Source organism: Anser cygnoides, chromosome 5 (assembly GCF_040182565.1).
Source record: "Anser cygnoides isolate HZ-2024a breed goose chromosome 5, Taihu_goose_T2T_genome, whole genome shotgun sequence".
NCBI classification, from domain to species: Eukaryota; Metazoa; Chordata; class Aves; order Anseriformes; family Anatidae; genus Anser; species Anser cygnoides.
Genome location: NC_089877.1, coordinates 46,945,591 through 47,006,538, shown reverse-complemented (window position 1 = coordinate 47,006,538; position 60,948 = coordinate 46,945,591). Strand labels below are relative to the sequence as shown.

General features: G+C 36.8%; 2 long non-coding RNA genes across 4 annotated transcripts in view; both read left to right on the top strand.

Annotated features, from left to right (window-relative positions):
• Window positions 1–1,566: 1,566 nt before the first annotated feature.
• On the top strand, window positions 1,567–29,249 carry LOC106036986 (uncharacterized). Of its 3 annotated transcripts, none has more exons than XR_001207769.3 (5): window positions 1,567–1,688; window positions 16,550–16,627; window positions 22,483–22,651; window positions 23,259–23,403; window positions 28,123–29,249. It is a non-coding gene; the product is annotated as an uncharacterized lncRNA (long non-coding RNA). The 3 variants fall into 3 exon arrangements; XR_010831939.1 differs by lacking the exon at window positions 23,259–23,403 and adding an exon at window positions 1,858–1,951 and having other exon boundaries at window positions 1,639–1,688; XR_007165751.2 differs by lacking the exon at window positions 23,259–23,403.
• Window positions 29,250–56,523: 27,274 nt separating this feature from the next.
• The window catches only part of LOC106033806 (uncharacterized), a 9,593-nt gene continuing 5,168 nt past the window's right edge, over window positions 56,524–60,948 (top strand). Inside the window, exon 1 of the long non-coding RNA XR_001205572.3 lies at window positions 56,524–56,829. This is a non-coding gene — a long non-coding RNA (uncharacterized lncRNA). The remainder of the gene's footprint in view (window positions 56,830–60,948) is intronic.

The following is a 60,948-nucleotide window of genomic DNA, read 5'->3' as shown; positions in this document are numbered from 1 at the left end:
TTTTTTCTTGTTGTCTCTTTCATCTTGTAACTTTTCTAAATGCTCTGACAAAAAGCAGGCTTAAATATGATTTTTGTCTATTCAGAATGAAACTTGAAAGTGTTAAGAGATAGTACTGGACAAAGAAATTTTGAGGAAACCATATTCTGTTGAAATGTAAAAACTAAGTTTCTTATAATGTGTATAATTTGCAAAGACTCATTTTGTGAAAAAAAATAAAAATCACAACAATGATAAAACATCTCATGTTACCATTTTCAGGACAAAGATTTTCTGCTTTTAATGTTAACACTTTCATTTTACTTTCTATTTCTCATGTGTTTTATCTCACTTCATAAAATTACAACACTTTAAAAATTTAATCAGCTACAGTAATTTTCCCTTCCTTAAGGCACCTCTGCAAAAAGTTTCCTTCCTGCCTGGTTTGGCATTTGAGCTGTTTGTTGTAAGTTGGAAATTCTTCACAAAACATGACTTCTAGCTCCTGCACTTCTAGCTCCTTCCTTTTAAGCATATTTGTCTACCAGCTCACTAGGGAATACGACACTACATTAAAATCCCTCACTCCTGTAAAATAAATGATCATTGTATTTGCTTCTTTGATTGTGAACATGGTCAGTTCTTTCTCATCTGATTTGGGATGTAAATGGAGCATTGGGAGTGGAGACCACATCAAAATCAAACAGCTGGCAAGTTTTTTTAGATCTTAGCACCTATGATAATATTTGTGACCTCTGCAATGTAATCATGGGTAGCTGTCCATGTTTTATGCTGTACTTCTTCCAGGCAGACCCATGAAGTCACACCTGTGACAATGATGGTGTTAGGAAAAATTATCACTGGCCTCATCTATGACAGGATCTATCTAAGAAAGCGCAGCTCTATAGGCCATAACTACAGTTAAGCTGTAACCTGAGAACACTCATATGCACACAGACATGAAATGAGACTGTAAGCTCCTGAAACGTTGGCAACAATGCCATTTCTACTGATGTTATCACTAGTTAAACTGTAACCACTGGGAATTAATTGTCCAAAAAATCCAAGTATAGAAAAAGCCACTGTGAGTGCAATTGTTCATTGTAAATTGAGAGAGATTAAAAACATTACAAAAGAGATATTTTCCCCATACATCCCGTTGAGTCTGCGTTTACATAGATTAAGCATGAAATGTTATGACATTTTCAGACTTTTCTTTAAAATGGCTCACAGCTAACAAAAGGAGACACTTAATTCTGCTAGCTTTGATACACAGCTGTTCAAATAAATTAGGCATTAGGGAGATGACCTTCTGGACTATTTGCACTTGAGCCTTTCTTTCTTTCTTAAAAGAATAAGTCTGTGTTTTTCTTTTAATTTCTCTAAGAAGAGTTGTAGACCTAGTGTCCTCAGCACAGAGGAGATGGACAGTACAAAAACATAAGAAGAAACAGGCAGAACTGAACTTTTTTTTTCAAAGCCTTGCCAGCTTACTGCAATAAGAGGGCTGCAATAATATCTGACAATGCTAGGGCCCTGAGAGCACTAATAGGCTTTAATGACCCTGACCTGTCTCACCTGAGAGATCCACCTCCTGCAAATGGCCCAAGAGCTCCATTTAAGCACCAGTTTGGGAATGTAGTCCTTTCTGAAACTGATCTATTTCTAGCTCTGTCAATCCTGCATCCTGGATGGACTGTATCATGTAGGTATGTAGCTTTATTCTTCAGTCTTCTTTCTTCAGCTGGTTTTGCCCCAGGCTGGGCTTTCTGTTTGTACATGGGAATACATCTCTCCCTACATGTTAAGGGCCTGGTCTAAGCCTTAGTATAAATTTTAATGTCTACTTTTTTGTTTTGTTTTGGTTGTCCTGCAAAGTGTTCTGTGCCTTTTGGAGGTAACTACAGAACAGTGTAATCAAACCATTCTTAACTTCTTCCTGTAATGGAGCCTAGAAACAGATGGTGAAGAGGTATGTATATATCCATGGTATCGACGCGTATCCTATCCATGGAAAGAAAATTTTTCCTGGAGGACCAGGATAGACTGTCTTCGATATGATTTGTGCCTTCATAGCCATAAAGAAGTTGTAGAGTGAATATGTATACCTCAAACCAGGTTAGTCTCCCCTCTGTAAGTTCTGTTGTACCTAAACATCCAATAATGAGACTGAATTTGAAGCAGTCATTAGTATGTTATTATGTATATTGCATACATAGAACTCATGAATGGTTTTAAGTCCTTTCTGTTTTTTTTTTCTGGTAGCAGAAGAAGGAGGTTTAACTTATCTACTTGACGTGTTTGATGTAAAAAATACTATCTAAGACTGATGTAACTAAGGACAATGTTTGATGATTATGTATTAGGCCCAGATTAAAAGGTCACTAGCTGATGGTCATTTTACAGTCAAAAGGAAAGTAAGGAATGTGGATTTTGAAACATCTGTGTGAAGAGTATGATTTAAAAGCACTACTGTGCTTTTTTAATTAGTGTTATCCAGAACCTATTGTACGTGTGGAAGAAGTAATTTCTTTATTTCACACTGAAGCATTTGTTCAGCTAAGAATTAGACCTGAGGAAATGGTGTTTTTCTCTGGGTTGCCAGCTGATGCTCAATCCTGTTTAAAAGGCACAGTCTTTCATGTGTGGTCTTCATCCTCAGTCCAGGTTTTGACTAGGACCCTAAGATAAATAGGAGTGGTAGGTGTGGGGAGGTTGACCCAAACAGAACTTATCTCGGAGCTTAATCTTAATTGCATTTCCCTTACTAAGCACTGTAAAAATTATATGTATGAAGGAGCCTCTATGAAATTGTAGATTTGCATGTGTCCAATGCTTTTCTCTGAAGCATAAACAAAAATAAAATCCTTATGCCTTACTTTTTTCTTTCTTTTTTTTCTTTCCTGTTTTCTCCTGTAAAATGTGCTTGTATGCAATTCTGGAAACGATTCCGGTGACTCTGCAGCCAGTCCGGGCCACAAAGGGAAACCCCTATGGAATGTACTTGTTAAAGCAGAATAGCTTATACCACCATCCTTCCTAGTTGAGTTTAGATGCTATTTTCCTGTTGGCTACGGGTAGGGAAAAGGGGGCTTTAAACTACTATATTGACAGCCTCTTTCACGTCTCCATGAGGTTTTATGGACCTATAACATAAACAGCAGCAGCTCAATGCTCCTTGATTTTTAATAAGTTGCGGTTGGCACACATGACTGGAGACTAGACTAATGTGAACTTTAATTGCTTTTCACCTTTCACCTCTTCATTTATGTTGTGCATCACTCTCTTCCTTACTAAGCTGTGTATAGCTCTGTCCTGGTTTTGGCTGGAATTTCTTTTTAAAGTGTTCTTTTGATTCAGGAGCAGATTATATTGTAAATGTTTATATCAGGTTAATCAATGCTATTACACAAAGTATGATAAAGTTAGGGAAGCTTTTGGGTAAATACATAACTAGAAGAAAAAGCAGTGTGAACAGTGATGTAAAGAGGACATATAAGAGTTAAGGAATTTCCAGAAAACTTACTGTTCTGGCATGTTCTTGTCTGAGTTTCAGGAAGTATTTAAGAGAACAAAGACTTGATTTGATGAGTTAACAATGTGCATATAATGGAATAGTCTGGAGATATGTCACATATTGTTGTTCCTAAAGTCACGTTCATTAACAGAGGCTTTTCAAGTGTTAGTATGTATTGATTAATGACAGGATTAGATGGATTACCAGCCACTGTGTGACATGCTTACTGACAGAGACTTTTCTGCCCTCTGCAAAGGTAGAAATTAAACTAAAATGGTGGAAGTGAGGGTTCATAAAAATGGATGTCTGTGTTGCTGTGCCTCTCTTTGCATGGCAGTTGCCTTAGCTTTATGCCCTTTTACACCCAGGATTCTTGCACAGTTTGTAGGGAAGATAGGCACTAGGACTGACCTTCACAACAGCCAAAACTATAAATTAAAGAGGAATCATGAGAGAAGATAGGTTAGGCACCTAAGATAGTCAACAAGAAAAACAGTAAGAGGCTGTAGTCTGAGGCTGCCACCTTCCCAGACTTTACATTTTTATTCAGTCTTTTCCTTTAAAATGGTGCTAGAGACATGGGACAGTGATACTGTTCCGTATATGTTTTGACTATTATAGTAAGCTAGTGTGGCTGAAATAGTAGATTCCAAGTTCTTGATGGTCTATGCACATTCAGATCAGCATTGTCCTATCTCCAAAGAGAATAGTATTTAGGAGAACAGTAGACTGTTGTCTTGGTTTCAGATCAAGTGGATGTTTTTCTGACATCATACTTTAGGTGACATAAAGTATTTGGCTCTCTGTCAATGGGAGTTGACTAAAATTCCTTATGGCATATGGACAATCTATTGCTCACCTCTGGCCTTAAAGTCTGTTACCAAGAGCGTGTAACTTGTAAGTCAACTGCTAATCCTTGCTAGTGTGCTTGGTAGCAATTCACTTTTAATATTCATTCCTCTTACTGTATATGTTGTATTGCTACATGCCTTAAATTATTTTCTTAGTTCTGGAATTCATCATTTCAGAGAACTGAAACTCTTTGAGATTTACTAGGGTGTGGAGTCCTTTTTATGTATTGATAATTTGTCTTGCATACAAAGATTTTTTCAGACAATTTTTCACTTTTATTTCTTTTCAATGCGTATTATTTAGAAGATATTTTTCTTACAATAACATCTACAACCTAGAAAACAGTAAGGATAGTTCCTTAAGCTTACTGGCTGTTAATTATTGGCCTACCAGCCTACTTAGTTTTTATATTTGTACACTATTGTTGTGCTTTTTCTTTCCCATTTCATTATAAAGCAAACTTATATAAATGCTGGTTTCCTGCTTTGTTTTAACGTTCTGTATGTGCTGAAATGCCAGAGGGATGTGCATAGGGTCTGATCATCTGAAATCAGCTGTAAGGACAATATCAGAAAGCTGAGATACTTTTTTAAGCAATGATCTTAGCATGCTGAGTAGAATTGAGCTCCAACTTCACTGTAGTAAATAGTATTTGATCACTGTTGCAAAGGACCACAAACTGTAGAGGCGCATCCAAAACCATCAGCACTATATCAGGTACAGGCTTGAGGTCTGGTAATAGGGGTGATAGGCTGGAAATAGGGCTATAACAGGCAGCGTGGGGATTCTGGGAATGGTATATACTACAGCACACCTTGCATACTGTTTGTTCAGATGTCCAGTTTTCTGTTGTGGACAGTCGTGAACATACCAGACAAAAAAGCAGGCTAGAATAAAGATGGCACTTAAAACTCCTTTGACTTCTTTCCGTTCTCTCACCCACTATGTTCTACAGCCAGAATGTAGTATACGATTTCTGTAGCAATAACGGATGTCTTTATATAAAAAAAAAACACTAAGAATTTCTATGAACCTGTCTATGTATTTATATCTTAAAGATTTCACTTTCATATGAAATCTCAAACTAGCTGTCCTCCCACTCTGCTGGGGAGTGATGTGTGTCAAGTGAAGCATCTCTAAGCCCCAGGAGAAAAAGCTATCTTTGTAAGTTTCTCTGCAAGACATCCTCCTTGTAAGATAGTTCCCTTTCACCCCCTCGCTTACTCTGCACTTGTTTTCCCACCCAGTCTGCTCCTTTTCATGTTTTATTTTCTCAACGTTTTCCCATTTTCCATCCTTAACCTATGCACACTCTTTCCAGATGTGTGGCAAACATTGCCTTTCACAACACAGTTCCAAAAACAAAAACATTCCAGAGGCTAATTTATCTCAGAACATTGAAGGCTTTGTGTGAGCAGATACCAGATGAGTTCAGAAACTTGTGGAGGCCTCTACTTCTAGCCTTCCTGGTAATGAGTCAAAAATCTGTGGCCACAGTGTCACTAGGAAACCTGCTCCTTCTGACACTGGATGGGGCACAAAAATTTCTGCAGCTGAGCTGATATTCATCCTTATGATGTTATAGCTGTTGATTTTGAGATTTTGTAATTTTATCATTTGGTAGGGTAATCTTGTAATCATTACAAGATTTGCAACCCTTTGAGGCACTCTTTCCAGAATACTTGAAGCTGGTTTCTGTGACAGATTGCAAATTTGAAGTAAAAACTGGCCTTGTTGTGATTTGGCCTTGCTTCTCTAATGGACCTGACCATATAACAAAAAGAACTATTAGCTGTTGTGACTGGAGTAGATGATTGCCCAGGTTTATAGATATACAAGGGTTTTTGATAAGTTGCTATCTTATTTACTAGCAGAGAAGACTATGAGAAAATTAAGGCACTGGGATGAAAACATGTGCTATGTCTAGGCAGTAGCATGAAATTTCTCTGAAAACTTGTGCACCTAAGCATGTAGAGGATAAGAGACCAGAAGGCCGAGGATGCCTGGAGATAAAACTCCTAATAAAAGCTCCTGTGTGTTTGCTGTTAAATTCCAAGCATTCTGGAGAACATATAATCTTCAAGCTAACAAATATTTAAATTATTTACTGTTTTACTCTATGTAGAGATGTTTCTTAAAGGCATTTTAGTTGGTTTTTGTTTTGAGGTTATGACTTTCCTTGAAAGCTAATTCAAACCCCTTTTTGTTCAAATCTCTTGTGTTTTTCATTTTATTACTTAGTGCTTTATAGAAAGAACCTGAAGTGGTTCTTGGTGTTGTTAACTAGTAATATGTATTCCAGGAAATATCTAGTGGCTTAAATCAAGCTCAGAACAGCTGCAGTAGAAGAGATGTTCATAATCTTAAACGTGTTGAAAAAAAAGCATGTTGTAGTAATGGATCATGACAGTTAAAAATGAAGTCCTTCCCAGTCTTTGTAGTTATTTGGTAAGACTGAGACTTAGAACTATTTGTATAATGTCAGGAATCATTTCTGAATAACTTAGTTCACAACTGACACAAACATTTATTGGATATACTCTTTCTATGTGTACTCCATCTTAGTAGCTGCATAGTTTAAAAGAAAATGTACAAAAGATATCCTTTGCTTTCAAGCAGGCTTTTCTGAATGTAGATTAAAAGCCTCTACAAGAAATACCTTGTTGATAACAGAACAAACATGTTAGGTAGCAAAACTATCTACAAGTTTTTGATCATAAGCTTTGTTTTTTTGACAAAATAGAATTTATTTTCCCTGCCCATTAATTTCTTGATCACAGCTCTGAGATGGACAGCAAGGCAGTGGAGTCTTGTGTAGACAGAGGGTAAAATCTAGGCAAAATTCAGTGTTTCTTCCACTGAGTTTTCTGGTAAGCTGCCAACCATTCACAGGATGATAATCTTCTGTCACTATCAGCTTGGATCAGAAAAGAAGCATTAATGGTATTCATCATATATTTCTCTACTATGCAAGATATTTTTACTTGTTTATTTTTATTTTTTATGTGAAAATACTTTCTTATAGTTTCATCCTGTTTTATATGCGCACTTCTTTGATTATATAGTTGCATTTATTTTATTGAATCTCCTTTGTAACTTCACAGTTTCAACATTAGACCTATCTCTTCTTTGGGTGCTTTTGAGCACCCAAAGCTTTTTGGAGATTTTTGGGTGAGTACTGTTTATGCATGAAATGCAGGAAAAGCTTCAGCTTTTGAGAAAGTGTGACTGACATTTGATTAGACAGATTAAGTTGAACTGCTCAGGTTTGTATTTTTACTTGTAAACTTTGCTTCACTTCCTCTTTGCAAATGAAGGACAGATTTATATGTTTTATACCAGCAGATCAATATGCATTAAAAGCAGTCAAAGAAAAAATGAGAGATTTTGATATTGTTTCACTAAGGGCTACAAATGAAATAATGTCAGTTTGTGAATTCAGTGGTGTAAATTACCCATGTCTTATTATTAGGCATAAATTAAAGGATAATCTAATATCATTAGGGGATCACTTGCAGGATTAAAACTTCCTTTTCCAGAGACCGATTTTTCTGGTTTCTGTTTACTTGAGAAACTTTCAGTAGTTTTTTCCTTTTCTTAAACAAAACAAACAGAGTTTCTTCAGAAAGAATTCCTCACTTAAGTATGGTTTGATTCATAGTTGTTTGCCATGTCATATCTGCAGAATTCAAACTTTTTCCATTTAATTGGGCTATTCACTACCTTTCATATGTCTAAAGTTTAATTTTTGTTTTCAGTATTCTCAACTACATTTCTTAGGCTAGAGTTGTGTTTTTACCATAGTTTTCAAAGCCCCAAAGAAATTAATTTTAAATTCCCGCGATTCTCAAGGTCAACATAAAATAAGAGTGAATACTTGGTTTCAGCAACCTTTATAGACCTGTGGTTAATCAGGGATAAGAATGATCAGATTTTGAAGGAAAATGCTAGAATGTCATGCAGATTAGTCTGTTGGATGACAAAAAATACGGGTACTAGACTTTGTCTACAAAGGAATTTGCATCTGAAAATTGGTTGGGATGCTGAATCCCCAAAATTATGTCTGAGAGCTTTATCACCTCTTATTAGTTTCTGCTATTAAAAATCCTCTTTTCTGGTTGCATTCCTCTGAGATGAGAAAGAGGAAGAGATGTGATCATGATTGAGAAAGAACAGGTGGGACACCAGGGCATTGTTTCAAACAGTTTTTTCTGAATAGTTTCTGTCCTTACACAGCACCACTATTTCTACAATTTGGCTTTATTGCTCTTCTTGCTGTAATTAATTCATTTATAAGCAAGGATGAACTTGTTTGACAATAGAATAAAATATCTCCAGAGCCATCAGCAGGCAGTAGATTTTCTTCTGGGAAAGAAGTCAACAGAACTACATTCTGATTGGTTTTCAACCTGCCTGACAGGTTTATTGCAGAGCATCCTTAGCTTTAGAGATAGAGGATCTTGTGTTCTCAGCCAGTCTGGTGTACAGATGTCTGGAAGCTGGTGTCACCGTGCTGATTCAGAAAGCTGGGGATGACAGTGTCTGTGTGGTTGTACAAACCTGGAATCTGGCTCCCACGGCTGTTGAGATTAGATCAGCCTGTAGGACAGGATTAGGAAAGCGGAATCTGTGCATGTGCAACAAGCACCCTGTCAAAACTGATTGGATTATTTTTTACCTTTCTGATGCTTCAAACCTAAAAGTGCTAGGGAGCATTATATTGCTGTGAAAACACATTCTTTTCTACTACACCTACCATTAAACACAGCTTCCTCTAGGGTTTGTAATATATTACCTAACTAATATGCCTATTGAACTTTGACTGCTTGGATAAGAAATTAACAATGATGTCTTTTACTTTAGCTGTACTAACAAATGTATCTTCACACTAAGGAAAATATATAAGGATGACTGATTTAAAACCTTGTCAGCTCCATTAATCTGTGAAAATACATAGCATTAATCCCAAATTTAGAAAATCAAACTTCTTGATTTGTACTTGATTTTACAATCAAAAAATAAAAATGTTTGTCTTGCAAGAGAATATTGTTGGTGAGTTAACAAATATTTCATATTCTGAGCCAAAACTCCATCTGGAAGCATCAGAGAACTAACGTCTGTGATTTTTAAAGATTTTGTGGCATTTTTTTGGCAAGAATAGAGGTGATAATAGAATTGAGAGAACCATAGCCAGATTGCTTCTGCGGGAGGGGAGGGGTGGTTTGGTTTTTATTTTGTTGCTGTTGTGAATCTGCTGACACCCCTGAAATCTCATGGGATTGTTTTGAATTTGAGGGCTACAATTAAGATTAAAATCTAGCTCATCATCACAGCATAGTCCTAAATGTGTTCTCTAGGACAGAACAGGCCCATGGGATATTTCAAGCAAATTGTGATTTTGTTAGGGAGGTAGAGAACAACTAACACTATTCCTTACTCCTGAAAGTGGCTTGGTATAAAGATATGTAGACATTGACATCACCATGGTACTTCCACTGACCAAAGAAGAAAGGGTACTTTAGGTGTTTAATATGGTATCCATCTCCCATGGTGGCCAAGACTAGGTTCTAATTAAGAAATTCTTACCCAGATTGGTGTTGTTGGTTCAGTCCTGTTGGATAAGCTATATTACCTTGCTCTTATTTCCCCTTAATGCTTTCTTATTCTTTCCTCAGTAAATTAAGTAATTATTGCTTGTCAGACTCAGAAATGATGGACTAAGCTTTAAAACTTATCAGAAAATAGTAATTTCCAGTTTTTCAAAGGAAAATATGGATTTTTACTGAAAGTAGCATTTTCTCTGATAATGTCTGAAACATGTAAAACACTTCAACAGGCAAGAGTCTAGGCAGAAACAATCAGCTAACAAATATAGGATCTGAAAACCTTTTGGCATTTGCAGGATCTGCAGGAAGAGATATAGAAAGTACAGATCATGAACTGAGTCAACATGTTTACTGTTAGTAAAAAAGCAAACATCAAATTGGGCATATGAACAAAGCTATGGTTTGGAAGGCACAAGGATAAACTGTAAGGATTGGGCTTTCAAACATGAGTCCTTTTGATCTCATTTGAGCGATTGCTACTAACCCAATTGAGGAGAGCTAATAAAGTGATTCAGGGGCTCATCTATGAAACTTGAATGAAACAGCAGCGTTTTACACTACAGAAGGTCAAGAAAAATATACTAAGTTTAAGTCAAAAAGCTGCTGAAAAGGAGGGTGTAATCTGCTGTTTCACTGACCATGTAAACAAATAATAATGTGCTTAACCTTCACAAAGAAATTCCTTTTGAGGACTTTTCAGTCCCCTACTAAAATCAGCAACATGAGAATCACCTGGGAAATGGAAACTGATATGGGAGTTTTGAAAGGTGGTGTTCTGTGAGGTGAATGCATTTGTCTGAGGAAAATAAAGTACTCAGATTCAGAGAATTAAAAAGTCAAGTCTGTCCAGAGCTGAAATCATAGGAAGAGGGCAAAGGCTTTTGAGTTAAGTTCTGGTCTGAAGAGGTTTGGAGCTGTGATGAAGCTTCTGTTATACTGCTTTGCTCTGTTCTCATCAGAAAAACTCCAAATTAAAAAAAAAAAATCAATACTAGAAGTCTAGTTCTTCAGATACAATCCTTTTTTTACTTTATCTTGCACATTTTTTATTTTTATATATTGCATGTTGACCAGAATAATTATAAATGGTATATTAAAAGTATCATACAACTATGACTTTTGACTTAATTTTTCCATGACAGATGCTTCATTATGTAGAATAATGCATTAGGAATTTTGTAAACAAATTTTATTCAACATAAATGAACTAGAAAAGTATGTATTTTGGTCACAGTCTGATGTAACTTCAGCAGATAAATGCCTGGTCACTGGCAGTCTTAAACATAGACAGATGAGGCTATCAAAGTTGCCAGATATTCTTGGAGATGAAAGGAATCAATGAAACTAAAGTTAGGGAGAAGTCTGGTATTTCCTGTTAAAGCCAGTGTTAATACGCAGTTCTTTTCACAGGTCAAATAAGCATGCTAACAAAAACTGGAGTATTTCCAACCAAAAAAAAAAATCCAAGAAATCCTTAGGAAATATATGAAATTAATAACAATGTTTTTTCTACTAGAAATTCCTAATTAAGTGTGAAGTAATGATATAAAGGATATAGACTGAGGAGCTGTGTGTGAGAAAATCACAAATGGCTAAGATACCACTGCAGAATATCTCATTTGTCAGAATGTCATTCATGTTCATAATTATAGTATCCCTTTTATGATGACTATAAAATGATTTTGGTTATGAAGCTAACTTAATATTTCATGTCATATTAATTTCATTTTGCATAAAATTAGAGCTAAACTAGCAAGTCTGCAAAAGAACCTACGATACTGAATTATTAAGACTTTCTAACCGTGAATTCACCTTGTTTTATTCTAGCACGTTAGGAATGATCATGACCTGTATCTTGGCCAGAGTTTCCAGAATGAGTTCTATAAATATTTTTTTAGGTATATAAGAATTGCCTTAGTAAAGCTACCAATCCTAGGTCTTTCTTCTGCTGTGGGTAATGGTAGAAGTCAAAAGTTTAACATGCTCCCTTCCACTCAGCCTAGCTCCAATACTTTGTCATGGTCATATATTTTCTTCTGCCCCCTTTTCATGCTTTAGAGGACACCTACTGGTAACCTTTGTATCTGTAGAAGTTGATTTTCATCAGTAAACGTATGCATTTCAAGAATGCATTGAAAGTACACCGCAGTTATGCTATATGACAGTGAATTCCACAGGTTACTTCTGTATTACACTCATGTTTGTGGTTGAGGCTTATTTGTAGTTTTACTGCTTTAAGTTTGGTCACAAATGGTTTTGTGAAGCAAATATATTTTGTGGTACAGCACCAATGATTTGCAATTACTAACAAATACAGCACCAACCACAACTCCTTGTGTAGGACTTCAGTTTATTCTACTTCTCAAAGATACCAAGACTGAGACAAGTTTTCTCTTAAGGCTGGACAAATAATGTTATTAGACAGTACTCGAGAGATTTTGGAGCTTAGAGGAAAATAGGTATATCATAAATATTGGATGCAGAAATTTCATAAACATGGGAAAATTTCATAAACATGGGAAATCTTATTATTTAGATGGTTTGTACAGTTGCTGTTAGTTGTATCTCATTTAAAAAGTCTTATATGGGTTCTTGTCCAGAGCATCTCTGCTGGTCTCATGACACTCACTTAGTCCCATGCTGTTGCCCTGACACATGCACCTGGATAAGAGTCATTTGCTACTCCTTGTGCTACAAGGGCACAAATCAGATAACCAATATTTGTGTTGTTGTGGGTGCTTTTTGTGCATAGTAGGAGAATTTGGGAGTGCCTGACTACTTTTTCTGATTGCTAGCAAAGCATCTTCCCTCTATTCAAGATAAGGTGATTACAGTGAACTGAGTTTCTGGTGTCTTCCCCATGACACCAAACTAGATTTTCTTATTTTTCTATCCTTTTTGGCCTTTTTATATGACTCCCCATACTAGCAAAGAACTATGTGATCCTCCATCCACTGCATAATAATACTAGATGATTCTGGCCCTATGTTTAGAAGCTGTGATTTATCCTAATAACTCAGTTCAGTGGAAACTCCGTTCTTTGCTTTACAGTATCATCTTTTCCGGGTTTAGTTCACTCAAATCTACTAAATAGAAGAATGCTTTTTCTTTCAGTCTATTTCAGTGTCTAAAAGACTGATTCATCTGTTACTCTTGCTGAGATTTTTGGTTCAGTTGCTGTAAGAAAATCACTCTATGGCTAATATTTTGAAGAATTAGAAGAGGTTCATAGATTTTTTTAATCCAACAGCTACCGCCAAGTCCTGGAAATGTGATAAACAGTGATTCCATAACTTAAATTTGACCTGAATTTATCTTTTAAAATAGCTACCTGCCAAACAAGTAAATAAAACTCTTATTTGTCTGTTTTCGGTGGGACTGTGCAACTTTCAACCAGTAACTTGTGTTTTTCTGCTTTCTGTTTAGTCATTTAGTATTTTTTTTCCTTGAGGTTCTTGTACACATGATATGACAGCTTCATTTCAATTATGTTGCTAGCTGGTCTAGGGAAGTGATTGTCCAACTCTACCCCACAGTGTTGTGGCCTCACCTCGGGTACTGTGTGCAGTTTGGGGCACCACAATAAAAGGAGGACATAGAACTGTTAGCATTCAAAGGAAGTCTGTGAAGATGGTTAAGGTCTAAAGGGCATAATGTATGAGGAGCAGCTGAAGTCATTTGGTTTTGAAGTTCAAGTTGGTTCTGAGGGGTAACCAAACAATTTGGTTGACTGAGGCACAACCTCATGGTGGTCAACAGCTTCCTTATGAGGTAGAGGGGGAGATGCTGATTTCTTCTCTCTGACATTGATAGGACCTAAGGCAACAGCGTGAAGCCGTGACAAGGAAGGTGCAGGTTGAATATCAGGGAAAGGGTTCTTTACCCAGAGGGTGGTCGGGCATGGGAACAGGCTCCTCAGGGAAGTGATCACAGCAGTAAGCCTATTGGAGTTCAAGAAATGTTTGAACATTTCTCAGACATGTAGTTTAACTTTTGGGTGGTCCTTTGTGGAGCCAGGAGTTGGACTTCATGATCCTTGCAGGTCCCTTCCAACTCAGTATATTCTATGATTGTATAAGCTTTTTTGATAAACAAAACAGACTTCTCTGCTTTTATCCTCACTATAGGCACTGCTTGAATCATATTTCAGTCTCTTCCGTATTTTCCTCAAAATCCTGTATAAGTAGTAAATCTTGTAGTTTGGTATCAATCTTAGTAATTCCTTAATGGGGTGTGGGGAGGTAAAGAATAATCTTAAGTCTTCCTTGCTGTTGCTCTGCTTGCATTTTCCAGAACTTCATTATCTTTTTTTTCTATGGCATAATGATGATTTGAGAATCTTGTCCACATCTTGTCTAGACAGCTGGGTGGAAAGCAGAAGAATCATGCCATAAGGAACTTGATGTACAGTGCTCAGTTGAGTTGGGACACAGAATTTAACTGTGCTTATGAATGCTGCTGTATTGTAAATAATGCTTAGTAAGTCTTAGCTGGTTTCCAAATCTGCAATCTTGGAGAGGAAAAAAAAGTTACAAGTTAGGGAACTTTCTATTTGAGCCCTTTCTGTATTTTAAAATATTTTTAATAGGTGAAAAATCATAATTTCTATGGCTTTCTCTAAACAGCCATTTTGCCTTTGTTTCCAGTCCAATCTAGTATTATGTATTGAAGTTGACTCATTCTCTTTTAGTATTTTTATACAAGGGAGAAAACTAGGCATTGCAGTTCTGTTCATTAGTGTTAAACAACTGATATGCACACAGTATATTACAGAAATCTCCCTGGAGCTAAAAGTATTTTGGGAGGCATGTACAAGTGTTTAAGATTCAGGTGTCTGTATCTTTCAGAGACATTAAAAGAAACAGACTAACTAGTAGGTGTAGCTTAGTCACAGAATCCTACATGTAGTAGTCATAAATCTAGTCTATTATTCCACTGTCTATTTTCATTAGTGCTATCAACTCCCCTGCACAGCTGGACTTAGAAGAAAGCTATATATTGTAGAGAACTTTCAAAATAAATACTATGGTCTTTTCACTGAAGAGTCAAAGCTGAAGAGTTCATACTACCATGATGATCCTCAAAAATATAAATGTTAAATAATCTAAATGTGTTTTTTAAAACATCTAGAGCTTCCACCTCAATCTTATTTGTGTTTTTTCCTTCCTCTGAGCAAATTCTGAGATTTTACACCAGTTGTCTAGGTGAAACTTCTATTTTCTGGTGCAATTGTCATGAGAAAATATTCTGTCTCTTGTATGGTAACATTTCCAAAAGTAATATGTTGTTCTAAAATATTTGAGTTGTTTTATTTTGTACAATTCAAAACCCTTTGGTATGATCATCTGGATTGTATACGAAGATGTTCAAAAAAGGCTTGTGTCCCAGAACAAGTTTAAAGGATAAATCACACAAGGATTCATTTTTGTGGACTCCCCAGCATAGATAGCTCCATAGGGGTATACGACACAATGTATTACTGAAAAGCAATATAGGGTTTTACATGTAATGTTTTTATATGTAATTCAAGAATAATTTAATTTTAAATCAATATTTAAGCTCTAGCTACCAAATTCAAAATGGGTGGAACAATAGGTTCTTACAAGTTTGAATCATGAGAATGCTTCATCTGCAAAATGAATTGTACAGAAGTTTCAGGTTGTGATTCTGGATAATGTTGTATACAAAACTCTACTTGAATCAGGTTCCAGTTAAGCTTTGTCATGATCTTAGTGGGTGTGTTTAACACTTATGAATTGTTCAAGCTTATGGGGGGGGGGAAAGGGTCTGTGTCACAGTTAGTGATAGAATTTTTCTTGAAGGGGAAGCAAAATCAGTATTGGTTTATCTGTGGAGAAAACTTCCTGAACTTCATTTATTTTGTTGCTTAGATGAGATAAAAACAATCAAATAGGCCTTGGCTCTCAAAATATGAAATGAGATCTACTCTTATAAGAGATTTCAGTCAGAATTTAAGTACAGAAGAGACCGGAAAGTGCAAGATATATCCCCATAATTGTGCCACTTATGAAAGTTTTATATATACCCTAGTTCAATAAATATAAGAACAGATATAATTGATGTTGAACCACAAATATCTTGAAGATATTTAAAGCTGTGACATTAAAAAGGAGTCAAACAATTTAGCCAGGAAAAATGCGATGTTGAGTTGCTAATCACTCTGCTTACATGATGTGCAGCTCTTGGGAACCTTTAGGAGTTCCCAATGGGCATTAAGAGACTGATAATGGGCTACAAAATAGCCCATGTGATTTTTCATAGTATGTGGGATACACTGCTGGCAAGAAGCTTGATGTCTAGCCTATGTCCTTTGACTGTCATGCAGTGATAAAGTGCCTACTTTGTAGGAAATTAATTGCTAACTTTCAATTAACTACATTTCCAGTGAGTGGACAAGTATTACTGTCACAACTGGTGAGTTTCTTGGCCCCTTCAATTTAGGAAAGTAAGAATCAATGAGTCCTCCTGGTTCATTAAACCTGATCCCATACTTTTGTATACCATCTGTATCTTAATATTAAATTTGATTGGTTTGTAGAAAAAAATTAACTCATTTTTTTGTTCTCCACTAAAGTGATGTTATGGAAGAAGCAGTTGGATAAAGAACATAAGATGCAGAAGTTCTTTTGCCCATTAGAAGTCTTCTAGTCAGGTAGTATATTTTTGTCTAAATGACTGGTTTCTCCAGCAGCTTAATCTTTTACTCAAAAAAAAAAAAAACTCTTAATGCTTTATGGTGCTTAACTCATTTGGTATATGTGGCACAAATAGGCTTTTCCTCCAAACACTTTCTTTGGTGATCTAGGGAAGTCAAAATCTTTCAACTTTCTATCCAACTTTTTTTTTCTCACAATCAGCTGAATTTGAATAAATCTTTCTGAATACTGGTGATTAGAACACATCAAGTATTTTAGAGATCTCCGCACCTTCTGCTTTGTTACTGGGAATATTGCTTGATACCCACGAAAATATTTTTTATCAACACATTTAGGGCTTACAGTCAGTCCTTAATTCATTTTTTTAAGTCCATTTTTTTAGGCTTGTATCAGGAATAGTGGAGTCAGCAGGACCAGGGAGGTGATCATCCCCCTGTACTCAGGTCTGGTGAGGTTGCACTTTGAGTACTGTGTTCAGCTTTGGGCCCTTCACTGCAAGGCTATCGAGGCCCTGGTGCATGTCGAGAGAAGCTGACTACGAACCTGGTGAAGGGCCTGGAACATAAGTACTATGAGGAGCAGCTGAGGGACCTGGGGTCGTTTAGTCTGGAGGAGGCTCAGGGGAGACCTTATCACTCTCTACAACTACCTGAAAGGGAGTTGCAGGGAGCTGGGGGTTGGCCCCTTCTCACAGATAACTAGTGATAGGACTAGAGGAAATGGCCTATAGTTGCACCAGGGGAGGTTTAGGTTGGAAATTAGGAGACATTTCTTCTCAGAAAGAGTAGTCAGGCATTGGAACGGGTTGCCCAGGGAGGTGGTGGAGTCACAGTCCCTGGAGGTATTTAAGGAAAGGTCGGATCTGGTGCTTAGGGACATGGTTTGGTGGGTGACGTTGTTAGTAGGGTGATGGTTAGACCAGATGATCTTTTCCAACCTTAATGTTTCTATGATTCTATGAAATGGACACAAAATAAAACACAGGAGGTTGTTTGAACATTAGGAACTTTTTTTTTACTCTGAAGTTGACCTAGCAGGTTGCCAGGATAGGCTGTGGTGTCTCCTTCCTTGGAGATGCTCAAAAGACATCTGAACATGGTCCAGGGCAATGGGCTCTAGGTGTCCCTTCTTGATCAGGGTGGTTGGACCAGATGACCTCCAGAGATCCCTTCCAACCTCAACCATTTTGAGATTATGTGAAAATTGATTTTTTTTGAGGCCTATTTGAGCTAAATAGGTAGTGGTGTAGAGCAGATGTTTTAGTCATTCTGTTTTTTTTTCCTCCCATCGTGTAGAGTATTGCTTGAGGATTTTGAAATTCTTCTATACAACTACGTTTGCTCCAAACTATAAAGAATGAAGGCAGGAAGAAAGAATAAAAACAAAACCAATTACCTGTCTAAGCAGTGAGATAAAGTGCTTGAGCTCAAGTCTTAAGATTTTTTTCATAAAATCATAGAATTGTCTGGGTTGGAAGGGACCTCATAGATCATCCAGTTCCAACCTCCCTGCCATGGGCTGGGATGCCAACCACTAGATCAGGTTGCCCAAGGCCTCATCCAACCTGGTCTTGACCACCTCTGTGGATGGGGCATCCCTAGCTCCTTTGAGCAACCTGTTCCAGTGCCTCACCACCCTCTGGAGAATTTCCTCCTAACATCTAATCTAAACCTCTACTCTTTTACTTTGAAACCATTCCACCTTGTCCTGTCATTATCTGACTGAGTAAAGAGTCGCTCTCCATCTTTTTGTAAGTCCCCTTTAAGAACTGAAAAGCTGCAATAAGGTCACTCAAGAGCCTTTTCTTCAGGCTGAACAGCCCCAACTCTGTCTTTCTTCATAGGAGAGGTGCTCCAGCCTCCTGATCATCTTTGTGGCCCTCCTCTGGACCCATTCTAACAGATCAAAATCCTTCTTGTGCTAGGGGTCCCAGACTGGATGCAGCACTCCAAGTGGGGCCTCACAAGGGCAGAGTAGAGGAGGACGATCACCTCCCTCGACCTGCTGGCCACTCCTCTTTTGATGCAGCCCAGGATGCAGCTCACCTGCTGGACTGTAAGCACGCACTGCTGGCTCATGTTGAGCTTTTCATCCACCAGAACCCCCAAGTCTTTTTCTGCAGGGTTGCTCTCAAATGTGTTCTTCTCCCAGTCTGTGCTCATGTCTGGGATTGTCTTGACCCAGGTGCTACACCTAGCACTTTGACTTGTTGAACATCATTAGGTTTTCAAGCTTTGAGTGAAAACTTTTTAATGGCCTAAGCTGGTGCTGGTGATCATTCCTTCATATGTGTTGTCCTATGGGTGTCTTGATCATAAACTCATCCATAAGGCTATTTCAGTATCATAACCAATGTATTTATCTAGAATCAATGCAGGCAACATTATATATATTGATGCATGTATTTGACTATATAATTAGCTTTATATGCACACATACATTGTGTGTATATATAGCTGTCTTTCACTTCTCGTATTCCCAGCTATCATCTCCCTCTGTCATTTTATAGATTTAGATTATGTCTTAGGTACACTTCACATGTAGCTGTGCCTTTCAGCATACAGTCCGTTTTTGAGTTGTTTTAAGTTTGACTTTTTTCACAGTACTTCTTGATAAACTGGAAAAACAGTCAGCCATGGCACATAATAAAATATTTAATTGATTTTAGACAAATATAAATGGGGATAATAATTCTATGTTGATTGTTACGACCTTCTGAATATGATTGAGAGGGTGTTAGCCCTGAGCTATTTAATGTTTTTTTCTCACTGAATTAGAAAACAAACTTTAATCCTAGCTGGTGAAGAGAACACAAAAACATATGGCGTGATAAATAGTAAACTGGTTATAATAAAAGAAATACATCAGTGTTACAGACTTGATCTACTGGTAGCTGGGATATAAGAAAAAAATAGTTGTTAAACGTAGCTTCTTTTTTATAGGAACAAAGTAAATAGTTTATATTTTCAGAACAGAGGGAGCTCATGGGAAATAATGTTTCAAGTCTGTGTAGAATGCAAAAGACTTGTTATGGCAATTTCTTATAACCCTGTAGGATATCTGTGATATCATCCCCCAAACACCCAGATATGGATCGAAAGATGTTATTAGAAAAACATGACAAATTTTAAGGCAGTGGTCTTTGAAGCTTCATCACCTCAAAAAGGGCCTTGGATTATAAATACAAGAGGATATTTCTTGCTATATACCTTCCTCATGGAGAGTTTTGTGCCAGAGCGGATGATACAGATCAAAATGAAGTGACATGTTAAGATCAGACTTGAAAGCTTAGAGTGTGAGACACCTGCAGGCTGGCCATGACCGAGACTGGCTCTAAAGCGAGCTTATTGTTACTTGGCTATAAAGAGCAGTGAATACTCTAGTTAAGTCAACCCTACTTAATCATGAAAGTAATGCTAACATATGAAGAGACAAACTTATTGGAGTGACTTTAAATCTGACTTTAAATATTTCTGCATATTGCATAGTGTAGCAGAAACAAAATAAGCTACCTGCCGAAAAGCGTTACTTTTTAGTTTGTGAACATAATCATAAATCATGTTTAAGAAAGCTAATAAGCTGACAAAAATGAGTATGTGCAACAGTCTGTTTTGACAGGTAAAAGGAAGCTCCCTATGCTTCTGAAAACTGGAATGTGATAGAACCATGAGGTCTCATCCCCCAAAAAACAGTACTGCTCCCTTCAAAAATGTGGAAGAGCAATCTGGAAAGGGAAACCTAGATAGAGATTGTAAAGGACTGAAATTCCTGTAGTGAATAAGCTTAAAAAAAGGCAGAGAAAATCTGTGGATGTTCAAAATTTTATGGGTGGTGGTGGGAACAGTAGACAAAGAAAATCTGTAGATTGTTAATAGCTGTGATAAATGAGGAGTTAAAGTTCAGGTTTTCCTTTTTCTCTTTTTCAGATATGTATGGCTAATATTTCCAAAATTAAGGCATCAGTTTAGATTTCATAAATTACCTTTCACTGACTAATATGGTGCTTGATATTTCTGAAAATAATTCACTTATCTGAATTATGAGTTTTGAACTTGAATCTTGGATTGTTCTTTATAGACAATTTTATAGTGTGCTCACTGGTCTAACTGAGGTGTAAGAAGGAAATGCACAGGCAGTGGAATCAAGGACATGTGTCCTGGGAAGAGTACAGGGATGCAGTCTGAATGTGTAGGTGTGGGATCAGGAAAGTCATGATATAGTTGGAACAGTTTGGCAAGGGATGCAAAGAATAACAAAGGTTTCTATAGGTACTTTGGCCAGAAAGGAAAGGCCAAGGAGAGTGCACCCTCTGATAAATGAAAAGAGAACTGGTAACAACAGACATGGATAAGGCTGAGGTATTCAAGTTCTCTGCTGTTCTTCACTGTCTGTCAGGCTATGTCTCTTGAGTCCCTGAACCTCTAGAGAGGGGCTGGGCAGAGAAAAGTCCCTCCCACTGCAAGTGAAGGGCTGGTTGGAGACCACCTGATAAAACTTAACAGGTACAAATCTAAAGGGCCTGATAACTTGCATCCCAGGGTCCTGAGGGAACTGGTTGATGTAGTTGCCAAGCCACTCTCTATCGTATTTTAGAAGTCTTGGCAGTCAGGTGAAGTCCCTGGTGACTACAAAAAGGGAAACATCACTCCCATTTTTAAAAAGGGTAGGAAGGAGGACCCAGGAATCTAATCTACAAACTAATGAGCCCCACCTCTGTGCCTGGGAAGGTCCTGGAACAAATCCTCCTGGAAGCAATGCCAAGGCAAATGCCAGACAAGGAGCCACCAATCTGGTGGCCTTCTATGATGCATCTTTTGAAAAGGAAAGACTAACCAATGCTATCTATGTGGACTTCTGTAAGGCCTTTGACATGGTCTCACATAACATCTGTATCTCTAAATTAGAGGGATGGATTTGAAGGGTGAACTATTCAATGGATAAGAAGGAATTGGCTGGATGACCATATCTATAGAGGTGGTGGTCAACAGCTGTATGTCTAGGTGGAGGCTGGTGACTAGTGATATCATTCAAGGGTCTGTCTTGGGGCCAGTGCTGCTTAATATCTTTATCAAAGGTAATAGTAGGATCAAGCATACCCTCAGCAACTTCGCAGATGACACCAAGCAGAGTGGTGCAGTTGGTACAACAGAAGGAAGGGATGAAATCCGAAGGGACCTGGATGAGCTAGAAAAGTGGGCCAATGTGAACCTAATGAGGTTCAACAAGTCCAAATGCAAGGTGCTGCACCTGGGTCAGGGCAAACCCAGACACGAGAACAACCTGGGAGAAGAATTCATTGAGAGCAGCCCTACAGAGAAGGACTAGAGGGTTCTGGTGGATGAAAAGCTTGACATGAGCCAGCAGTGCACACTTGCAGCTCAGACAGCTTTCTTTCCTATTTGTATGGATGAGTACTTAGGATTCAAGGCAAGTAAGAACTGGGACAAGCATGACACTTTTTGTCCTGCTCATCTGAATAAGTTTATTCCCTCAAAAAGCTACAGAAACCTTCAAGAAGTTAAGTGTTTGCTCAGAACAGAAGTTCTGTAGGCTGCGTGGGGGCAGAAACTACCAAGGAATGTTTCATATCAAATTTACACCCAACAGAGTGGGGATGAGTAATTGTTAGGTGAGAAGTTGCTATAACTTTGTGTTAGCAGTTCTGAGTTCAGCTACAAGATATTATCTAAGGCTCGATGGAGAACTGACTAGGTGACTCAGAATTAGTAATGACTTATACAATCATTTCTAGGTTATGTTTGTACATATTGAACTTTATTATTGCAAGTCATTGCTAGCAAATGATTCTTCTGTGGTCCCCGTGAATTAATTGTTAATTTGTATGTTTTAGTGGATGAATCAGTTAAAAGAACATCCACAGGAGGCCTTATTTGACATAGCTGCTGATTACAGCAGTAGAAAATAAAACCTGAGTGAGCATGGAGTGTTTAGCTGCTCTATCAGTCCAAGATGAGAAGCCTAACCATATAGAGAAGGTAGAACTGGAAGGTGAAAACCAGGTAAGACCACTGAAGCATCTAGTCTCTTAATCCCTATAAGAAAGCTATATACATTTACCAAGTTGTTCTTGAATTGATCAATCAAGGAAAAATATGCTGTGCTTGAATTAAAACTAACCAATAACACTGACTGAAGTGCTGAATGTACCCTTAATGCTTTGAAATTACCTGCTATCTGTAAAAGACTATCCTGTTTAAAGATCCTGTTCCCTAAACAAAACTTGTTCGCTTAAGGACTCTTAAGGAAACAGGAAAAAATTACTAATAGCAAATTAGTGATATTTCTTATACTGCAGTTCCCATTTCTCTTGATGTGTCTGAAAATAACTGGTTATACATTAGCGTTACTGTGCAATAATTAGATGCTTAAGAAAATTGTAGTACAAGTCTTATTAGATGCTGGAAAAAGCTGTTTTCGTGCATATGTGTGTTTCCAACATATGTCTGTACCTATGCATGCATTTTAATCCTGGGTAGAAATTTCAACTTTTATTACAGTATTGAAGACTGGGCAATGAAACTGACATGAATCAATATTGCTAGAAGTGATAGCAAAGTCTCATTGTCCCTCTTTGAAGTATTTCCAACACTGGCTTCTCTGTTACAGACACACTGCCTAGGGAGACTGCCCAAAGACCATCACTTTCCTTGGTAAATGATCTCAAGCAATCTGATGGCACTAGGATGTGAAGTGCCAGCACAGGACCACTGTATCTCTTGTCTCCCAGGGTTAATGGGTTCATAAGCACCTGGTACATGAATGAATTTGATCCATAAAAATCATACCTTTATCAATGTCAATGCTTTAGTTACTTTTTCTTGATAGTCATGTGAACTGGGAGGACAGAATTTTGCTCTCTTGTGAAGCATAGGTCATCTTGGCCTGTGGGCAACAATATGCAACAATTGCATCTGAATGCAGGAAACTAAGCAAAAACTAATTCCTCTGCCTTAGCACATGTTTAAATATAAATGCTTTCCTAAATAAGTATATTTTTTGCTAATTGGAGCTGTAATGAAGATGACAAACTTTAATGGTGTTTGTTTCCCCAGTTGTATTATTCAAAACATTTTTTCTCATACATTTTTTTCTCATTACTTACCAAGCTGTACAGGAATCAAAGAAACTAATCCATCTTTTGTAAAGAATATTATTTTTCTATGCAGAATGCTAAACTTCGTCTACTTTTAAGCCTCAATGCGTAGATACTTCTTAACTTCCACGTTATAGTAGAAGGGACTGTGACATGCTTTTTTCCTTAGTTGTCCCGTCACTTAGTTTTACAGACCTTACTGTGGTAAATAGGGTAGACTAAAGTCTTAAATAGGCTTAATAGCTAAACAGTTCAAGTATCTAGACCTTTAGCTTAATAATCTACAGATATATGGAAGTGGTAGAGAATGTATTATGTCTATTTTCTTATGGCATCTCCTATCCAGCCTATGTGTGGGTGTTCCCTGTGGAAGGTTCTTGTTAATGTATTTAACAGAACACACTTTAAGAGGAGCTCTTTATTACTGCTGTCATTGTACATTTGAATTGTGAGGATAATGTCTATCTTGCATCAGACTATATATTAAATGAATTTCCAATTCTAAATTGGAAGCATCTGACAACTTTGGGTGCATATAAACTTATATGAGTGTAATAATAAACTATTAGTTCAACAACAGTTTCCCTTGTGACTAAGATTCAAGGGCTGCACTGTACATGAGAACTTCCTGCATCACCGTTAGTGGTTGCTGTGAATCTTACATCCCTGGAAATACAGCTATTTTCCACTGGTGTAAAAGGTAGTGCATACGGTGCAATAGAAATACCTGTCCAGAATAGATGTGAAGATCTTGAACATGAAAGACATCTTTTTTCCTAAATGTTTTGTGCACACAGACTGAGGTGTGTTTACAGCAGCCAAAATTTGCAGACCTAATTTACACTTGATTTGAAAACAACAAATTATCAGACAGGAAGCTCTATCCTGCTGTCACAAGAATGTGTTGTTTGCATGTCTTCATTTAGAGCAATATTTTGCCTGGAGGCAACAAGGTAGTTTTCAGTGATATTAGTAGACAGTGAGGTTTAAATCACCTTCACTTAGCTTCTATGAGTAGTACTGAATCCTTGATAGAGGTGGAAGATTCTCAAGTTTACTACACTTCTGAAATGATAAAGTCAGTGCAACGTGTAACTGACAAGGTTTATATATATGCTGCAGAAATACATGGATGGGGTGCTGTTGTTTTCTTTTGCACTTTTATGAAGGCAGAAAAGTTATTTCAACTTGTTAAAAAAAAAATCTCTATCTGATCTGTGAAGATAAATTGGGCTTGCTATTTTGACTTTATGAATCACTTAGCTGTTTTTAAGGCTTAGCCTAATTCAGTTCATAGCACTAGTACACTTCTCATGAAATTGCCCATTTCATATTAGCAATGCAGGTGTGACCTCTTCATGGTCCAGAGGAAAGAATTTTTTTCTACTACTTAATCCTTTCAGAGTTTAAGTTTTTGTCCCTTTAGTGAAGAGGAAAAGATATTTAATGGAGTTTTTACAGTTTTAAAATTATTCTGTCCTCTGAAAACTTCACAGAAATGCATTTTGAGTTAGAGAAAGGGGAGGAGGAGTCTGTCCTTCAGAAAAGGAGACAAGCACTTCAGAGGCAGCTCTTACCAAACGCATGTTCAATTTGGCTTATTTTCTAGGGATAAGATGAAACAAGCTAAGTTGCTTGAGGCAGTTGAAAGCTGGGAAGGAGATGGGGGTTGTTTTTGACCCCAGTTGCTGCTTGTCAAAAATGTGTGATTTGCTCTCTTTAAATATAGACTTTAAAGAGCATGGGGGTGGGGGTGTGTTGAAAAATGGAGGAAGTAAGCCAAAAAAAAAATCAACTATTTTTTGGCAGGTTAGCCCATCAGGTCTCATCATGAGAATGCTTATGGTATGATACCAACCTTGCAATGCAGACTGTAAATATGCCTTTTCCTGAGTGGCCATACTGCAATCTTAAAGTTAAAAAAAAAAAAAAGATTATTTTAGCAGGAACTTTGTTCTGCACTAACAAATCTCTAATACTACTTTAAGGAACTGTTTATTGAAAAGTAAAACATGAAATGTATATTATAATGTCATATGGGTTGTGTCTCTAATTTGATTGATAAATAAAAAAAGTATAGTGCTCAGCTCTGCTACAGGATAAACAGGACTTTTCTGAGATGCTTCTGACATATTACAAACTTCAGGATCAGGCCCCATGTGTATGAGTGATATATTTTATTGAACTGGGGCTATGGAATTCAAGTAAAGAACAGTGGCAATGTCCCAGCTTGAGGTTGGTACCTGAATTATAACTTTTAACAAGTAACCATGGAAGAAGTTTTTGTTCTGAGTGTACTCCCCTGCTGGGAGATATCCATGTTAGTTTTTTTAATGATCCTGTATTTAAGGTTCAGGTTTGCAGTCTTTGCTTGAACAGAACTTCTGCCGAAATTACTAGCATTAACTTGATGAATTAAATAAGGAATTTTTAACAGCTATGATGCTTAACATCTATCTTGAAAACCTGCATAAATCATCAAGTTACGAGGTTGAACAAAACCTTTTATCCTGGAAGGAAAGTCCCTCTCCCCCAAAATCTCAGGTTTGCATGTCGTCGCTGTCTTCTGTCAATTTGCAGTCTATAACTTTTATACTCTGTATACTTTCAGCAATCCAGGTGAACTCATTAGGAAGTAGAAATATTAGAAATGCTTGGCTAGAAGCAGTTTGTGTTGCTGCATGTTACAGGTGCATAACTTTGCAAATCTCAAACACTTTTGGAAGATGTTGGTAGCTGAGAGCATCCATCTATTTCCCCCATGTTCTGTGTGTATAATCTACCAATTCATGTATCTTGTTTTCTTCTATAGAACTTGAAGACAAAGGGCAGGAATTTAGTGGAAAGACATAGTAAATGATTAAATATTGGCAGTCAGAAAAGGAAATACCAAATATGACTAGAACATATCTACATCCCTATCATGAATTCTTTTTTTGTGACTCAGTGAAATTGTGCAATGTCTCATAATTCTATCTCACAGATCAATATCATTTAGCTTAAATATTTATCAGATTAAAAAAGGTTGTGATAGAACAAGATGCTTAATTTCTCAAACTATGCAGAATATCTCTGGCTAGGCTAAGCCTTGGAAATGTGAAACTTGCATTTGGTATGAGTAGTGGCTTTGCTATCCCAGAATTACAGAATGGCTGAGGTTGGAAGGGACCTCCAGAGATCTAGTGCAACCCCCTGCTCAAGCAAGGTCACCTACAGCGTGTTACACAGGAAGCATCCAGGCAGGTTTTGAATGTCTCCAAAGAAGGAGACTCCACAACCTCTCCAGGAAGCCTGTTCCAGTGCTCTGTCACCTGAACTGTAAAGTTCTCCATCATATGGTGATGAAACCTCCTGTGTTTCAAATTATACCTGTTACCTGTTGTTCGATCACTGGCCACTACTGAGAAGAGTCTGGCCCCATCCTCCTTACATTGTCCCCTTAGGTATTTGTAGAGGTTGGTAAGATCCCATCTCAGTTTCCTCTTCTCTTGGCTAAATAGGCCCAGCTCACTTAGTCTTTCCTCATAAGACAGATGCTCCAATCCCTTAATCGTCTTTGTGGCTACATGCTGGACCCTTTCTAGAAGTTCTACGTCCCTCTTGTACTTCGGGGATGTATAATTCATGAAAAAGTCAGCATCACAAGTCCATACCTCTAGCTGGAACTGTTTGCTGAAAGCCATATAAGAAAAATGGGGCATTAATTTTCAGAAAGTAGTTGTATTGGACATTTCCAAATTTCTAAAAGAGATGGCCAGTGCATTCAGTTAACCTCATGATATTAAACATCAGTCCAAATTTCAGATCTGAAGGTCAGAATGAGTCTAGACTTCCAGACACTTAGGAAGATAAGATTAGATGTGTTCATATATGAATTGGAAATGATTTAATAAAAGGACTTAGACACAGATGTTTAAAAGAACATAAACACGGTGAAATGAAAAAGCTCTGTGGATCTAATGTTGGTGGATTTCAGCATTAACTTTATAACGTGATATAAAAATAGTGATGTATTAAACTGTAGAATAAAGTCAAAATTCCTAGGAAGAAAAGATATCCTTGTCAGAAAGGTTTTGGTTCCCTCAAATCTTGGTTAAATCTGATCTTTTAGTCAAAATATGTTAATATCTAGAAGGGAGTTTACATCTGGATTTGAGGCTAGATTGTAGGGCACTGTTACGTGAATTACCCATATTTTATGAAATCTATGTTGACTAGAAACTTATATTAATCCTACCTGTGCACTTCCTAAGACTTTAGGGTTTTTCACATCAGTACAAAGATAGCAGTATACTTTTCTCAGCTTTAAGTCTGCTTATTTTATCTAGGCTGTATACACTGTTTAATAATGTGTTGCTGTCTCTGCCATTTGTCTAGGGGACACGAGACATTACAGCTTGCATGCTACAGACATGAGGAGACATCTTATCTGATGGAAAGGAATTCCAGGCTGTGTGGTAAAAACATACAACAGTTAGTCAGGAATCATGCTACTTACTTTCTAATTATGGTTCCTCCAACTACTAGCTGCATATCCATAGAACAACATATTTAACTCCAGAATTAAAAGGCACTCAAAGGTCTAGGCTGATACACAAGACTGTGTGAATATACCAGGGGTGGAACAGCTTCTGATATGTGTGATTGTTTTAATGGTAGAATGTCAATGGGGAATAGTGCTGATTTTCAAGGGAAGATGTGTACTTCCTTGGTGAGGCACTATTGAACAGATAAGTATTACTTGAACAAAGACCAAAGGGGAGGCTGGACAGATTCAGGTTCAGTCCAGAAGTAGATCAGCCAGTGCAGCTGGGTCTCTGGAGTGGGAGACAGGAGGCAGTGGGAGTAGGGGCAAGGAGAAATGAGAAGGCAGTGCTGACACCAAAGGAGAAGATGAGAGGGAACTGGATGCACTAGTTTTCATCTTTTACTCCGATAAAGTCTTCAAAAAAAAAAAAAATGTTAGGGATGGCTATGCTGTACTGGGTTGTGTGGGTGGGTGTGCTTTCAGGGAATACAGGCAATTGGATCAATTGTCTCTCATAGGATGGAAATGATCTGCTGTTACTTGTATTGTCTGCTTGTTTTATTGTGTGCAAATACAGTGTGCTGTGACTGGATATACTTCTTTAATGTGCCTAAGGAAAAGTGGTTCTGTACTTCTGTAGAAATTGGAAGACATTACTATCACTGGTGTACTTTCCCGTTGCATTAAAATGAAGCAAGTAATACTTAGGATCTGATTATTTTCATATGATGAAAATGACTATATGACATATGACTTAAATTATGACACAATTGCATCACTAAACATTTAAAAGTCTTAATAAACTGTAATGGAAGTACACATCTCCAGGTGATTTAACTGATCTATAGGTTAATTCACTATTGAAAGACTAATTCCTGGATAGAATGACATGTGCGGTGGTTATGTGCTACTTCATATGCATGACAGTCAGTACTTATGCAGACTATCAGCATACCAAACTTCTAAGGTAGCTCAATAAAATTACAAATTTTATTCTGAGTCTCAGTATGATCTTTCCTTAGCTAAAAATGTTTTTTTAATTAAGAATAAATTTCATTTTCTTATATTCTTGTCACTATGGGTATGTAACATTAAGTCAATATACCTCAGTGTTTTGTTTTTTAAATGAACACAATTATTCCTTTTATACGTACTGAAAGCTCATACGAAGAGGTAGATCTTGAACTATGGCATTAACAAACTGCACATAAACTAGGCTTTTATTACTAATTTAGGTAGTAAAGCAACATCTGAGGATCAAATGCTCTCATTGCATGTTTCAGATGAAAGGCCTGGAATATCTTCTGTATCAGACTGGCATGCAGTCCTTTGTAGACACCTGATACTTTGCCCACAGGGTTACATCTAAGCTAGCTTCATCCTACTCTGATTAAAATCTTTGCTGGTCACAGAACAACAAAAGAATAAGAAAATCTAGATGTGAAGGGAGAAGGGAGTCTCAGCTGCAATTGAGGACAATGTAAAAAACTGGTTTGCCTATAGGAATTTAGAAGAACAAAGAAAACCCAGCATCTTCATCTCAACATGACCAGCTGTGTCAGAGCAGTCTGCTGCCAAAAACATTTGCAAAATGCTGTATAGTGAAGGTGCCTTGAGATGAAGGGAATGAAAAAGTCTGTTCCATACATACTCACTACCACAAAATCTGCTCCTAGGTCATACTTTCTCCTCACATACCTTAATCACACTTTGAGATGGGAAAAATGGATCATAAAATCTAGAAAAGACATCTAGTAAATAAATATTTTTCAAATAGACTTTCCAAAAGCTGTAACTCCTGTTTTATTTTGAACATCACCTTATTACCATTTGTTTTCTCCTGATCTAGAAGACAACTGAAGGTGACATAGAAAGAACTGAAGTTTTAGGGAATCAGAATACAATTGGGATTTGGATGACTCAGATTATTTAGCACTTCAAGATGAAAGTGTTTGAACATAACAACCAACTACATTGTTGAGAAGAGAGAAGCTAACACATTTTCATACTGTGTATTTTTAGGTAGAACAGTATGTTTTGAGAGGGTTGGAAACACGAAATGTTTTTTTTAGTACTATTAACAGGTATCTTACTGTTACTTTGTTTGCATTGCATTTCCTTGGATCCCTCAGGATCTCTCACCTTGGACCCAAACTAGGTTAGATACTAAAGATTTCTCAAAGGGATTAAATGAGCTTAGTATTGTTTCTCTCAAGCTTGTCACTTCCAGATGTAGTTGATCATCATGTTAACAAACTCTATATGGGGTATACAGGCTTCTATAGCAGAAGAAAAGCTGTGTTGCTGCTATATAACCAGGTAATTTCAAAATACACCTGAGGCTGTTTTCCCAGCCCTACAAGTTCTGTGTGACCTAGTGCTGGTTCAGTGTGCCACATTTTGTGGCAGATGTCTTCATGTTCCATCTGCTCCTTCAATCAAGGTTGAAGGCATCTGTAGTAACAACCCTGAGCAAAAATAGTTCTTTGTCCTGAAGATCTTAAAACACAGGGAAAGGGAGAACAGAAAGATATAAAACTAGTAGCATATGCAAATAAAAATGCTAACTGTGTCTAAAATGATGGCAAAACTGTTTGTAACCAAAATCAGGATTTGGAAATTTTCTGTTTCCATTGAAAGTTAAATTAGTTAATGTCTTATGTATATCCTGAGAAGTCAGTTTTAGCTGAATGTGGTGACTATTTCAGCCTTGTAAGATATTCTAATGAAGATATCTTTTTTTAGAATATTTAACTATATGTAAAAAATAGTATGATTGTAAATGATAGAGGGGAAAAGTCAAGAAATATTAAGTTTAAATAATTAAAATTTCTGATTTCTTTCTAAATATCTTGTATGTAAATAGGCCCAATCACTTAATGCCTGCAGAGATCCAATGGCTTGCTAGTGCTACATGGCTGATTTTTTTTTTGGCCGAAAGGAGAATGTCCTTCAGAACTTGAAAGTAATGGTAGTTCTACCTAAAAACAAGAATACGAGGCATTGTACAGAAAGTACTAAAAAACAAAACCACAAAACAAGAAAATCAGTCTCCTGATCTTCACTTCATAAAAAGCATTTACTAATTAAATTGATTCATTTTGGTTAAATTTTTGAAATGTTATTTTAGTTAGAATCCTATTGTATATGGCTACGCTTCCCATAATACATAAGATATAGTCTTGTCTACATGGAGATATTTAGGAAGATTTTGTAGTGTAAAATGAATCTACATAATTACCTTACACTTTCATTCAGTAATCAAAAGATCTCTGTGGGAGTAAATCTCACTTTGATCCTAAATGAGAACAAATGCAAGGACTGTTAACACTTTAAGTTATGCAAATTGATTTAAGCTTTAGTGGATTTGCCTTAACTTTCCTGACTGGTGCAGTGTAAACAAACTACTAAAAGCTCACTTTCCAGGTGTTAGACAAGGGCCTAAACAAATTGTCTCTTGTGCGAAGTTAGCAAATGACCCGAAGTGCACATTGCACTGTCCTGATATGGCATTGAAACACAAAATTGGCTTCATCTACTGATGTCAGTTTTTCTCACTACGCTTGATTAGCCTATTCCCGTAAAAGGAAAATTCATCACCATTCTACTTTATCCTTAAATTAGGATTAGGACTGGAGTCTATAGGATGAAGAATAAAGTAATTTAGATTTAATAGTTATTCTAACATAGATTTTTGTAAACTTTTCTAGCTCTTTTGGAAAACCTCAGAGCACTTGATTTCTTTGGTTTCAGAATAGCATATACTGAGTACAGCTAAAGATGGACATCTAAGGAACCAACTTGTTTCTTCTTTCTACCTGTATCTTCACTTTGAATTGGTTGTTCATTCTGTAGGATATCACTTATGCTTTATTTCTTCAAAAAGAGGTTTGGGGGGGAGGGAGGAGAGAATAACGCAAAATCTGTAAGCTTCTTAAAACCATTGTTTCCTGATGTCCAAATTCTACTTTAGGAAAATGTACAAAAGAACACAGACATTAACAGGGAATGCAAGCTTTTCTTTTTTTTTCCAAACCACAGTGATAGAAAGGATTTATGCTTTGTGAACAATAATATACTAATCCTAATTTTAATCCTCTCATGCTTCTGTGTAATCATAGAGCTAACCTACTTCAGACATGGTTGACCAAGCAATATCTTCTCATCTAAGGGGAAAATTTGTAGAATAATGAAAATAAAAATTACACATAATTAAAATTACTCTCCTCATCTCTGCCTTATATAGATTCTTGACTGTTTTCCAGTACTTTTGGAGCATCATTAAAGGACTTGGCTATAGAGTCAGACAGAAGTTAATCATACTCATGTTCTAGGATACAAGAAGACTGCCTGCAGAGACAAGGAACTATACATAGTTTTCATTCATGTACAGTGGGCTTGGATTTCTCTCCCTTCAAACTTCTAATACATCTGGGCATTTCTCTACTATTTCTCTACTCAGAGTACTGAAGAATAGATCAGGAAGACCAGTGATCTAATTTATTATGGCATATCTTATTTCCTGTGCCAGTTGTTTCTGCTCACAATGCTCAGTCTTACTCAATTTTCATTGAGGAAAAGCTCATCTATGCTTAAGTTAAGATTTTGTTATTTAGGATCTGTTCTATATTCATAAAACCTGGAATTAAACTGATGATATGAAAGCTCAAGAAATAGCTTGTGCTACTTTAAAACCACATTTAAAGAAACATCTCAGTGTCAAATCCACTGGCCTTAAGGTTCTTTCTTGATCTGGGTCAAACTATTATGTTACTACCTATAAATAATACGTTTGTGTTATCAATAGCAGGCCCATGAGCAAATTTTGATTGCTCTGAGGTAGGCTTTGATGGGTGGTCCCCATGAGTGTCCATGGTTGGTACTGGTCACAGTGTGGATAAGTGGAGCTGGGTTGTGGGAGTGCATGAAGCTTCAATTTGCTTTCAGCACAGGCGATCTCAGGGTTAATGTAGATGAAGTATTACATGCCTGGAGAGAGATTATGCGATCTTTATTCAAAACTATGATTACAAAACACCTGCCTCTGATAAATAAAAGAGCACTGAATTTTAACTTTGTGTGCGCAAATCTATTTAATTTCTATAAAGCTATATATTAAGTTCCAAATTTTCTGTCTCAGCTTTGTTGTGTTGACATCCAGATGCTAACACATCAAATTCTTTTTGGTGGTGCTAAGACTCAGTCTGATAGACATACATTTTAAACCTCCTCTTGTCTCTCCTTCTGACACAGTAAATAGCCAGAATTATTAAAACAAAACACCACAACAATAACAAAAGCCCTCACAATCTTTTTGAAGTTGCTTTCAGTATTTATTCTTTTTCCTGCAGCCTGACAGTTACTGCTGATACCTAGGTAGTGGTAATAACTCAATAGTTAATTTTTGGCTTTCCTTAATATTTTGGGATTCATACTAGAATCCAGGAATTCCTCAAGCATGTTCTTGCCTGCACTAATCAGGGGAGGGCTGTATTCCTCATCCCTCTTGAAGCATTACTGCCAGTTGCAAAGGAATACAAAATTGGTAGATTAGAGCAGCAGAGTCAGCAACAAGTAGAGTGGGTAGAAAAGGCCCTAAATGTCAGGTCAGTAAGAAGCCTGGGAAGTGGCAGTTGAATTACTTCATGTCTTACAGCACAAACCTTTAAAAAGCGGACTGCTTTCTGCTATTTAAATGAGATGACATAATTGCAAGTGAAATGTGTAGTTTTGGAATACTTATTTTGTTTCAGAAAATAATTACAATAAATATAATTGAACAACAGCTCAAGTTTATTAGTTATTTTTCTTCATTCTTAAAATAGGAAGCATTATTACTGTAATGAGTCATGGATTTGCTGGCTGGATAAAGAATACACCATAGCAAAAGTGACCAGGATGCTAGAAACTAATCAAGTATGACAATGGCTTCTAATGGCAACTATGCCTTAAAGTTAAAATACCAATTATAATATTGCTCAGGAAAAAAAAAAAAATCTGAACCTGTATAGGATGTTTATATCATGGAAAAGATATTTTTTAGAGATGTACGATCTGATAGCTGAGCTTATTTGAGTTCAGGAAGATAAAATTGGTAAATAGACTGAAGTGAAACATCTTGGCCAAAGCACTGATTTATTTTTTTGGGTGGAAAATGCAGTTAGTGACTCAGACTCAAACACATTGTGGATTTGTTAGTTTCAACATATTGTTTATTCAGAATAATCTGAGAAATTTAAAAGATCTAATTTTAATACTTTCACATTAAATATTTTGCTTTCTAGACTTAAAAAGAAATCAGTCCTGATAGCATTATCTTTTAAACTGGCTATAAATGATAAACCAAACTGAAATAAAATGTTTTTGTTTTACCACTGAACAAAAATTGAATCACTTTTACCACAGATCTTGTTTTTCCACTTTTATTTTTTCTAGAACTGCCCCCAGAGGAAAACCAGTTATTGCAACTATTCCAACTATACTTGTAACACTTGAAAAAAGTCACGTGAACGTTGGTATTGATCAAAGCATAACCAATAGAAACATTGGGGTTAGGACTGGAATCCATTTTGTGTGATATGTTGGTTATGGATGGTTGCTATTTCAGCTTTACTTATGAGGGAAGGACTTCATTATCTAATATTTTGCCTGCACTTGCATGTTTTACAGACCTAGAGGGAGAGCCAGGTGATGAGAAATTCTCAGGTCTCAAGGCTACAGAGTCTACAAAACTTAGATAAGCTGTTAGCTCTGAGCTGGAGTTCTACCTTGCTAACCAGAAGAGTATCAGCACAGGTCACTCAGGTGAAGGTTTATTAATTCTTCCCTGCCTTCATGAGGCTTTCATGGGTAAGATAATGCTTTCTAAAGTTAGAGCTTTGTAAGATGCAAGGAACTGATATTTTTATGTTGATACTCATGTAACTAACTTTTGATACATACTACACACAACTATTTGAACAGGAGCTAAGGATCAGTCACCCATTAACCTGATGCTAGTTGCAAAAACTCCAGACTGATTGTTGGCAAGATTTTGCTGTTTTTTTTTTTTTGTTTGTTTGTTTGTTTGTTTGTTTTGGGGTGGGGGGAGTGAGACTGCCTTTCTTTTCTAGTTTTGAAGAGGAACGCAAAATAAATGTTATAGCTATGCTGTAAGAGCTGAAACGCGCCCATAATACAGACTTCAGCAAGTATATTTTGCTAGGGGTTATGAACAATTGTAATCACTAATTAACTTAGCTATGCAGATTAAAAGTTGTTTTGTCAATACAGGTAGTTTCACAGAGGAGTGGGGAAAACTTAGGGTGGGTCATATTATGCAGCTCCCAAATAAGTTTTTGCTGGCATGGGATAAAGTTCTACTTGTCTATACTGGCAAAGTTCTTGTAGTATAGACATAGTCTGATAAATCACCCTTGAAAGAAAATGATAAGAGGATTTATTTGTGTGCACAAAATAAAGTGCAGAGCTATGAATGTTTCATTGAAAGTTGGTATTTATATTTTTTAGAGTAATAAAGTGAAAGAGTTTACGGGAGGAAAAACAGAATTATTGACTTAGCTTTTACTTAGAGGTAACTCATAGTGTTAAAATATTTGCTTTCTTTACAATACTTATCATTTTTCCTGGACAGTGAAAAAAATTCTTAACTCTGAAATCATAGTGTATGTCGTTGCTGGAAACTGACTGGGAACCATGAGAATTATGTAACCTTTACAGTTGTTAACACAAGTTTTACAGTGTGCAGTGATTTCAAAGAAAGAAAAGAAGCTGAGTTTCAAAAGAAAGGGTAGGGTTAGAGTAGAATTATGTGTAAACTTGCTTCCATGTCATCTTATCTCACTACATTTACTGTGTTTTAAAATAAACGTGATAAGCAAGGATCCAAAAGGGGAGGATGTAGATAACATTTCCTTACCAGTTCTAAAGTTTTGATGGGGTAATAATTTATGAGCTGAGAGAGTGAGAGATTACATAATTCACGTTACTTTATCCTCCTTTAAATGCATTTACACATTAGATCTGAACTTGGACCAAGGTCTAATATGTCTGGTAAATCTGTTCATCAGCCTTCTACCCTAACGTTATCACTCATTTTTTTGTTTTTGTTTCTTTTCTGATTTGAGCCTTTGTAGGCTGCTATGCTACAAACTTATAAGATTATTCTTGAAGATCTTAATATGGTCCAAGCAATACAAAAAATGTGAGAACATCTAGTTATTTACTGGAAGGAGCAATGAATTGTTTATCTGCTATATGGTTACCTGGGAAGAACAAATTCAGGTAAAAGTAGCAAATGCTATACAGTATAAGATCTCAATAATCCCAAATTATACACATCTAGGGTTACAGGTGAATCTGTAATAGAATGTCACGGCGGAAATAGCTAGATTTCAATTTAATAGCAGTTGTACAATATTGCACTATATTGAAGGAATATGAATTACTCTTTCAACATTTTTGAATATTTCACTTTGTGAGTATTCTAATTATGGAGATATTTCATAGTTATACATTCTATCTTTGTATGTCTTGAAACACATTAATGATAACCGATCTGCTTGAAATACAAAAAAAAAAAAATCAAATATTTTTCTCAAGGCTTTATCTCAAACAGTGGGGCACAAATGCTTTGGATTGGGTTTTGGTTTCATTTGAGGTGTGCTTATCTCATTGATTTATAGGAAATATTTATTAGAGGAACCACTTTCCTTCCCGTAGTGTGCATTTGAATTTTTCTGAATATATGAATTAGGGATAGGCAAACTGATTTGGGGGAAGCAGAAGAAGCAGTTGTTGGACCGATGCACTACAGATAAGTTTACGTTTTACCTATTATATATTTAGATACTTCATTGCATGCATAGGAGAATGATGATGTTTATTTTTTTATCCAGCTTTTAGCTTCTGCTAAGCCATGAGGTCAAATCAGTACCTTTTATGAAGCTATGAATAGGTATCTGTTAAAAAAGAACAACTAAGAAGAGATGTAGCCTAAAGTCTGATCCAAAGCCTTGTAAAAATCAGTTTCACTTCCTACGTTGAGTTCAAAGGACCTTGAATTGGGCTTCAAGGCACTGAAGACTTGGGAAATGTTATAAACATAGTTTCAAAAACTCTTAAGAAAGCTGTAATTCACTTTCTTGTCTTCAAGGTTCCACTTCTCTCTTGGAAATGTGTGCTGATACATCCTTGACTATACTGTCTGTAGTTGTGGTTGCATGGACGTTCACAAGGGGGGTCACAATCATTTTGGAATAGTGACAGCTCAATGTATTTATGAAAAAGTGTTATAGACTGTATAAAGCCTCAAAGGAACAATGGAAGTAACTTTATCTGTCTCTTTACTTTTAAAGATGATAAACATGTTTCTTGACAATCTATCTATAGGGCTTAACCCATCTTAAAGTGGGAGATGTTAACCTAATGCTCTTAAAATCAAATTAGAAATTGACTATAATTCCAAGTCTTTAACGGCTTCAGATTTTTGACTTACATATTTAAACCTATTTCTATTTCACATCAAACATATGTATTTGAAATAACATTTGTTTTTTATTCCCTCCATGGTCATTTCTGAAAACAGGTGTCATATGCATCGTTTGCACCGAGCCCATGTAAAAATATGCTGAAAAAATTGAAAAGCAAGAAAGCATGCATATCTGTTTAAAATATTAAAGATCATCACTACTGGTCTGTTGGTTCTCTTTGGTATGTTCTTTAGTAGGGTTCACAAGAACAGGCTATGGGGAACTCCAGCATGAAGTCTGACACGTATCCTTATGCGGGCATCTCCTGACAGGTTTGGCTAAATCCAGGCTGTGAATCCAAGTATTCTATAGGTGTGCAACTTGTGTCAGTTAATGAGAACCCAGATCTGGGAAAAATATAAGATTTCAAATTGTCTCACCTCCTTAGCTTGTCTCATCTCCTTAGCGTTTCTCACTGCTTTCTCCCCTGATTGATATGATGGCAATTGTTAATTCCACTTGAATGCTTCAAAATACCATCCTTATTTTGGTAGGTACCTAAACATGTGATCTGTTATTTGTAGATACCAATGGGTTTGTAAACTGAAGTAGTTTGGAAATTGAAAGTTGGGAATATTCCCACTAACCTTGTACAGTATCTTCCTCAAACTGGGATGGAGTCACATTGCGGTGTCACAGAGAGAGGCTGTAAAGGAGCATGACTCCGAACCTGGGTGTCCAAAATACATCCATTAGATCACATTTCCTCTATTGTTCTACAGTAGATTTTTAGTAAAGAACCTCTGCCTCAGGAACATATAGACTGCAATTCTTGTTTAGACAGTGGAATTGGTAATGACTGTTGCAGCTACTTCCAAAGTTTTTCTGAATACCCCTTGAAGAACTAAATGTTTTTTTTTGTAGGTCTGTATGAATGTTCACAACATGAAGAAAAATAGAAAATTGATTCTAAATATTGTTTTTGGTTTAGGGCAAGTTGCAGCTCCTTTACTAAAGACAGTCCTATCTTTTTATTATTCATTCACAGTTTGTTCTGCTTATTTAACTAGGAAGAAATTATTAAAAGGCAAACAGAGAATTCATTCAGTTCAGAAAAGCAGGTTTATCCGTGCCTTACTGAACTATGAACTCACTGAGCTATACTGAAACATGCAGTACTATAAATGCCCTCATTGTAAGTTTGACATAAATATTGTCTATAAATTCTGGCTCCTGAATAATATACTTGAAAATGTTCAAAGACGTACTGTATTTTAAACTGTAGTAATACCAATGTCACTTGAGTTACAAACATCTGTTCAGAACGTTTCTGTAGTCAGCACTGCTTCTTTCACATGCACAAATCTAAAGAAAATGTCAATCTATAGCCATTACATCAGTTAAAGACTTTTCACACCTCTGTAGGGTACAAGCTTATACAAGCTTTCACAAATCAATAAACTTTAAATGAAAGCCTGCCACTATTTTCTGCTCAGAAGCATTCCTGAAGTTCTCTCATTGACAGGTAAAAAGAAAATTAATGGCTAAGCATGGGTCTCTTAATTGTGTGTGTAAATAAAGTATTTTTTCAATCTCTTAGTGAGATGAAATCTATCCAAATAAACTGATATCATGGGTAACATCAGCAAGCTGGTGACAAAAAAAATAAATATCAAAATTTAGGTTATCAGCAGAAAAAAAGTTATTTTCAAAACATCTCTGGAGACAAGTCTTATAAAGCCTGTGGAGTTTAAACCTTCACAGTGAGCACACAAGGTTATCTGTTGTCTGTTTGATTATTCAGGCAGAACTACAGGATTGCTCTGGGGGGCCCTGCACCAGCACTTCTTTTTTTTTAAAGACTTTTGTCTTTATAGACAAAAATACATGAGTCATGGCATGAGCTTATTGGCAATAGGAAAGGGATTCCGGAAAGGGATTCTGTCCAATTTAAATAACACTCTCATTCCTGGTGCAGTAATGTGTCTTTCTTAGAAATGGGAGGTGAATTGAAAGATTTGAAGAAGTACATTAAATGGCATTAAAAGGGAGTTGCGTATATCTACTCTTTTGTTTGCTATTTTTATTGACCATTCATTCTTTTTTGGTGTCATTCTTGGAAACAACCAACATAATACCAGAACACACGTTATGGAGAATTTTGCTTCTTTATATGAATTGGAAATGTTAATTACCTATATTTTGTTTCCCTTACATAATAGAATCCAATACAGATTTTTAATTTTCTCTTTAAATGATTTCAGATGTAGAGATGTCAGAAGAGAGGCATTTTACTCTTAGTGTTTTAAAGAATTTTGCCTTGGTCAAGTTAAGTTTAAATGACAAGCAAAACTACTATGCCTTATTTTATTTCTATCTCAACCCCTGATACATTCATTATTTTTTAATATATTTCTGAATATTTTTCTAATGTGAGGCTCTTTTCTGTGATTTTAAAATTATCTTTATTATTAAGAAGCTAATAAGTACCATTATTCATATCTTCTTAGGTATAGATATAATGCATTTATAGCATAAGAACTTTCTAAATTTATGTTCTGACATCATATACAGTAAAGCCAAGTTTAGCCAAACTGTGTGCTTAACTGAGTTACCCACTTTAAAGCAAAAAGAATTGACTGATCCCTGCTGCGCTTCTGGGATGGACTGAGACTCATTTCACCATAGATGCTGTGCAACGACAATGGACATGTGCCAGTCCTTAACAGGCAGTGAATTCCTATTTTATCTATGTGCAGCTCTGTTAACATAGAGGTAAAATTCAAAGATGAAAATATGATAAAGTTTAACTTTTATTAGAGTGTTGGTATCATGTTCTTTGTGAACCAAAAGGAAGCTTGGTTAGATTAAATATGAGGACTTTTTAGACTGTTACATGCCAATAGATGACTATCTGGGAAAGACAATGACAAAGGTCAATGAAGAGAGGTATTGGATGGTACATAATGAATTGCAGTCTTAAGTAAACGTCACCTCTTTTTTTTTTTTTTTTTTTTTTTTCTGTCAGAACAAGATAGGTGTTATGGTCATTCTAAGATATCAAATAAATGTGGAAGATACCTATTTCCCAAACAGTCTTTCACTGGCTTTGAAGACTCACTGCAAAGCATATGTGTTATGAGGTTATTCGTAATTGCTGCTTTTTTTCTTTTTTTTTTTCACCTTCAAGTTGTTTTATTAGATCTCAGATAAAAAAATAAATAAATAAATAAAAATGGGACTACCGTGCTATTCTAAAATTCTTAAGAGCAAGATATTTGATTCCTGCAGTGTTTCTTGCTTATTTGTTTCTATCTTCTAAAGATTTCTCTGATATTCAGCTGAACACTAGTTTTGTTTATGAATGGAGGTTTTTTCTATTAACACTTTGATATTTACATTACAAAACCAATGACCTTATATGGTTTTTCTGTCATCATCTTTAGTGGTTAACTGGAGAGTAACACAGCCTTCTTAGCAGTAAAGTAAATCCTCTAGTTTATGCAACGCATTTTGTGTTCAGGGTATTTATGGAAAAAAGTTCATAGAGAGAGTCAAATTCAAGGATGTATTTCCAGGAATGGACATCAAGTTTCTATTTGTAATATTTCTTTATAATTGAACTCTCTGTAAGTATTGCACACAGAAAATGAGGGATAAGTCAACCATAGTTCTGTGTTACTGCCATTTCCCTCCATTTTATGTTGCTTTTGATATATGTTATTGGGAGTGACTGTGGGAAGATTCATCCACTGAGGCAGCATTGTCAGGGGACTTGGTGAAAATATGTATTTTTGTTGTTTATAATTGTAAATATTTGGATCGGTAACACAATGAGAACATATTTTTGGATTTTATCCATCACATTAGTCAAATGATAGTACGTACACAGTTCTTTATTTGAAAAGCAACATTAACACCCACTATAAAGGGTTTTATTTTTCTATATAGAATAAAAAATATTTAGGGATCTGACTACATCAGTGAAAAAGGGTTCTCAGCTTTATATTCAGCATGTTAACAAGCTGCTATGTATTCTATTTGTATTAGAAGTTCACACTGTTTAATTAATAGGGTTCGTATTATATTTGATATATTAAATATTTCTTTATACAGACTGAGAGTTTTATTAAATGAACAGAACATATGGCAATAGCGGGTACTAGATTTCAATTCCTTTTGTGTGTATCTACATGGAGAGAGTGGAAGGCACAAGGAAAGTTACTGTGGGCCCACAGACCTCCATAACTGGTCACTTATGAGCTGTTCCAAAATACATATATTTTTTCAATAATCAGTCCTCCTCCCCACTTAATTATGACTTTACCAGTCATAATGTTCACTCTGGCTGGTTTAGGATAAGAAAAGTCAAACATGTGCCTGCAGAAGTTTGAGATATGCACTCATAAATATCTTGTAGGAGCAGGAGTAGAAATGAAAGTTTCTACAGAGGGAAAAAAAGATTATCTTGATAGTCCTTTAATATATTTTCTGAAAAACACACCTTGAGAAAAGCTCTATCCAACTTGTTGGAGAGACATTAACCTTCACATAAACAGAAATTTTTCATCTATAGTTTTTTTTTGTTTGTTTTTTGTTTTGTGATTATTAGTATTCTTTGCCTCAGTCTTCCCTGTCAGTTAGGCTTCCCAAGTCTTCCATTTCCCTGAAGCTGTAGATGGAGGCTGAGGCAGAAAAGTTCCTCCCCACTGTAAGTAAAAAGCAGATATGAGACCACCTGATGAAACTGAACAAGTACAAGTCTATGGGGCCTGATAACTTGCATCCCAGGGTCCTGAAGGACTTGGCTGAAGTAGTTGCCAAGCCTCTCTCCGTCATATTTAAAAAGTCCTGGCAGTCCCTGGTGACTGGAAAAAGGGAAACATCAATCCCATTTTTAAAAAGGGTAGAAAGGAGGACCTGGGGTACTATAGACCACTGAACGTCACCCCTCTGCCTGGTGAGATCATGGAAAAGATCCTCCTGAAGGCAATGTCAAAGCACGTGCCAGACAAGGAGGTGATCTAAGAAAGCCAGCATGGCTTCATTGAGGGCAAATTGTGGCTGACCAATCTAGTGGCCTTCTATGATGGAGTAACTGCATCAGCTGACAAGGACAGGGGAAGACTGACCGTTGTCATCTACCTAGAATTTTGTAAGGCATTAGACACAGTTCCATGTGACATCCTGGTCTCCAAAACGGAGAGAGATGGATTTGATAGGTGGACCATTCAGTGGATAAGGAATGGGGTTGAAGGTCACACACAGAGAGTGGTGGTTGATGGCTCTATGTCCAGGTGGAGGCCTGTGATGAGGGGTATCTCTCAGGGGTCTGTCATGGGATCAGTATTGTTTAATATCTTTATCAGTGACATAGACAGTGGGATTGAGAGTACCCTCAGCAACTTTGCAGATGACATCAAGCTGAATGGTGCAGCTGATACAACAGAAGAAAGGAATGCCATCCAAAGGGAGATGGAAAAGCTTGAGAATTGGGCCCACACGAACCTAATGAGGTTCATCAAGTTTAAGTGTGAGGTGCAGCACCTGGGTCAGGGCAATCCCAGACATGAGCAGAGACTGGGAGAAGAACACATTTGAGAGGGGTTATGTAGGTGCTATGTGATGAACATCTCAATGGCTTCCATTGAGAATTCCCAGCATTGGAAAGAATTTAATATTTGTTTTGGATCTAACACAAAGTGATACCTTGACTCAGGCTGACCTGAAATTTGTGACAGGTCTTTGGAATAATGTAGAAGTGTCTTAATTTTCACTGATTTTCTTCTATTATGAAACCTATGCATTTAGTCAGAACATGAATCTTAGCCACAGTTTGAGGAAATTAGTCACATTAAAGGCAAAAGTCACTTCTACTCTTTTGAAACTTCAAGATTTTATCTATATACACACTGTATAACTAAATATGGAGCACAGGCAGTTCCACACCAATATGTGTAAGAACCTCTTCACAGTGAGGGTGATGGAGCACTGAAACAGGCTGCCCAGCTTGTGGAGTCTCCTTCTCTGGAGATATTCAAGACCCGTCTGGATACCTACCTGGGCAACCTGCTCTAGGGAACTTGCTTTGGCAGGGCGGTTAGACCCGATGACCTCCTGAGGTCCCTTGCAACCCCTACAGTTCTGTGATTCTGTGATACCATTAAGCAATCATTTTTATTTCATTGAGCAATCATCATTACATTAAAAAAATAATGTCTTTCAGCAGGTAGTTTGTTTTAACAGTCTAATAAGTAAGAGCCTGACAATGTACGAGAAATAATTTTAAAAGTGCAACAAAGGAATAACATGGCAGTTTGTCACCTTATAATATAGTACTAGGCAATCTAGATGACATATGAAGCACAGAAGGATTGCTCAAAAATGCATGGTTTCTGTGGAGAAACCAGCCCTCATTTGCCTTTGTGGTCCTCAATATAGATTTTTTTTTTTTTTCCAGATCAGTGTGATGCTGTTTTATACTTATTCTCCAGTAATGAGAAAGAATCTTTGCACTTCAAAGTATTCTTTGAATACAAGTAATTTATTCATGTATGTTTATAAAGTATTTTAAATTTGAAAGGATTATGCTTTTAAAATATATAAGCAGTGGTACAGGGAAAAACAAAAAAACACAAAACCAAGATTGAAATGACAGAAAGGTAAGGTACCTATTTGATGACTTGTATTAGGGAGTTACTGGCTAAGACCTATTTTGATAAAGCTTGAAATTTCAACTGAGTAGGATAGGTAGCATTTCAATCTCTATTCTAGCAAAAGAGTATTTACAGAAGACATGTACCTACCTTACTTTCTGATTAGTTTTAATGACTTCAGTAGAAAGTAAATACAGTAACATGAAGTATTGTAAATAATAATAATAATAAAAAAGCAGCCATGTGATTTTTCTTCTAACTGGACAAGAAGTCAAAATCTCATTCAAATCCTAGAGTAGTTTGAGGAGTCAGTGAAGAGCTTTAGGGAGATATGTATGTAAATATGGATGCATATTTATATATATAAAAACACAGTACAACTTTATTCAGTTATTGGATCTAAATTCTTAGTGCAATAAACATATATAGCCAGTGTGCTATTGTTGACATTTGCTGCAGAATCAAACGTTTAGAGCATGATATGTGGTGTCAGTGTTATGATGGTGTGTGATAAGATGTACCACTGAAATTTGTGACTTTCTTAGTAGGTTCTTATGAGAGCCAATGTTATTACAAAATATTTGGCATAAATGCTGATAGTGTAAGTTTAAAAAAAAAAAAAAAAGCTAAAAAAAGCAGCTCACTAATATACCTAGAGAAATAATATGGTAAAATTTAGAAGTTTTCTGTCCTATATGGCACTGCTATGAGAGAAAATTTTTCTGGGGACTGGAAGTTTGAGGACAAGTCATGCATAAACTAAAGCAGCTTATGGGTAGCAAAAGCAATTACTGGAGACTGTTTAATAGTAATGGCAAATTACAACGTTTTGTGACCTGAGTAAGCTGCGCTGTATAAGGTATGAGAGAGGAGCACTCCCCATTTCCTTCATACATGTCTTGTCTTTTTTCTTAGGGAGAGAAATAAATAGCAGCAAGAAGAGAAATAGTTATGCCTTTCAGGTGCCTGTGATCTAATTCAGTAGTCAGGAATACTTAGAGACAGATAAAAGCAGAGGACCTTGTCTGTCACATCACTTAGTTCACCAAATGCCTCTCTTCCCAGAGCTCATTGCATTTGTTGTATCATTGTATTTACTTAGCAAGTGGGTAAATCCTCACGCCTAATTTTAAGTTGTGATGGGTGAGATGCTGTGTAAGTATTACTTTACCACTTGTCTAGATGGACAATTTAGGGGCTATAAGTTTTTCGGTGCCTTACATAGTATGCTGATGTGTCTGGGGATCAGAGAGGCACTGGAGATAGTTATGGTTGTATAAAAAGCTGAGAAAGACAGTGCATGAGCTCTTTAGTCGCATGATTTATGGATTGTTTTTTAAGTATATTATAGTATAATCTATTTATGTATCTATAGCTTTCTAAGTATAATATACATACCCATACTCTCTCTCACACACGTGTGTATTTATATATGCAAACTTCAGTTTCAGGTTTCCCCCTCTTTGTGACCTTAGCTTCTGATCATCACTATGTGCAGAAGAGAAGTAAGAAAGCCATACTTTGACATAATCACTGATCTTCCACCCACAGGGATAATAACCTTTGAAGATCATTGTCTGGGAAAGCTACTCAATTTGGGGATGATTTGGTGTGTCAGGACAGAGCTAGAGCCATTCACAGCTGAGTAGTACACGGGTGCAGTTCTTTGTGATTGTTATTGAAGATCAAATGACAAGCAGTAAGAAGCAAGACCTGAAAAACATATGCTGAGGTTGTATCAGCCAGTTTACCAAAGTGGTCACCCTTACCTTTTTCAGATCACAGTTTACTCTCCTTTTGATTCAAAATCCTTTTTTATTTGATAATAAAAGAAATGGGGAACTGTTACCCCCTAGCTACCAGTTCTGGAAACTGTGAAACATATATTAAGACTAAAATATACTACATACGTAACAGTGAAGCACCCAGTACTTGCAAGCTGAAAGATACATACATACCTCTATTAAAGTGATCTATTTGGAGATAGTCAAGTACTTTTGAACTTTGATTATTTCAGAAGAAAATTAGAGATAATGTCACTTTATACACACACACACACACACAAAAGACAATGCATGAGTGGAGCTTGTGTGAGTTGCTATTGTTACTGTCAGGAAACTGTTAAGACATTAAAATATTTTCAAGCCAGTACTTCAAGGCACTATATTTTGTTATACATTAAAAGTAATGTGGTTGTTTTTTAAAGCTTTGTCTGAGGTGGGATGACAATACTTCAGGTTAGATGTAGCAGGAACCAAAATGAAGGCAGAAACTTCGGACAAGTCAGGAAGCAGCTTTATGTATTACTCATGGGAAACGTATATCATCATTGCTAATCAGTGAAGATATTCTTGCCAGTTACTTAAAGTATCAATATCGCCTAAATAAGATGGCTCCTATGTGACATGAATCCATTGCTACCCTTCAGAATGTCAACATGTGAAGAGGTGCCAGGGTAATGCACAGTGCCAAGTGCTGTCTTTCAAAACAAGTTCAAATACAGAATCTTTTCTTACAGTAGGCTACAAAAGCAGTCACTAAAGACTATACCTAGAAGAAGGGACTTTTATTATTATTTTTTATTAAGAAATCTTATGGGAGCTGTTTATTTGCTTCCCCTCTGAGCCACCCAGCTGTTCCTTCCATTTGTGGTCTTAGGGCTAATTACATAATGTCCCTAATTTATACTCACTGGTAAATCAGATCAGAGCATTACCTGGAGGGCAAGCTCTAATTAGAGGAATTTCAGAACAAATTGTCTAAAGAGCTTGTTTAGTGTGATTAAATGTAAGTGATGGGCCTCTCTCTCTCTCCCTTTCTATTTTCTCCTCTTTAAAAACATGAATATTTACCTTACACAAAAACCTGGCAGATCAAAAAAAGAATCCCAGCAATGACAGTTCTAATTAAAGGGATATAAAACAAGTGGAAGTGCTGCCCAAGAGAGCAAATTGAATTCCCTGTATGTGGATAAATGCAGATGAATTCTGTATTCTTTCACTAGTGTTTTAATGTCTTAAAGCAGTGTCTTACATTATGGGTGATTTGAAAATAAAGAGATAAATGTGAATCCCTGATACATATTGTGTTTTCTAGGAAAAGAAGAAAAAAAAATTTGAGGCCACTTGTCTAAAAGCCCTAAATATCCTTTCAAAATGTCTGGTTTCATCTTTATAAAAATTAAACTATGGCTCATATTGGTCGAAATGTTATGATAGTCCTTGCTGAGCAGTAGAAAGGACTAAGTTGAAATGCCCCTCTACTTTGATCGGGGAGGGATGAAAGCCACTTCAATTAATATTATCACCAAGAATTAAGTGGCAGGATTCTCATCTCACACTCTCTGGAATATGCTTCTGGAGTTCATAAGGACAGCCAGTGAGCAGCCAAGAAAAGGAGTGAGGTCTAACAAAAGAAGAGCTGTGACTCTTCTGTCTTGCTGGTGGTGCAGATTCTGGTTGGAGACTTTGGAATCAGATTTGTCCAAAAGGTAAAAAAAATAAAAAATAAAAAAAAATGGAAATTAATACTGGTATCATAATACTCTTTGTTCTTACGGTAGTATAAATAATCTGTTTCACATGAGAATGAAGCATATTACCATGCTCCATCAACGGTCCTCCTCCTGATCCCTATCAATTCTTACTATACCATGTGAATTTGAGGTTGTCTAATATTCTATAATTAACTTTCTTGTCCTCAGCTGACCTTGAATAAATTGACTCCGTTATCCTACAGCAGCTAATGTAATGTAAAATCAGCCTTCATTCTTAAGCAACACTCACTTGTGTGAAAGGAACTCATGTAAACCTCCCTTCCCTCCCCCCAACCATGCAGAAAACATCCTGAACTTTTTTATCACCTTCTCATTGTAAAAAAATAACAAGAATTTGGGACAGGTACTACAAAGATAATTTTAATATGTACTTATTTCTTAGGCACATGTATGTGCCTTACTGCTAAATAGGTTTTGAGACTTTGATTTTCTTTTATACTGATCTTTAGAGCATTTAAGAACTAGTAGCTTTCTAGTCTTCTTAGCTAAACAGCTCTGTTTAAGAGAAAATATTAGCCAGCTGAAAGTGGTGTACAGAATATCCCATTAGAAAACAGCAAATGCTGCTGGAGTTATGTGACTGACAAGATTTCTGTAATAAAAGTGGTAGTTCATAACTCAGGCAAGGTAAAATAAAGAAAGACAAAATCTTCACAGGCTGCAACTTAGAATATGATGCCAATCACTCCAAAGGCTTTAAAAAAAATCTCAGAAGGAGAAAAATACTTCAAACGCTTATTTTTCTTTTTAGAAGAAAAGCACTCTTTGTGATTTTTATTTTTTATAAGATAGGTTCATTTCTCCAAGTCTCTGGCTATAGTAAGGTTTGTCTGCAGGAGCTCCTGTGTACGTATATAGGAAATAAGAACTGTCCCCAAAACCTTTGCTTTGAACTTTGAAAGAGCTGAAATTTCTTAATGTACAGTTTACTGTTATCTTTAATAATAAGGGTCCTTGAAGCCCTCTGACTGTATAACAGCTCTTTTTAGTTGGTCTGTCTACAAATGCACAGTTTCTTCCAGTTTCAGGGTGCATGGGCCAACCTCTCATATGCAGGAACTATGTATAGGACCTGTTATAGATGTGCATCGTACAGCTAGTAACAGTTACTTATAACTTTTTTTTAATCTTCCTTCATAGTGTGTTTCTTCATGGCTGGCCAGCTCTGCAGTTTCTAAACATGGTATGTGCTAGGTTCTGAGAGGCTCTGCTCTACCTTGCAGCAGGGAACTCTAATTATATATGGTGACTTTGGGGGGGTGGAAAATAAGAGGAAGAAAACTTTCCTTGTATCTTCTTCAAATTGTTTTGGGAGTTCAGTGAAGTAGTGGCCATCATGTAGTGAGTCCTGGCTTGGTATCAGACTTATGTTGCTACAAGGGAATGTTTCCTGTCGTGCCTGAAATATTTACCTAGTGGGAGAAAATAAAACAAAACAACAAAAAAAGTAATTTGCAATGGTATAAAAATAAAATCATTTTAAGTGTCCAAAGACTCATTTAAATTTCCTCAGTTATGTGGATACTGGAAGTAAGGTGAAGCAAGGTAGTGTGTTGCAGAGACAGAGTTGGCCACAACCCCTTGGAAAAGGTAGATCTGGTGGTGGTGCTACCAGTTCTGTGCCACAGGAAGATGGGACAATGCTGGGACTGGTCTCCAGAGACAATGCTGTCCAGGTGACTCTGGAGGTACAACATGATCCCTTCAGCATGACCCTTGGCTCATCGGGGAAACAGCCATTTCCTGTACAGTGGAGATGCACCTACTTCTGTACGTAACAAGTACAGGTTTCTATCAGCAGTACACCACTAGGCATATCTTTTGAAAGCGGCTTGGAGGCTGCCTTCAGGATTAGGCTTGTGAGGCACAGTCAGAGAGAGGTCCTGCGTGTTTTGATTCAGGTATGTGCATTCTATACGTACACCCACTGTTGACTCATGAAGTGCCAGAGAGATGGAGGTTGGTAGCTCATCCAGGTTCAAAAATCATGTGGACAACTACAGAGAGGAAGCAGAGTGTTCAGTGAAGAGTGTCTGCTGTTATTTTAGACTGAACGTGGCAAGCTTCCAAAAATGTCTAATGTGACTGCCCTATCCTTACTTTCCGTGAGTAATCACATAGCTATTTCTGCTAACACAAGTGTGTTCCCCTTGGCTTGAAGATAACAAGAAAGAGCTAAAAATTCTGCCATATGGTCAGCTTTAAATTTAGAGGTAATGAAATATTTCTCTGGAATGATTGGGAAGGCTTGCATGGGCTACAAGACTTTGAAGATCTGTATTTCATACTCCTGGTGTGATCCTAAGTATGAGCTTGTAATCTGCCTATGCCTGAATTTTCCTTCAATGATGATGATAATAATGCCTTTCTTGTCAACATTTCTCTCTCTTATCTGTATAAGTCTCTGGTAAAGGAACTATCTGTTTATTGGTAACTTGTAAAGAATCTAATGCACTGAGGCCCAGTTCTTGGCTCATGTTCTAGGCAGTACTGTAATATAAATAATAATATTGATACACTTTTGAGGACTATAATAATATACATATAAAGACTATTTTGAGCAAAGCAGAATTATACTGAAATTAGATTTAAGAATGACGCATCATGAAGAGACACCATGGGACTGAGATTTAAAACTGACTCCATGTTTTACAGGCATTTAAAAGTGATATTTTAAAGGAATGGTTTCAAGGGTATAAATACAAGTTATGTTTCACACTAATTTCCATCCTGTGACAATTAGCTATTATTAGATATTTTTATTTGAAGAATATCTTTCTAAAACATATATAAAAGATATGACGTTGAATAGAGTAATGCTATACTGAAGTTTCTAATATACTTTTAAGATCCATAACTCATAACCATTCATTGTAATTATTTGTGATGTCCTTAGTTAAAATAAATGCCGACGATTGCCAAATAAATGACAGTTTTAAAGCAGAGTTCTCACACACTAGTCAAAATCAGGTCAATCTTCTTTTTGGATTACTTCATTCATTAGCCAATTCAATGTATACAGCCAATAGCTAAAGCTTGGCTTCACACACCAGAGCTTCTGAGTGAAGGACAGTGGCAGAAAGCAATTTTTAACCTTATATCTTTGATTCACATTCTTTCTGTTAACTGCTCTATTAGGACAAGTGAAGTTTATAGAGCTTGATTGAAAATTTATTTTATTTGCTCAAGCCTCAAGCCAAAACTTCGCTCTTCCTTGACTCTCTGTGTCTATAAAATGGACAGAGTTGATAGCCCGTAAAATAAAATAGACTAACTTTTCACTGGCATCCTATCAATATTTTGGCATCTGAAAAGAGCAGGGAAACTAGAATTAAGTAGTTTTATTTCTTCCACTTCAACAGTTTGGAAAAAAATATTAAAGAAAAATAAAGCTAATTCTGACAGAAAGAGGTAGTGTTTTTTTTGTGTGTGTGTGTGTGTGTTTTTGTTTTAATGAAAAATGGTTTAATTTCAAAGGAAAATGTTGTTTGTTTATTTATTTATTTATTTTCCTTTGATCAAAATTTTCAAAAGCAGGTAAGGAGTATGCATGCAGGATCAGTTGCTAAACCCCCAAATTTTAAGGACCCCTAATTTTCAAGTTTATTGAAAATAATTTTCACTGAATGGTATACTATATTTATTAAAGGTTGTGATACTCTATGGTTTACATATTACACAATTTTATCCAAATTTTCAATTTCCCTAATTTATTGGGTTTATGGGGCAAGGGCCTCGTAGCAAAGGGCTACAGGGGCGGCCTCTGTGAGAAGAGCCCAGCAGCTGCACCCTATTAGATAAGGGCCAGTTTCAGCCGGCTCCAAAGGGACCCACCGCTGCCCACAGCCGAGTCAGTGAGCATTACTGGTTGTGCCTCTTTGAGAGCAGATTTGCGGCGGGGGGGAGGGCTGTACAAAAAACTGCTGTGCAACTGCAGCTGGGAGAGAGGAGTGAGAAAATATAAGAGAACCAGCCCTGCAGTCCCCAAGGTCAGTGCAGAAGGAGGGCAGCAGGTGCTCCAGGCACGCAGCAGAAGTACCCCTGCAGCCTGTGGAGAGGCCCCTGGTGGAGCAGGTGGATGTGGCCTGGAGGAGGCTGCGGCCCATGGAGAGCCCCCGCAGGAGCAGGCCCCGGGCCGAAGCTGCAGCCCGTGGAGAGGAGCCCAAGCAGGAGCAGGGGGTCTGGGGGGAGCTGCCGCCCACCCGTGGGGGACCCGTGCTGGAGCAGTTTGCTCCTGGGGGATGGACCCCGTGGTACGGAGCCATGTGGGAGCAGTTCTTGAAGAGCTGCTGCCTGTGGGCAGCCCCCACAGGATCAGTTTGGGAAGGACGGCATCCTGTGGGAGGGACCCCTCGTGGAGCAGGGGCAGAGAGTGACCGTGAAGAAGCTGTGGAGACAAAGTGTTAGGGACTGACCGCAGCCCCCATTCCCTGTTCCCCTGCACCACTTGAAGGGAGGAGGTAGAAGAGAGTGGATGGGGAGGATGGTGTTTTTAGTTTGTTTTTAGTTTCTGAGTGCTCTAGCTGGTTAGTAATAGGTACTAAATTATGTTAATCTCCATATGCTGAGTCTATTTTGCTCGTGATGATAATTGTTGAGTGATCTTGCCCTGTCATGTCAGACCTTGAGCCCTTCTCATCATATTTTCTCCCCCTTTCCCTTTGAGGAGGGAGAATGAGAGAGTGGGTCTGGTGGAATTCAGCTGCCCAGCAGGGTAAAACCATCATACCATACACTTTAGGTGAATGTTCAAATGAATTTCAGTGTCTGAATGAGTTGGCTCTTCACTCCTCATTGTGATTTAAAGCTCCAAACTTCCTGTTGTGCATAATATAACCTCTCTTTCCTTTCAGCTTTCTGTGAATCCCCTAAGGGCTTTTAAATGAGTATACGAAAGAAAGCATTTTACAGTGCTAAGCCGGGCAAATTGGAGGGTAGATAGCAACAGTTCATAAAATAAATCCCTGTAAATACTCTCAGAAGAATATTCAGGGAGCATCAGTTTTTCAAACAGCAGTTTCAGAATATATCTCTAATATGCCTGTTGGAAAAAAAAAAATCTGATTATTTTAAAAATAGCTGTCTGTTTACATTCAACTATCAAACAATAAACATGGCTAATGACCTTTCTGTTTTAGTGGATATAACTCTAGTTACTGTAAAATGTCAGGTATGCACAAAAAGGAAGTGTGGAAGTATTTACTGACTCTCTAAAGCACAGATCCAAACTTTCTTTTGCGTATTATAATAATAAAGCATATTTATGAGTCAGTAGGTTCAAACAAGTGTTTTTTTGTTTTGTTTTGTTTTTGTCTATTTATTTTGTTATTTTCCAAGCTGCTTTCAGAGAAGTGGTATAAAGAAAATCCTGGTCAACATAGTATTATAGGAATGCAGAACCACAGAAAAATTTAGGTTGGTAGCAATCTCTGGGGATCTCTAGGCCTAACCCCAAACAGGGATTTGGGCTAACTTCAAAGTTAGCTCAGACTGTGCCAGGTCTTACTGAGTTTTGAATATATCCAGTATTGGAGAATCTGCATTTCCAGGAAAACTTTTCTACTGCATATCCATGTTTATTATTATTATTATTATTATTATTTTCCTTGTATCTGATCAGAGTTTTGCTTAGAATCATAGAATCATATAATATCCTGAGTTGGAAGGGACCCACAAGGATCATCTAGTCCAACTTCTGGCTCCACACAGGTCTACCCAAAAATTAGAGTTCAGACCATATGACTGAGAGCATAGTCCAAATGCTTGTTGTTGCAACGTATGACTTGTAGCCAGAAATGTCTGTCTCAGCCTTCCCTAGAATCCCCTTCCTAGGTAGTTGAAGACTTCAGTTAGATCCCACTTAATCAAGCAAACCCCACTCCCTCTCCTTATGGATCATGCATACTATATCCCCATTGGACCTGCTCCGATTAGTCAATATGTATTATGTATTGGGGGACAAAGTAAACATGATCTTAGAATTACCTAACAGAGGGGAACACTCACTTCCTTTGATCTTCTAGTTATGCACTGTCTCATGATCTCAGACCACTCATACTTGACTTTTCTTATTTGTGGCACTGGTTCCTGGCTTGACCAGGAGCTTCTCAGCAATACCTTCATTGCTTCACCTTTTGCCCAGTGCCTCTGCAGGTTCTCCAAGTGACTTTCTGTAAATAAAAGGAATCCACCGTCCTCCATTTTCCGCTGTCCTTGGGCAGTCAATTTCCATGCCTTAACCCTAGGTTTGCTAAGGTTAACACCCTCAGCCTATCCTCTCTATTGCTTTCCATGGGATTTTAGAAGTTTAGGATTTTTAGTAGGTTTCTGAAATATGTACTTTGAGATTCACCTGCACCTCAGGACTGAATTGCAGCAGGAATAAAATAGGAAGAATATAAAAGAAATTTGTCTAGTTGAAAAGAAGAGTTTTTACATATTGGAGTGAATTCTGGCTCTCTGTGAGGTCTATAAAAACTCTCACTGACTTCAGGGTTAGTAGGACTTATCCCTGTATTTATAGAGAATCCCTTCTCTGGTCAGGCCTCAGGATCTGAAATAGCTTGTTGCCTTTGACATATGGGGCATGTCATGCAAAGGTTTTTGATATTAATATAATAAATCAAACACTTATTTTTCTCAGGAAATGTGCTTTTAATAACTGGATGATACAGATTTAACATGTAAGTCTTTTTCCACTAAATATACATGGTAAATTTTTTGGGAATTTAAAGAGCTTTTCATTTTACCGTTATCAAGAATTCGTAGTTCTTAAACACTTCTGGTAATTGCTCTGAAATATAATTAATTTAAATTAGGTTGTTCTGTGATCGATAATTATGCTACTGTGTCTCATGAGGGTCAGGAAAAGTCCATGAAACACGGAGCACAAACTGACTGCAAATGTATTTGGGAGACACAAGGAAGAGATAGATTTTACAAGGCACAGTGGATTGAGATGGTTGAATTTGGAAAAAATATTTATATGATCTATGTGCATAGAGATGACTACTTGGGGTCTTTTCATAATACCTATCTCTAATGAAATGCTAGAGACTTATGGGAATACCATTTTTAAAGCTAAAAGACAAAGCAACATGAATCTCACCTTACCTGTTGAATTCCTTGCTGTGGGAAAATCTGGAAAAAAAAACAAAACGAAACAAAACACAAAACAACAGCAACGAAAAGTTATTCTTGCTCAGAAGGTGGCTACGGAAGCTATTTATTAATTACTACAGTGATAAGACAAACACACCTGTGTTAAGAAGAAAAGAAACCACAACTGTTGTGGTGGCTTTCATAAACCATTAGTCATGGTCTATTTTACCATTCTGTTAAAGATAATCCCTACTTGAACCAAAGGTGACCAGTCTTGTCTGGTAGCAGAAAATTTTGTGACACTTCTCTTGCCGCTAACCTAAACAAGCACAGACTGTTACCTCTGTAAACTATTTATTGTGAGAAGACAAGTAACAGATCAGCCTGTGAGTTGATACGGTATGTATGCATATCTCCTGCTTGTTCTTTGTTCACTTATAACATTGACTTATGGAAACTCCAGCCACTTTTAATGCCAAGATTTCCTTTCTGTGGAAAACTGTGCAGATCACAAGGGGACCAGTTGTGATCTCAGAACTGATCTCATCCCAGGACCGAGTTGGGACATGGTATAGGAATACAACAGAATTTGAGCTTGGAAGTCCCAAGATTAAAATTACTGACCTGTGGTCTTAGTGTTTTCAGCTGAGGCCACTCAAACTCTCAAAATGCCTTGGTTCCTTTTGCATATATTATATATACATGTAAATAACACATATATAAATAATATATGTATATATATGTGTATATGTGCTTTACTAGAACCTGTTTTTGTAGACCTCTGTGTCCACGTGTGACCAGATGACAGCTAACCTTTACAGAATTTAACTGCCTGCGTTTCTATTCTAATTGCTACGCTACACTTCACTTTACGGATAGATTATAATTATACTTTAGACAGTTATAGATAAACCCTTAGAAAAAGAAAAACAAACAAAAAAAGCCACTCAGATTCTAATGACAGGACAGTATTTTGTTTTACCTAAATATAAGCTGGATGCCAGTGGTCAGGCGCTGGAACAGGCTCCCCAGGGAAGCGGTCACAGCAGCAAGCCTGCTAGAGTTGAAGAGACATTTTGACAATGCTCTCAGACACATGGTTTCATTTTTGTGTGGTTCTCTGTGGACTCAGGAGTTGGACTTCATGATGGAGGCTGGAACTAAATGATCTTTAAAGTCCCTTCCCCCCCCCCCCCCCCCCAACCATTCTCTTATTCTAAGATCCTTCTTCGGTCCCTTCCAACTCAGGATATTCTATGATTCTAGGATAATATAACATTAAAAGCAAAAAGTTGCATTATAGACATAAATGTTATTCAATAAAGCATTCTCAATTTAGTAGAAACCAGACCTACCAAGTCACCGAGTGTTCATCCCTTTCCTCCTCTCCCCTTGTTGTATTGCGGCCTGTGGAACAAGCCAGTGCTTAAGTGACAGCTGCTTTATAACCAGATGATATATTCCAGGAGACTTTGGTATACTGAATCCTGTTTCAAGAAACGAATTTCCAGTGAACCTGTGCCTGTGACATCTAGTTTTGGAACTTGGCTTGTGTGTGTGTGTATTCACTATTACTTCAAGAGCTTTTAGAACATTTTAACATGATTTTGATCACAGGTACTTTTGTCTGGAAGAAAGCCTGTACTGAAATAGGTGGACCCTCGAGGGATGTTAACTAACAGAAATGAATGCTTTAATAAGGAAGGAGGATTTAATTCTTCAAGATCTCTATTCAGAGTGGCCAGTCCAAGGAAGTTAGATTATATCAGAAAGGTATCATTTTTATTTCTATGGTTGTATTTTAGTTTGCTAGCCCACTTCCACCTAAGTTTCTTAAATGTTAAAATGTTCTTAAAACAGTATAAAGTGGTATTAATTTCTTATGGTTAGTGGTGTGCTTACGAGTAACTTTAATTATGTAGATCTGTAATGAACTGATTGATTTTTAAGTAAGAGTTATTGGAACAGTTTTATCATCATCAAAAAAAAAAAAAAAGTAGATCCTTCACCAAAACTATTTTGAGCTTCAAGCTTGACTGAACTTAAAAATTCAGACAAAAAATTTGATCATTCTGCCAGTTTTCATCTGCATCCATTCCTGGCATATGAAACTTGGATGAGGTTTTGATACTTGTGGAGCATATTGAGAAAACAGGTTCAACAATCTTCAGGTTTCTAATCTGCTTCCCCCCCCCGCCCCGGGATTTAATTTCTTAATTTTTCAGTGACTTTATGTGACCTTGACCAATATAAACCACTTCATTTTTTCTATGTTTAATGTTGCCTAAATATAGGAAAGCTATACTACATTATCAGGGATGTTATGGATTTAAGTAATTGATTATATATGTTTTTGAAGACATAGCAGTAAATGAGCATTATAACTTTACACGTTTAACATTTTGACAGTGACAGAGGGGCAATGATATATTTTCAGATATTTTTTCCTTTTTATATATTAGTTCACATGAATCAAGCTTATGTACCCTTTATTTCCTGTAAGTGCTCATTCTCTGAAGCACTTTGTGTGAATAGGTTTAGCTGGCTAGACTGTCTATGAAACCTGCATTTAACATTTATACAAAATGAACATTCACTACTGGCAGTGTCAACACAGACACCCAATCAAATATTTGTAGCAATTTTGTACAAATCTATTGACCAATCACATCTAACAAGTTTAAATTGCAAATATAACATCGGACAGAGTTTGACGTGTTTGAATAGTCCTTTTGTTTGCTACATTTTTGATTCCCCAGAAAGCTGCTATTCAGCATAAGAGAGGGTACTGAAGGCTAATCCACATTTTCTACAGACAAGAGGTTTTCATGACCAAGCTGTAAAAATTAGGGAATAATAATTAACTGGATAATTTAAAATATGTTCCTAATGAAAATATTAGTAATGGTCAGAAATCTCTCATAAGCAGAAAAATTAGATCACTGCAGAATGATTCACTTGTGAATTATTCACACAGCTGTAGAAATGATTCAGACTGACAGATTGATGGGTAGAACATGCCCATAAAAACAGGATATTCCGCACTCTTTGTTATCCTTTGTGTGTTACACATTCAATGGCTTTTGCTGGGATTCTGTAAGTATATGCAAAGCAATGAATGCCAGCCTGCAGAAAAATCTCAGGTTTTCCTGCAAGCATCAAATTAAAGGATACCGCCCAACAGGAGCAACTGGGTGAGGAAAGAAATGGAAATTACATTCTCAGTTAACAGAGTAGTTAAACTAGTTAGTTAAAGTAGTTAGAAACTGAACTTCTTTGGCCTCACTTTTGTGAGAGCTGTGCATAAAAGTTCAGAGCCAGCTGATTTTTTTTTTTTCCCCCTGATGAAGTAAAACATTTCCCAGTATAAGCAAACAGTCATAGGAAATGGGTCATCTTTTTATTGCAATACAGACCAAACTTCCAATGATTAAATTAGTGTGATGAAATATGCTGTGGGGCATAATATTTTTTTCTGAAGTAACATGCTTTGGAGCAGACCTATCCCTGCTTCCTTCATGTGTGAATTATAATATTTCTGAAGTTTTAGATATGCTTTTTTATTATTTTTTTCTAATGAATTCACAGGAATAACAATCTCATTCAAGTTTAACCTGATGAATTTACAAATAGTTCTTTTTTACATTTACCATAAAGTACTTTCCTTTATCTAAAGGCAGCTTCTTTGCTGGCAGTTTAACAGCTTAGTAAATGTAAATATTAATAAATGGAACATAGTCTTCAAAAAGACAGAAAATAAGTCTGTTGTCTTACTTGAATATGTAGCTGCTCCTTTTAAAACAGCACAGCTGGTAGCCTTTGATTAAGTAATGCCTATCAAGTGGATTATTGTAAACAGAAATTTTACAGTGCTTGTATTTGGATAGGAGAAGCTAGATTTATAGACATGTGCTGTGTTTCAGCTGGATATTGCAATGAATGTTTTAAGCAAAGAAGCAGCATAAAATATTTGCCCTTCTGGATTTTTGTTTGGCTCTGAAGCCATCCCAATAAGATTTGCAACTGTACATGAAATCAGATGTTTTGTCTTTATTTTTGGTGTGCTACAGTGTGCTAAGTACCTTCCAGGGGTTAAAAAAAATAAAAATTACAAATCTAGTTTCATTCCCTAAAGAACAGTCGTGGCATTTTCTTCACCTTTTATAGCATTACGGGCTGGATTGTTAATCAGGTAATTTCACTTACACAGCACTCCTAAAGGATGTTTTGTTTTGTTTTGTTTTGTTTTATGAACAGAAATGAAGAAGTGGGTCCTATCTTAAAGAACTGGTTTCTAATCATGATTCTGTGAAATCTTGAGGCATGAAAACAGTAGTTTTAGTAGGTAATCATATGGATATTACTTAAAACCCCACTTTTCTCTAAGAAATGTAAGCAGCAGACATCACTTACAAGCTCTGCTCCGATAATGTTATAAGAATCTTGTTTAATTGCTTAGGAGTCTTGAGATGCATAGATATCTTTGTTCATAAAGCTAGTATCCTGATCCAGTAAGTACTTGCAAGTACAGAAAATACGTTCAAAAATCACTGTCCATAAATAAGAGGGAGGAGACAACCAAAAACTTTTTGATAATGACCTCATGACTGGGGAACTAGTGTGAGAAGTACTAAACTGGGGTTCCGTTCTTACGCTCAGCAAGCTCAGACCCATATTTTCCAATTCAGTCACCACATTTTCTTCAAGAGTGGTTTTCAAAAGAGTTTTCTGGACACACCTTCCACATCTCTTGCCCAAGCTAGTCCATTGTGTGGTAAGGAATACAAAAGTCAGAAGAAAAGTCATGCCAGAAGTAAAGAGGTGGGGAATTAATCTTGACTCTATATCAGAATAAAGGTAGATTACTTCTGCCCTTTTCTATACAAGTTCTGTGTAACATCCATAATCCTTTTCTACTCTCCTTTTCAGCAATTTCATTTGCAGTTCCTGTAAAATTCAATAGTGAATAAGATAAAAACTTTGAGGTCTTTTGGAGAATTAGAATTTAGGCCTAAGAATGAGAGTAATTCACTTTCCTTGCAGTGCCTAGGAGAGCTGCACACACACTGAATAATGTAACAGGCAGCGTGGGTGGGTGTGCATGTGCAGGCAGAACATCCCAGTGCCACTGCTGGTTCACAATGAAAATTCATTCCCAGACATGTCTCTTCTACACAATCGTTTTAACACATTCCTCCTAACCTGAACATGTTGAGCACAAAAGAACTTCATGCATCATGCTGTTTATCCTTGACCTTTCCTGTTGGGTTCAGGGAGGTACACATGGCCTCTACTTTGTCTTGGAAAATTCTAATTAAAAGAGAAGGGAGAGATTTAAATGTGTGAAATTTTAATAGAGTTTCCCAGTGTAGCAATTGTACATTATGTCATCTTGGATAAATTTTGACTGAATTAGCTTTTGCAGAATGCCCACCAGACCTGCTTCCACAGGCTGTTTTGCCATCTGCACTATTAAAACATCCCCATTAAGTGTGCCCAGGGTCTAATCTTTTGCAACTGATTACAAATTGTCCATAATGCACAGCCTAAAATAGAATTGCTGAAATTAATTTTTAAAAATTAAACTTGCAAATTCATTATATCATAAACAAAAGGATATATCTAGTTATAATAATTTTAATCTGGAAAGAGTGAAGATCAACCTAGTCACAGACAATAATAATAAAGATTAGATACTAAAAAATACTATCATTTGCCTCAGGGGTGTTCAGGAAAGTTTTAATGTGTCTACACTGCAAGTCTGACAGAAGCTCTTGCATTTCTCTGCAAGTCTGGTTGGAAAACCCCACTGTATTCAAGTACTGACCTCTCACTTGATTTAAATGATGCACTCTCAATAGACTAAACAAAAATGACTGACAAAACGGATTT